Source organism: Quercus robur, chromosome 7, assembly GCF_932294415.1.
Source record: "Quercus robur chromosome 7, dhQueRobu3.1, whole genome shotgun sequence".
Classification (NCBI taxonomy): domain Eukaryota; kingdom Viridiplantae; phylum Streptophyta; class Magnoliopsida; order Fagales; family Fagaceae; genus Quercus; species Quercus robur.
This window is the reverse complement of record NC_065540.1, coordinates 45,894,737-45,966,825: the sequence shown is the minus strand read 5'-3', so window position 1 is coordinate 45,966,825 and position 72,089 is coordinate 45,894,737. Positions and strand designations below refer to the sequence as shown.

Here is a 72,089-nt window from a genome sequence, read left to right as displayed (position 1 = left end):
AGTTGTGATGGAGATGGGAACTATTCAGCTTTTATGACTATTGCTCATGTTGAGTCTTCAGACGAGTTGAATCTACTTGTACGAGACCTTGGAAAACATAGCGACGAAGAATCACTGGGAATTGTTGAAGAATCAGATGTTGAAGAAGATGAAAGCACAACCAATCTTCAAGAGAATTATAACTAACTCCTGGAAAAGTCGGGTGAGTACACAAGGGTGGCCAAGGCTGCTGTGAGAAAAATGAAGAAGGCAGAGGAGGATTACAAAAGTCTCCTAATCCGATATAGGGAGGCCAAATGTGAGATAGAAACACTGAATGGTGAGCTGTCCGAAACTTACACAAAAGTGAGATTTCTTGAGCAAGAGATTGTGCAAGCAAATGCTAAAATAGAGAGGGTCACCACCAAGAAGCTAGATGATGTTATTTCATCTCAAAAGAATTTTTCAAACAAATCCGGATTGGGATATACCGGAGGAAGTAGCTCATCTGGAACTGTCACTAAAGAAGTGAAGTTTGTAAAGGCTAAAGATCCAGTTGTAGTTGACCTTGCTGCTGAGAAGCTCAAGATGGAGGAGAAGAAGAATGTGGAGAACCAACGGGTGTTGAATCCCCGCAATCAGTATGTGGGCAGGTCTGAATCTCGTGCCAAGTCTCGTCCACGACCACAAAGAGGTCCTAGATCAACCTATGTGTGTCATCATTACGGACTTCAAGGGCATACTCGACCAAATTGCCAAAAGCTGAGAGCAAAAAATAGTGCAACTCCTTAAAGGTCACGAGGACTTAGAAATGATAGAAGAGATTGGACAGGTGAACAATCTAGAGATCAGAATGGTGATCCCGGAATGATGAACGTGATGAAGATGATTGGTGCATTCACCAACTGCTTGGAAAGCTTCTCACGAAGGTTTGAAAGCCCTAACTCCCGTACCCAATCCTATGAGAAAATCACCCCAAACGCAAGTGACGTGTGGGTGAAAAAGGGTACTCATGCATAAACATTATAACATATCCATGCATTAATACTTCCTATATTTTGTGACGATGTTTGTTTGTTTGCTTGGTGTTTTTGCTGTTGGTTGGTTTGCTTGTCTACTTGTGCATACTTTTAATTTATTTCGTTTTCGATCAATCTTTTTCTTCTAGTGTCAAAAATCCAAAAATCACATAAAAATTAGAAAATCAAAAAGTTTGATTGACATTGTTGAGCTTTTGTCTCAAAACCTGTTTTGCCTTGTACCTTTGCGCTAATGACTTTGTGCATTTTCGAGCATTACTTGTTTCTTTGCACTCATATCACTGTGGGAGAAATCTTGAAATCTATGTGATTGTTGTAAATAGATCTTCAAACTTGTCATGAATGATTAGTGAATGGTTATGATGATCTTGAAACATGCATAGACTTGTGTCTATATATCTTCTCACTCTTTATTTTTTGTTTTTGCTAAAAAGAGCTCACCAAATGTAAATCTCCAAATGAAAAGAGATATTAAGCTGCAAAAGCCTGTCGCACATTCTAGTATTCGATTAGGAAAAAGGGTAAGCGACCTTATATTTAAGAGAATGTTTATTCAAAAAGCCAAAGGCTTGTTCATTAAAGTGGAATATCAAATATCACTCTCACAATGAGAGGTGATTGTCTCAAAAGATCAAAAGGATCAAATGTTATGATTGAAAGTGGAGTCAAATGTAAAGCTCCAAGATATGTTATCAAGTTTTGTGAGAGGTCATATATACATATTTCTATAATTGAGATGGGTCACATGATCTAGTGCTAATTGTGTATGCCTTGGTTGAATTGATCATTGAAACTTCACATTAGACTAAGGACTATCTCATTGTTGATATCCACACACAACACACAAGTTTATGTTCAATAAATGCCATATTCATTTGTGTGATTGTACTTGATGAAATGTGTTTTCACATGCTCAATCTTTATTAATTCAAACATAAAAAGATTTTTGAGTGTTTTAGGTGTTTTTGGAAAGTATTTTGTTTAAAAATCTGAAAATTATCAAAAATCCAGTTTTGCCCTGTTTTGGCGGCTCAGTCGCGGGTAAGTCAAGTCGCGAGCCTCAGTCGCGTCTTCGCGGGTCATTTTTGGCGACTTGTTCGCGAGTGGAAGGTTCAGTCGCGAGGGTTACTCAAAGATTTTCGCGGCTCATCTCGCGACTCACTCGCGGGTAGACCTTCTAGTCGCGAAAAACACTTAGAAAAATTTTTCAAACTTTTGTCTTTGAGTGTTTTGGCGGCTTGAATTGGCGACTTGTTGGCGACTCTATTAAGTCGCGAAAAACGCGTGTTTGGCAAAAATAGGAGCAGTTTTTAAATCTTTTTCAGTTTTTCCCTCGAACTTCTGTGACTGTTCATCTTCTCTCTAAACTGTCTCCTTCCCAAACACTCCGTGTACCCATTTTCAAACCTTATTGGTGCTTCATTTCTTATCCAAATCATCAAGAAAAGGTATGAGTCTTGTTTTCCTCATCTCATTTTCCCTATTTCATGGATGTTTTCATTACCATTTGGATTGATATTGTGTTTGTAACATTCCTCTCTTTGTCAGATGGGTATGGCTTGTTATGTGTGTTGTTGATTTCATCCGTTTTCATGTTGAGTGGCCACAATGTGTTTTTTTTCATTGTTCTGATATTTGCCTGTTGTTGATTCTGAATATCTTTTGTTAAATAGGTTTGGTATTTATATGACTTACTCATTTCACTTGTTTGTGTGTTGTTGTTGGTTTACGGCATTGGTTTACTGTGCTTTTATGTTAACATAACGTGTGAATGTTGGCATCTTGAAAGTATTCCTTTACAACAACTTCTTTTTTTGAATGTTATGTCTCACAGCCATGTGCTCTAGCTTGGGTGCTCTGATCTTTCATTTTGAAATTTTTTCCCATGTTCATATCTTATGTGGTATGTTTTATGATATCTGTTCTTAATGTTCGGATGCTGTCTTTGTATGCATATCATGGTCATGGTAGACTGTTTCATTGACAGTTCTGTTTGAATTTGTCTCTCTATGCCTTTTTGCACTATCACCATTTTGCTGCATCTGTCACATTGTGCACCTTAGTATTGATGAAAGTTTGGTTGGGTCTGCACTATCTTCAATTTGTATTTATGTTTTGAAATCTCTATTTTTCACTTCTATTTGCATCGAATCATGTTGATATTTATCTTGTGTGGTACTGTTGTTGGTTCTTTGCTGTGGGCCTATTCTCTTGCAGATGTCTCGTCGATCTTCCTGGGGTAAAGACATTGTTGCTGATGATCCAGCGACACCAGTTGCTAAAAGGACTCGACTATCATCACAGGCATCTCAAGACCCCAATGAGGAGAGGTTCAGAACTCCGCTTACCTCACACATCTACTCAAACATCTTTGACAAGTCAACTCCTATAGTGGAACGTGTGGTGGAGTTTAACACCTTAGGGACCACTTTTATCCCTCGAATCTTTGAGCAACGAGATTGGGCAAACCTATTTAGGAACTTTGACGATCCAATGGATGAACTGGTCAAAGAATGCTTCTCCAATGCAACTGATCTTGGAGCTGAACTTATTTTCTGGGTCAGAGGAAAAGAGTTTGGCATTTCCCCAAACTCCATCGCAGATCTTCTAGGCATCACTAGACCTCAGAATGTGGATCTAACTCCGTACGATGATCGAACTCCAGAGATTCAAGAAATTCTACAAATCCTAGGATCCGATCATGAAGTATCCAATACAGGAACATCCATCAGCACCGCAAAGTTTGCACCAGAGCTGACCACACTGAAGTTGATCATGTTCACTAATCTCTACCCACTATCCAACACTACATTCATCAATCTTGGGAGAGCTCTATTTCTTTGTGATCTTATTACAGGAGCCCCCATTGATATATGTGCTCACATCTATTACACCTTGAGGAAGACCGCGGTTCGAACTGCAGCTCGAGGAATTATTCCATTTTGCAGTCTCATCATGAAGCTCATTCTTCGTGAAGGCATTGTTCCTCCTACAGATGGAAAAATGTTGACTCGTCAGCGTCCTATTTCCATGTTCACTCTTCAAGCTAGCAGAAGTCACTCCTCTAAAACACCAAGGAGTGCTCACATCTCTCTGGTTACTCCATCTGCCCCTGAGTCAGAGACACCTGCACAGACCACATCTACTTCGCGTGCTGTTCCTGAAGCTCCACAAGCTAGTATTCCGCAAGCACAGACTGCTCCTCATACTGATAGAGTGGGCAGTTTACTTGAGCATATTCAGAAACGCATTGATGAGATTGTGACAATTCTCTACTCCACAAACAACCATGTTCAAATGCGTCTCGAGACTATGGAGAATCAGCTAGACGCTATTCAACAAAAGTTGGACGACAGCCTTTAGCTATTCGTGCCAAAAAGGGGGAGAGCATTCAATACGGGGGAGAAAGTTCAAAGGAAAGTGTGCATAGTGATAGGGGGAGTACACACATACTTTTGACATACTTTTGTTTTAAGTCTTATCCTCTAAACTTATAGGTTTATATTTTTGGACTTTTAGTGTTTATATGGGTTTGATACACTGTGGTTTTGGTGTATATTTGTTTCTAACTCATAACTTATACTCTTGGTTTAATCTTTTATATATTTTATTGTTGTTATTCTGATATATTGTGGTTTGTACCCATGTGCTTTTGTAAGCTTTTAGGGTTAATGTTTTTATGCATATTATGTAGGCTTTATGGTTTGTACCTTGCTTAATGCAGCCTTTTATGCTATGTTGAAATCAGTACTTATATCTAAATGTCTTGCATTTTGATTTATGTACTGTCACTCTTGTGCCCTTGTAGGATTGTTCCTAAATGCATATACCTTGTGTATTATGCATTGGTTGAGTGTTGAGCATACAAGTATCTTGCCTTGTGCTTGTTAACTTGTATGTCCTTGTGTTCATTCCAAGTGTGAATGAGCACTGTGATCACTACCTTGTGGTGTTCACTTGGTTGATCAAGCCATGGTTTGTTTCTTAACTCCACCTTTGCTTGATCACCTTTAGCTTGATTCATATGCATTTCATGTTTTTCTGCATACAATGATCATGGTGTATTGTTGTGTTTCAGGAGTTTCATGTTCTTATGATTCAAGTGCTTCACAGCTTCTAGAGTTAGGTGTGAGTGAGTTTTGTTCAACTGTTCCCAACTCACATGTTAAGTCTAGAGTCTGTTTTAGGGTTTTGTCACGGAATAGCCAAAGGGGGAGATTGTAAGGTTGAATTTATTCAACCATCTAATTGGCTTTATTCCGTGCCAAATTTGCTTGTATTTCAGCATTTAGTTACCCTGTATTTAGGTGGGTTTGTTGTAAAGGTAGTGAGTGAGATAGAGTGAAGTTTGCTCAAGAGTGTGCAAGAAAACAGAGACTCGCAGCTTGGCCTCGCGGGTGACTCGCGGCTGCAAGCCGCTAGACGCAGCACACGTGCCAAACATGCCGGAAGGTGAACAGTCATGCTAGCTGGAGCACTACAGGACAAAACAGGACAACTGGCCATACGGTTATCTCGCGACTGGATCTCATGACTTAGTCAAGCCGCGAGTTCAAGCCGTGAGCCACCCCTGTTTTGTAAATCCTGACGTTTCACATTCCTCTCCCACTCCAGTATAAATACCTCTTTTACCCACAAATGCAAGATAGCTTCCAGAGAGATTTTTGAGAGAGAAACCCTAAAGAAAAACAAGATTGATTCACCAACAATCTATACATTAGAGTCTCTTCAAATTTCTCAACTCTCTTCCTCTCCATTATCAAATGCTTAAGAGGCATTTTACCAAACCTTGTTCTTACCATTTTCATTACTGTGAGAGAGCTGTTTGGATTTCTGAGAAGCAGTTAGGAAGGAATCAATCTTCATTGGTTGATGCTACGGTCTAGTAGCGGAATCCGGGAAGCTAGAAAAGAAAAGGTTCGGCGCAACCTCGTTAGAGCAAGAAGCTTGGAAGGCTTAGGTGCACTGAGTAGATTAGGCTTGGAGGGTCTATTGCTGTCCATGTATCCCAACTACATTTTCTAGTGGATTGTTTACTGCTTGGAGGGCGGCGGAGAGGTTTTACGCCGAGGGCTTCGGTTTCCTCTTCGATAACACATCGCGTGTTGTCTTTGTGTTTGCATCTTCCTTCCTCTCTATCTTTGCCTTTTTATTATCTGCTGTGGGTTGTGATTTTAATTTGGCTTAGATAGTTTTACCAATTCCATATTATAGCTTATGTTAATTTTCCGCACACTAGTTGTTTGACATAATGCTTGAATTGATTAAGTTGTAATTTGGGGGTCTAAACGTTCAAGGGTGTTTATACACATTTTTGAACTTTCAGTGTGTAATTGTATTTAAGTTTTACTTTTTTAATAAATTTCCTTTGTGAAAAAAGTCCATTTTGATGTAATGAAATGACTCAAGTTATATATGATATTTTGATATGTTTAAAGTCTTGTAGCTCAACTGGTTGACAATTTCTAATGTTTCTAATGAGACATTCAAAATTTAAATCTACATCCTTCAATTATTGAATTATATATATATATATATATATATATATATCTGACATGTTCTTATCTAAGGAAATCTAGTGTGACTTGATTAAACCCAAATCATCATGACTTTTTGTTTCCTGTACTTTATAATCAACTCAAGTTATTTAGAAGTCAAAATTAACTCGAATTATTTAGAAGTCAAGAGCGTTATTCTTTATATTCTTTCGAAATTAACTTGACTTGGATTCGAATACCCATTCCCCACTTTGTTGTTAAAAAATAAAAACCCTTGAGATATCAAGAATTGTGGAACAATTTACTTTAACAATTAGTACTTACATGATAGTAAAATTGTTTATTGAATTTTTTGACTTTGCATATGAATAATTCCTCTTTCCATAATTAATAATAGAAACATTAATTTGTTGCAGGTATTTGATAATTTTGGTTTTGGAATGAATAAACTACTCAAATTTGTGCTTGGTTTATTGACTTGTTTAATTTGTAATTGTAATGTAGGACCTAGGGAAGTCACTGCATTATTTTACAATCTACAGAATTGGAGGGTAAGTAAGAGGTTTCAAATTATCATTGATATTAAAAATACATTTTTTTCTCTTCAAATTCAAAATTTTTTTTTTTCTAATTGTCTACAACTCTATTGCAATTGCCTCAGGATATTTTTGAGAGATTTGATAGGGACAGGAGTGGCAGAATTGATTCGACTGAGTTGCGAGAGGCACTTTTGAGTTGTGTAACTCTTTTTAAGGTTTTGTATCCCCATAAGATTTTAAATATAATATCTTTGTGTTCAAACTAAAACATCTTATGTATCATAATTATCATTATCCTATAGTTTTAAATTTTTAATATTAATTCTATTTACACGTAGGTTGAAAAAAGAAAAGGATAAATTCTCATAAAAAAAGTTACGTGATTTTTCTCAAAAGGGAAAAATAAGTGATATAATTTTTTAGTTTAATTGAGACTTAATCCTCCATTTGTTTGGTTAACATCCTTAGCTCTCGTGGGTGCATTTTGGTCTCCAACAAGAAGCACACGAGTCATATTCTTCATGTCAAATGCAGCTTACAACCAGGTTCTTTTCTGCTTTGTTGATTATAGTGTAAAAGCTTGGTGAAGAAAGGGGCAATTCTTAGTTAGTCCTGTAGCACTGCTCTGGGTTCTCACAAGAGAGATGGTCCCCATGGTGGGACCCACTTGTGGAGCACACCCCCTTTTGTGAGACCCCGGAGCAGTGCTCCGGGACTACCAAAGTTTTTTCCTGAAGGAAGAACGTGGATACTGTCTTGCTGACAAGCTTCTCAATCCGTTTGTTTTTTTCATTCAAGTTATGGGGCGACTAGACAATGTGCTATTTACTCCCAAAAAAAAAAGAAAAAAAGAAAAAAGTAAAAAGAGGTTCTCTGCCAACAATCTTTTGATAACAAGATGTTTTTGGTCACAGATTGAACTCTTTTTTTTGGGTTAGTTTCAAAGTCAAAAAAAACTTTTTCTAGTTGAATTTACCGGAACCACTTATGGTAGATTAATGATCCAAACGTCAAGAAAGGAGCACTTTTTTGTGCTTAATCCCATATGAATGCCCTTTTGTTGTCGAACAGTTTACGTTATTACCTCACTTAAGTGTTATTAACGGTTACAAACAGGAAGTGATATGAGCTGCAACGTAAGATTGGGACACAATCACAAGACTCTTATAGCTCGGTAACATTGCATGCTCTTTTTATCAAGGGAAACATGGTTCAAATCCCATTCTCCCTCATTGTATTATCGAATAAAAAAAAAAGAGAGAATGGAACACCAGACTAGATCGATGCAAGTATATGCTGTAGTTTCATGCTGACCAAAACTCTTCAACAAAATTTTAAAGGGCACTGCACGTCCTTATTCTGCTTTTATATTTTCATTTAGCTGTATGACAACGCTGACCAACATTTTGTGGTTGTTTTCCTTCTTCACTTTGGTTCTCCTTCCAATGTAAGAATTAACCTTCCCGATAAGTGTTCCCTTTTCCAATTAGCTATCCTGTTTAATCTCTCATCATTTACTCATCGCTTAAGGTTTCTACTCTCACTCGCTTTCTTTCTTGGGGGAAAGAAATACCCGTTTAACTTTCAGATTACTATAGTGTTAATTGTGCACTTCTGTGTTTGACAAGACAAGAATCCAAATAGTCATAAATAAAATATCCTTACGAGGAATGAATGATAACAATGTATGCATGAACAAAAACTGCTCCTAATTTCTTATTTCAAATGGTGAAACATTAACTTTGAAACTTAACAGAAATGTCAAGTTTCATATTTTATTTTCATTTACCTGCTGAACATGTAACAACATCTTTGTTTCAAGACACACAGGGAAGGTATTCTAGTTGGTGTGTGTAAAAATCTCTTATTTGAAGACAATGCTGTTATGTGGTTCAGCAAGTATTACTTCTATATTCAAATTATGGAAACCTAACCAGAACCTTTAAGCTTCTTTTTTGTGTAAAACCGAACTTCTCTTTCACCCAATTTCTGAGTCGGCCTTGAATTTGACTCATATCCCTAAAAAAGAACAAATCAGCAATCAAATTAATAACAATGTCTTTGAAAATGAATTTGCTTCTTGGTCAAGACAAAAGCATACACATTAGCTTAAAGTGAATAGGCAATTTAGAGGAAAATTTTTTGTTTCCTTCATCATTTGATAGTATTTATATTGTTTCCCTTACTTTATGACTGTTGTATTTACTGATTCCTGCATTAAGTATCTCAAATGATGTGCCATTGTCCATCAGTAGCTTTCCCGAGACCAGCAGTAAATGTTACAGAAGATTCAAACCCATCTACCTTAATACATACTATATACATATATCAAAGTGAACAAAAACACACATTATAGATTGGCTTCCCACTTCTCTTTTTAGTTTTGAACTTGAAAGCAAAATAATTATTAATTTTTCTCTTTATTTTGGAAAATGTTCTTCATACATCAGCGGTTAGAGTTCCAGTAAAATAAGCCAAAAAGCCTAGCTTCATGTGAAAGAGTGAAAATTTGTTGGTCAATAATAAAGCTTCATCCTTTTAATTATCTTTTAAATCTCAGAACAACCATTGTGACATCTTCCAAAAAGCAGGCAGTGGCATCCACTGTATGTCTGTATAGGACCACCATCCACTTCAGAGATTCCAATGCCAAAAAAGACATGTTGATTAAATCAACTAGAATATCCTATATTGAGAATTATCTTGCAGCTGTTATACTATTCTTCGAAAAAATTGACAAAATGCTAGGTCAGATTTGGAACTCGTGAGTCATATCATATTCAGATTTTTAGTTAAATAACAAAAGCTTATGATTATATCATCATTCTTATAGGGTTAGTCCTGCACATCCTTAATTTCTGTGGAGTATTTCATCAAAATGATGTCATCCCAGTTCAGAAACACTTACATCATGAACAGCTCTCATTAATGCTACCACTTGTTCCCTTGAAACTGTCATCACCTATAAAAGAGAATTTGTATGTTGGAAAGTGCATGTATGGAGTAAAGGAAAAGGCAACAAAACCAATATTTCATTTATTGGTTGAGAAAATTGTGTGCTTAGCGAAGGACCTTCTTGATTATTGTCCAAGTGACACCCTCAGTGCAGGGAGGAATTGTAAGAGAACCAATGTATCTGTAATACTCTTTGCTCTTAAAATTAATAGCTCTTGGGTTCATCATCCCCAAATCTATCTCTTCTTCCCCAACTGACTTTATGTGGTGGAACAACTTCAGAAAAAGAAGGGGGGGGGGGGGGGGGCATAAAGAAAATCAATAATCAAGAAAATTCATAGGAAGAAATAATCATAAGTCAAACTAAGATTTTGATTCATTCATGATGGACAATACTCTTCTAATGCATATATGTGTAAAGTACGCTATTACTTTTGCATTCCAAACCATTTTAAATAACCCATAAATGGATCCTTATGGATGCTTAATCATTTTCTATAATTTATTAACAAAGAGATAAAATGAAGGGTATGTAATGACTGGAACTTAAAACTTTAGCTCTTGAATGAATACTCCTTAATAGGTATTATAATGGCATTATTTGGTATTGACAAATTTAACTATAACTTCAAGTATTCATGGCAAACCTATGGAAGGTTAGATTGAAGAATTTCACGTCTATGTGGTTTCAAGGTGCTCCAAATAGGAGATATTTGCACTAGCTGTAAATTTGTAAAATATACTCAAGGACTAACATTGTCACTCATTACAAGGGTGTTTTGGTTAGATCACCATGAATATTAGACAACACAATTGCTAGACAAGCCTTTCTCATCCAGCATAAACTAATGGGTTCTCATTATGATTGTTCGCATATATAAACAAACAGCATGCACACAATTGTCTTTTTGTCTATCTTTTTGTATGTTTTAACGTAACAGATTATTTATCTCTTTGAACATGGTTCTTGTGTAGTGTAAATCTCATTTGACATAAATGTGTCACACAGCTATTACAAAACACAAATGAATTTTTCAAATTGAAATTGTTGGCATTGTTTGCGATGTTAGGTTCCTTCCTGCATTGAGCTCTATGTTCATTACTGTATTGATAAATGACAACTTAAGAGGATCATGCATGCATGTACTTTTTTAAGTATGTGCATGGTAGTATACATGCACATGATATTTAAAAGCAATGCATTTATTATCTGAATAATACTTATGTGCATCATATCATGAATGTCTTATACATATATATGCTCGAGAGAGAGAATCATCTAAATACCATTCAAAGGAAGGGGCCTAATCTTTTAATAAATAATGTGATGCATTTATGTCAATAGTGCATAAATATAATGCATATGCATTTATGCATCTCTAGAAGCAAATGAAGAGAAAACCATCTAAATACGTCTGTAAGCAAGGGATCAGGGCGGCCATATTTGTAAACAGCTCCAACAACAGCTATCTTGTTAGTACTGGGGTTTTGATGAACTACATGGAGCTCCAAGTCAAACCTGAAAACATAAGATTATATTTTTTGTACGGAAACAAAAGCAATGTTTGGAGTGGTTCTTACAAAAATCAAATTCCCGTTGATGTATCAAATGAAAAAGAGAAGGTAAACAAAAACCTTGATCCATTGAATGTGTGCTCAGATGGTGAATGCCAATGACACTGTTGCAGATTGTAGTCAGTCCCATTTATGTTAATATGTCCGGCATCTCCTTTCCAAGCCATCTGACGAAACATCCATTATAGATAATAAAAAGATCGATATATTTAAACTCATTTTGTACATCTATTGCTCGATATAAGTAAGATAATGTTTTACCATTACTACTTCAAAACCCTCATGAGATAATATATATGTATGTGTGTATACCCATGCACACACATACTTGCATCTTAGGCAAGTTTGTTGCACCCATTGTGTGCATTTACCAATTGCCCAAAACAACTGAAATTGTGGCTTAAAGTCTCGTTTTCAACTTAAAATCATTTTTTCAATTATATTTTGGTAGTGTGTAAATGCATAGATGTGTGCAATAGAATTATCCCATTACATATTTGAGTTAAAGCTTATAGGGATCATATAAACTGTCCATGTGATGTATGTTTCTATAAACAGAACAGGTTGATCGTTGAATGATTAACCTGTCCAAGTTCCAAATGGTCCAAGTTGGTGGGTATGTAACTCAAACAGTCATTAGATTAAGCTTACAAACATTAACCAAATTGGTACTCAATAAAAATTAAAAGGTTAAATTCCACAAACCACCCCTGAGGTTTGTGATAATACCAACTAAGTCCATAACATTTTAAAACCTATCAATTTCATCCTAAAAAGACAATTTTGTCCTTGAACTTAAAAAAAACCTAAATGCCGTTACTTTTTTTTTTTTTTTAATTTCCTCTCCCCTCTCTTCTCTGAGTTTCTCCTTCTCAAAACCCTCTCTTTCTACAATGCCAAGGCCGTGAAGGACCTCCGATCCTGCATGGATGCCAACGTGTCCCTCACTCTCAAGAAGACAAGCTGATCAAAGTCAAGCTCGGGGCGCTGTGGATCGGACCAGGACCTCTGTGGTGAACGGGCTGAGGAAGAAGCTGAAGTATTCGATTGAGAGTTTCAATAATCTCCGACAACAGATCTCGTCAGAGTATTGGGAGATTGTACAACGCCGGTACTTCACCGTCATCGACAAAATTCCCGACGACAAAACCATTGACCTTCTTATTTCCATAGGTCACCTTTTGTTTCAAACACTTTTCGAATTTTCTGTTGAGATTTTTAGGAGATTTCATTGGGAATTTTCAAAGGGATTTATGTGTGTTGTTTGGCTTGGATTTTTGTTGTTGTTGTTGTTGTTGTTTTTTTTTTTTTGGGGGGTTTCTATTGGTTTTGAAAGAGATTTTTATTGGTGGTGTTGTTGATGCCGGTGACCAAGTCATGGGCTTCACCGTGGGTAAGGTTCCATTACAGATAGAGTTCTGAGAGGGAGAACTCAGAGAAGAGAGGGGGAGAGGAAATAAAAAAAAGTAACGGCTTTTATTTTTATTTTTTTTTAAGTTCAGGGACAAAATTGTCTTTCTGGATGAAATTGGTAGGTTTTAAAATGTTTTGGACTTAGTTGGATATTATCACAAACCTCAGGGGTGGTTTTTGGAATTTATCCAAATTAAAACTACGAAAAAGGATAACAAAGTATAGCTTCAGTAGCAGGCTGGCAGCTTACGGAAATGTCATGTCCTCTGTTCTTCACAACAGCCTGAGCTGGTTTGTAATCCCCTTTTAATTTCCCCAAGCTAGGAAAAACCTGCACCCTTCTGTTCAGAAGATCAATAGGAGATTGAATTTTCCATTACCACAAGCTTTCCAAAGTGGATCGATGTTTCCCCATTTCGATGGACCTTTACCAGTGTCTTCAAGGTAAGTAAATTTTGATTCATCTTCTGCAAGGCATGAAAAGATTATTTGAATACAATGATTCAAAGTAGTCATGATCTGATATTTTATGATCTTACACTCTAGCTCAATTGGTTAGAAGTGTGTTAAAACTTCCCATTTTATCTTCCATATCTTTTTTACTGTAAAAAAAAAAAAAAAAAAAAAAAAAAAAAAAAAAAAAATGTTCTGAGTGTAGCACCAATTATAATTTTGTCATATCATAAATAGGATGATTGATAAATACTGATAACAGTCCTGTTTGCTAACATATATATAGTGGATTCAATAGTCCTTTTATTATTAGGAGAAGCAAATGACAAATGTAATATTCTGTTTCCATGCAAATGCCCAACATCAAAATGCATTACTATCTTTAAAAATAAAGCACTATCAAAATATATTTATACCAAGAAAGTGAAGTAAAAGCCTAGAGAGAGCATCTAATTTTCTCAAACATAAAGAAAAGAAGAGTAGGTGATCCTAGGACAGGACAAGTAAAATAAAGCATTGTTTCCTTGGCCTTGGAACCCGATGCAACAAAAAGGAAAGAAGCCAATACTTTATTTTCAAGCATTAACCGAAAAAAACTAAAAAAGGAGTTGGTTTTTTTTTATTTTATTTTTATTTTTTATGTGTCCAGTATCCATGCAGAAAATGGAAAGAAAGTAAGAAATCATTCCTTCAAATCTCAAATAATAATAATACTTATAATATAAAAAATAAAATAAAAAAAGACCAGCAAAATCCTTATTAGAGTCCTTGAAGATGAAGCAAGACAGCAATATGTTGCATTCCTCATAACTTAAAAAATAAAAAATAAAAACTACATGACACAGAGAAGAGAAAGAGATAACATACCCACTTCAGAGTCATCTGCAGAGACATTGTAGAGGTGGGATGAGAGAATAAGAGAAATGAGAAAGAGAAAATTGATACTGGGGTTGGTGTGGAAGAAGGTCATGGTTTTTGTTTTTGTTTTTGTCCTTTTTTTTTTTTTTTTTTTTTTTTGTTTTTTTTTGTTGGTGTTTGTGTTTAAGACTTCAGGATTGCCTATGTCGTCTTTGTATCTCTAATCTCTTGCTCTTTATCTATAATATTGGAGTAGGAGTGCATTGATTTCTGTTTTCTCGGAACCCAGCTAAGCTAAGTACTCTTTTTGGAAGGGTCAAGGGTGCGTGCTCCCTCTTTTCCATGCATGAGGGCTTACCGGGATAAACAACTCATGTCTAGTTACTAATTGGACTACTTCTTCTTATTCTTCTTTTATTTTGATTTTGATTTTTTTTTAAAATTTTTAAATTGATAAAACTTTTTAGATGGAAATAAAATTTCTTGAAAAAAGTTTAACTTCTAATTGGTTTGTAGAAAAATTTTCCCAATCCAAAGGAAATAATATAGGGGATAATTTGTATCGTTAATTAATTTTTGAATTTTCATGTCAATTTTCATAATTTTGTATTTAAGATTTTATTTCCTTGATTTTAAGTGTTTGTAGTCAAATTCAAGGAAATAAAATCTTAAATATCCTTTTCTTTTTTTCTTTTTTATAGAAGAAATACCATAAACTTTCATTGAATCAAATTAGTCAAATTCGGCTTGAAGTACATTTTGTAGATGTGGTGGAACATCAATTAGGATCAGAATATTTTGATTTGTAAGATAAGTCTTTTGAAGCTTATAAATAGGCTTGCAATATGTAAAACAAAATTTGATAGGTCAAAATATCAATATTGATTTCAAAAGAGGCTTTTTGTTTTTAGTTTTTACATATAGATTTCAAGTATTCCTTGTGGAGTCAAGGATCTCCTTATAAATTTAAGGGTTTTGTTAAGCTATGACGAGATCTAATTGTAGGAGTCAAAATTTTAAGCCAAATATAAAATGCCACATCAAAATTTAGTGACAAATTCTAAATTTATATGTCATTAAATTAAATAAGTCAAGTGTTGACATGTGTCATTTAAGATGATAATTATCCTAATTAAATTGGAATGATAATAGTTAATAATTATCTCTATTAAAATAAATAAAATAGAGATAATTATCTACAAGTAACAAGTTCTAGTGGGACTCTTTAACTTTGAGCCAATTAGAATCTACTACTTATCTTCAAGGAGATCAATCCAAAGTGGGACTTATCCTCTAAAACGTGAGAAATTTTGTGTTTACACTAATCCTTATCACGCTTTTCATTATGTAACAACTACATGGTAATTAATAAAACTATCATAGTGTACTTTTATTCATCACATGATATAATTAAGGAGAAATTACACTTTGCCCATATGTGGTTTGCCCTTAAAATACAAATTTACCCTTGTTTTTAACAGATGTGGGTAATGGGAGACAAACGAAGCTAACCTCAAGTAAGTAAAGTGCCAATTTTTAAACCACAGGTAGGTAAAGTATTTTTCAAAAAAACCATAGGTGGGCAAAGTGTAATTTCCCCTTTAATTAATGAGTTATATAACTTGTTTTAATAATACACTTGAATGGTTTTATGTGTTGGAGGAAAACAGGTTGGACCTTTGGAGGAAAATGAGATAGAGGAAAACTTTATCCATTTCTCAAACTCATTAAGTGTCAACTCAAATGAGTATTTATATGTAATCCTAATCATATTACTTATTTAATAATAATGGGACTTATTAAAATGATTTGATGTGTTAATTTTCAATTGAATATTCACATGTTCTTTACTTGTTTAATGAGTCATATAATTAAATGTACATGGTTGGTTTTGAGAACAATCATATAATGGACTAGCCTCTAAGCACGTGTGTTGCGTGTGCTCAGAGGCTCTATATGACTTGTTTTAATATTATATGACTAGCCTCTAAACATGCACGTTGAACAATTATATGACTTGTTATAATAATAAATGTAAATGGCTTTATGCATTAGGAAAATGGAATAGAGGAAAACTTTTTTTCTTTTTTTGATAAGTAGGGATAGAGGAAAACTTTATCCATTTCCTGAACTCATTAAGTGTCAACTCAAATGAGTATCTATGTAATGTTAATCATATTACTTATATTATTATTATGGGATTTATTTAAATGATTTAACATGTTAATTCAATTGAGTATCCACGTGTACTTAGATAACAGTGTAGTTACAAATAAGCTTGAACCTAAGAAGGAACCAATGGAAGTAGACTACTGCTTTGAACCACCACGATCTAGTGAAGAAGAAGATGAACTTGGCTGAAGTGTCAAGAAATTCAAGGAAAGCCTAGGTGCAAGGAACTTTTCCCAGCCCAGAGTCCCAGTTAGTTACAAAGACAATCTGGTTGGAGAGATACCTGGTGCCTACGAACAAGCTTTTAAGTTTGATAAGAGTTCGAAGATGGAGTATGAATCTGATACAGATATAGATCCGCTTGTTGAAGGCATGGTTGAAGTTAAGCCATCCAAGGAAACAAAAATGTGTATCAGAGAGCCATGGTTGAAGGCCTTGATAGTGAAAGTCTTTGGTAGGACTGTTGGTTTCAACTACCTGACTTTCAAGATCAATGCATTATGGAAACTAGCGGCTCTGAGGATTTTTTGGGGAATTTGGGGAAGGATTTTTTCTTAATACTATTCAGCAGCTCTGAGAACTATGACAAGGTTCTCCATGGAGGTCCTTGGTTTGTGGGGGAGCATTTTCCTGCAATTAGACCTTGGGAGCCATATTTTAAGGCATCGGAAGCCAAGCTATCCTCAATGGCAGTATGGGTCAAATTACCTGATCTTCCCATTGAATTTTATGATAGGGAAGTGCTTAAGAAAATAGGCAAAGCTATCGGGCTAGTGCTCCACATTGACTCTTACATAGCTTCAGAATCCAGAGGTAGCTATGCTTGGCTTTGCATACAGATTGACTTTGAGAAGCCACTTACGAAATGGGTCAGAGTGGGTTGTATAAATCAACAAGTGTTGTATGAGGGCATCTCTACACTGTGTTTTTGTTGTGGGAGATTAGGCCATAAGCTAGAAAATTGTTGCTACCGTGTTAAGCAGGCAGAACAGGGGAAAAAGCTCAGGGAAGAGGAAGAACCAGCTACCCATTCAAATGGGGATCAGGAAGACCAATTGGATCAGAACTTTGGTCTATGGATGCTAGTTACAAGAAAAAGGATCCCAGCCTTAAATGGAAACAGGTTAGTAACTAAGTTGGATCCCAACAAAGAAAGTAGCAAGGGCAAATTAGGTAATCATTTTGATAATCCGTATGTGGTGGAGGACAAGTCAACGCACGAGCCCCAACGAGTAGATCTAGATAACATGGCCCTATGCTTACTGAGTTGACACATCACTCACCTGGGGAAGAGAAATTTGAATTAGAAAATGAAATGGCTTTATGTCAAGGAACGTTAGGAAGAGATTCTGAGGCCAATATGAAGGATTATAAGGGTAAAGCCACTCACCCCACTAAAAGTAGAACTACAAAGGGGCTAGGTATTAAGAGCTCTAAATCTCTCAAAAGGCAAATTTCTAGCTTAGGTGCCAACTCTATTCAAGGCCAACTTTCCTTTACCTTTGGAAGCTCTAGTATCAGAACTAATTGAAACAAATTCCAGAAATTTGAACCAGAATTTGTGGCAAGGTTAGGTAATGAGGTACAGGGGCAAGGTGATTCAAGTGCCAGATGAAGTAAAACCTAGATAAGAGCTGTTTTGATGGACACCATGGGCTGGGTAGAGGAGGGATTTAGGAGTGCATGGAAGACCATGTTTCCACTTACCTAAGAAAGCCGCAAGACGGGGTATCTGGACCCGGATCACCCAGCTTGGGGCATCACACCCAATCCGTGGTGGAAATTTCTCACGGATGTTCCTCTAATATCTTAGGAAGAGGCGAAGAGGTTGAATAGGCAACAAAGGCCATCAGTGGTTCCTCACTACAACGAATCAGGATGGTTAATTCAGGAAATGAGAGTAGTGGACTTTAGGGGGTCAACATCAGCACACATGGGAAATCATCCAATCTTGAAGCTGGTCCAGATCTTAGCACCAATTCAGAATTGCGATCTAATGATATGTTGCAAGGAGGACATCCTCGGCATCCTCAAGTACTTGATGATATGGAAACCGGACTAGATAATGGGCAAGGACCTATTACGAAGGATGTGTTGGAGCATGGTGGAAGCGGCCACCTTGAATCCTAGTCCTATTGAGATTCCATTGGGTCAATTCGTCAAGATGAATATACTCATATGGAATTGCAGAGGGGCTTTGAGATGGCAATCAATCACCATCCTTCCATCATGGTTATCACCAAGACAAGAGTAGGGGGTGACAGAGCGGGTAGGATAATTGAGGGCCTTCCTTTTGACGGGTTCATTACAACAAAAACCATTGGCTTCGCGGGTGGGCTTTGGATCCTTTGGAAGAAGGAGGATGCTAAAGTGAACCTGCTAACTTCCATAGAACAAGAAATTCATGCCACTATCAAGGTATGCTCCACTAATCACTCTTGGCTTATTTTTGCTAATATGCTAGTCCTAGAATAGCGGAGAGAAGATTAATTTGGTCAAATCTTTCTGAAGTAGCTAAGCTTCACAATCTACCCTGGCTTATGTTGGGGTACTTCAATGAAGTCTTGTGTGGGGAGGATAAGTATGGGGGTAGATAAGCACCAATAGAGCTTTAGAGTATAAAGATTGTCTGGATAGCTATAATATGATTGATCTTGGTTTTGCTGGCCCAAGGTTTACCTGGACTAACAAGAGGCCTATTTCGGATTTCATATTGGAAAGGATTGACAAATGCTTTGCTAATACTAAGTGGAGAATCATGTACCTTGAAGCAACTGTAACTCACCTTCCTCAAATCTTTTCTGATCACTGCCCTGTGTTGGTAGATTTATTCAGGCCTCCTCCTAATGCATCCAATAGGCCATTTCGTTTTCAAACAATGTGGCTGCTTCATCCTGAATTCTCGAAGGTTGTTCAAGGTGCTTGGGTAGCTCATTGGCCTTTTAGAGGCAACCATGGATTTTACTATCAGGGCTAAAAAGTGGAATTTGGATGTGTTTGGCAATGTCTTTATGAGGAAGAAAAGGGTCCTTGCAAGAATTAATGGAACTTAAAAAGCCCTTACCAACAATCCAAAAGAGTTTCTGATCTAATTGGAAAAGAAATTGATTGAAGAATATGCAACTATCCTACTTCAAAAGGAGGAATTATGGGCCCTTAAGTCTAGACTGAATGAGGCAGCTTTTGGAGACAAAAATACTTCGTATTTTCACCTATCCACTATTGTTCGTAGACACAAGAATAAAATTAGAGGTATTAAAAATAAAGAAGGGGAGTGGATGTTTGAGGAAGATCAAGTCAGGGAACACATACACAGAGGGTTTTATGATCTTTATCCCATGGATTGGGAAAAATCTTGTCTCAATTCTCCTATTTCTAGCTTCTCTTGTCACTTTTTCTCGGAAAAGGAGCAAGAAAGGATTGGAAGGGAGGTATTGAAGGAGGATATCATGGTCAGATTGTGGGCCCTAAAGGCATTTAAGGCTCTTGGACCAAAAGGACTTCATGTTGGATTTTTCCAACACTTCTGGCATGACTTCAAACAATCATTTTGTGATGAAATTAAAATTTTCTTTGCCCAAGGTTGCATCCTGGATTATCTTAATGAAACCCTTATTACTCTCATCCCAAAATGCCAATGCCCGGAGATCCTTTCACATTACAAGCCTATCAGCCTGTGTAATTCCATTTACAAAGTGATCTCGAAGATTATTGTGGGCTGGATTAGACCGTATCTAAGCAATCTTATCTTGCCCATGCAAGCCGCTTTCATTCCTAGAAGGAGAGGCTTGGATAATGTACTAATTGCCCAAGAAATGATTTATGCGTTGGATAGAAAAAAGGGCAAGGATGGGTATATGGCCATCAAGGTGGACTTGGAAAAGGTGTACAATAGATTAGAATGGAGCTTTATCCACAAAGTACTCCAAGCTTTCCACTTCCCCTTACACCTTACCAAACTTATCATGAGTTGTGTTTCTACACGACAAGTATTTCGATTATGGTAAATGGATGCAAGATGGATAGTTTCCTCCCCTCTTGTGGCATCAAGTAGGGAGACCCCCTATCTCCCTATTTATTTATATTGTGTATGGAATTCCTCACTCATCTTATTAAGGGTAAGTGTGTGGAAGGCAACTGGATTCCCCTTAAGGCCTTACTGGGGAACACTGGAATCTCCCACCTTATTTTTGCATATGATCTTATTTTGGTTGCAAAGGTCACGGAGGAGGTTTGCGAAGCCATATCGCAGGTGTTGCAAGTGTTTTGCTCTGAATCAGGCCAAAAAATGAGTGTGAATAAATCTAGAATCTATTTCTCTCCCAACGTGGATCAAGTAAAGAGAGAAGAGGTGTGTGAGAAACTTGGTATCCAATCCACTTCTAATTTTTGGAAAATATCTAGACTTTCCTGATAAGCCAAGAATGTATTGACTCCTTGTGATGAATTAACTAATTAATTAGCCAAGTTGATTAATTAATCAAATTAACATATAATATGCGTGATAGCACAAACAAATCATCAATTAAACTAAGTATGCAGCGGAAATTAAATTGACAAGGTGATTTGTTTACGAATTGGGAAAACTTACACGGCAAAAACCCCATCGGATGATTTTAAGGTCACTATTCCTGAGAATCCACTATTATCAAAACAAGCGATTACAAGTAAAAGAATCCTAATACCTTATACCAACCTACAGTTGAACCCTTACCCCAATACCCAATTGGTCTTGTTCTGTAGTGACAATCTCTCTTTTTCAATGCACGACTCTCAGTACGTGACTAACCAATTGTGTGGATCCCAATATGCGACTTAATCACCAACTTGAGAAGAATGTTGCCTGCAAAGTTCTTTAGTTCATCACACGATGAAGATCATGAAGTTGCTTGGTCACAAAACCCTACGGTGTACAAACATAGCAACTTCTTCAAGAGAAAGAAGAACTAGGGCAAACTAAGTTTCCGATTAGACTTTTCTTTACACTTGTGGAATTGTGCTCTTGTGCAACTGTGCGTAACCTTTTATGGCCCTTAAAATAATCCTTATATATGTTTAGGGTTGTGAGAAAAGAAAGCTCAAACATAAATTCATGGATTGGATGAAAATCAATTTGAAAAACTGAACTTTATAAACCTTGACAATTACCCTATCTGTCGAGCAGCTATCGAGTCTCGGGCTGAAACAGCTCTCTTAAACCTCGATAGATACTAGCTGACGAGCTGGCTGTCGAGTTTTAATGAACAACACTTCTTCACTTGATTCTTGGATAGACTTGCATGGCTTTAACACTTGAACTTGAAACCTTTTTTCTTGAAGCATTAAACACACCCTAGATCTACCCAAATACAAGTAAAGTATATTTTTTCAAAGGATTAGCCAATTACATAAAATAGTTATATATGTTCCTAACATTGAATCACATATGTCCTAACATTTCCCCTTAAGCATAAAGGCTTAGATAGAAATCGTTTCAAATTTGTGGTTAAGAAGGTGATGAGAAAACTGGTAGGATGGAAAGCAAATTACCTTTCCTTTGCTGGCAAAGCAATCCTGGTCAACTCAGTTATGTCGGCTATTCCTAATTACGTGATGCAACGTTCAGCCCTCCCTGTGCACTTGTGTGAGAAATTGGATAGAGTTAATCGGAACTTTTTGTGGGGAACAACGGGTGAGAAAAGGAAAATACACCTTGTGGGGTGGAGCAAAATAATAAAATCCAAAGAGGAAGGGGGACTTGGGATACAAGCGGCTAGAGGAAAGAATATTGCTTTGCTGGCAAAATTGAATTGGAGAATGTTTCAAGAGAAGGATTCCTTGTGGGCAAAAGTTATTTTGAATAAGTATTGCACAGCCTCTAGAAGGAGGTCACAGGATCTAGAGCAAATAATAAGTTATTTAAAATAAATAGTGAAACTTCAATTTAAAATATACAGTAAAACTTCTTTTGAATTTCTTAAAAACTTTTAATTTGGTACTAGAGTTATAATTATTTAAATTTAATATGAAATTCGATAATAAAGTTTCACCCAAAGCAAATAAAAAAAAAAATTCTTATTATTTTTTCTCTTCTTACCCATTACACCAGTCATCACTCTCTTTCTCCCTCACCCTTACCACCTTCACCTCTCTCTCTCTGTCCCTACCTCTCACTTCCCACCTTAGCCACCACCGTGCCCCCATCCCCTCTCCCCTTATTCTTGACTCTCTCTCTCTCTTTCTCCCTCATCCTCGCCTCTCTCTCTCTCTCCCTCGCCCTTGCCACTCTGCCGCTACCGCCGCCCTACTCCTCTTCCCTTTATGGTTAGTGCTTGGATAAGGATGTTTGGCTGAGGGATTCAAGTTCAAAAAAATTGGTATATTGCTTGTGAATCCATAGGCATTTTTTTATTTGGGATTTTTAGAGTTGGGTATGTATATTGCTTGTGCTCATTTGGCTTTGTGCTTATGTTTGAAATGGGCTTTGTGTCAATTTTACATGGAAGCCAGATTGAGTTTATTTTGGTGGACTACATAATTTAGTATCTATATGAACTTTTTATTGTGATTCTCTCATTTACTGTGTCAGTCATGTAGAGTTGATGGATTTGATTCACAAGTGTTTGCATGGCCATTTGTTGTTTGTATGGTATCGATGATTAAGGGCTCTTATTTGCTGTAAATTATATCTGATTAATCCAGAGATGAAATACTATAAAATCCAACTGGTACGCATGCACACTGTAGTTGTATATATTTGCAGTTTGCGCATTGTGGGATTTTTTGACAATACCTAGAGTCATGAAATTTTTTTAATGTGATTTGGCATCTCGAGTTTCCTACTATAGTCTTTGTATTGTCAAGAAATTTTTTTCCTTAAAGAGAAAAGTGAGGAAAAAGGTGTGAAAATAAATATATAGAGATTCATAGATCGTAGTTGGTGATGCTTATTCCTTGAGATGGCAACGTGACTTAGTATAAGTTCCCCTATTTGATTATATAACTAAAAAAGATTTTCCAATGTGATTTGGTTTTGAGCTCTGGTGTATGGTGCTAGATCATTTCAAGTTAGTCAGGTAGAGGTAGATTGAGTATCTTAATGAAAGTTTGCTTCTTATGAATGTCAAAAGTTGTCCTCTGTCATGTGAACCTTATTGTATTCTATCATGTTACCTAACATAATGTAACATTTTACAAAGAAAATGTTACATAAGTCTTCTCATCAATACTTACAAACCCATTTATTCTCAATACACATTACTATAATTCATTATTAACTTGGTGAACCATGACAAGGATCCCCTTCTTTACACAATGCTCACTTTCTTTCTAAAATATTATATTGCTAGTCCAAACTTTAATACTGTAATTAGTAGTAACTTAAAATATGAAGTAGATTATCTTACAGATTCGTGATACTCTACCTTCTAATATTGCTAGTCCAATCCTATTGTTGACATTTTGCAGCATTTGGATCGTTGATCTCGCATAGATACAACTAATTGTTGGCAAAGTAAGTGAAGTTGGTGAAATAATTAAGGTACTCTTGATCGCTCGCTCTCTCTCTCTCTCTCTCTCGTTGTGGTGGGTTGTTGAATTGGGGCAAGCAGGTGGCTTACATGGAGTAATAAGGTGGTTTTATTTGATATTGGGAGTGTTGACTATTTTGTGTAATACTGGATAATTCTTGTTGAGTTGTTTTTATTTGATTAATTCATTTTAGGCTATTGCTAGTAATGATGTTATAGTTACCAAATGTATTGATAACTTCTCTATGCGTTTAAATTCATTGTTTTGTTAGGAACATAGCTGAAAGTGAATGATTAAAGATGATTTGTTTCTTAAATTAAAGTGAAATTGTGTAAATGAAATGTGTGTTAACTCTTACTTTGTGCTTTCATGAAATGACATTATAGGTAGTTCTTGTAAACCACTTTATAGCAATGGATAGGAGTTAGATGAAACTTATGAATAGAAGGTCGCAAGAATATTTAGATGGAGTCCAATAGTTTCTGAATTTTGTATCTAACCATGCACACCTGGATGAAACGATTTCATGTCCGTGTAAACAATGTGTGCATACAAATTTGTGGCCTATAGATGTCATACAGACTCACTTAGTGTCAAAAGAGATTTGTAGGAGTTATAACCCTTGGGTTTTTATTGGGGAATCATCATCTGCATAGACTTCTTCTGAAATTCCTAATAGTCACATGTAAGAAAACACGATAGAGTATGCCGATCTTCGTGACATGTTGCATGACATGTTTCTCATACAAGATATGGTGTCTAGGCCAATGAAAGAAGTCCTTATTGTGCAACAACCCACAGAAGGTCCTGCAGGAAGTCCTAATGAAGATGCACTTCAGTTTATGAAATTGCTTGAAGATGCTAATCAACCTTATTATGAAGGTTGTAAGCATTTTAGCAAATTGTCAGTCATTGTGCATTTGTACCACATGAAGTGTCTTAATGGTTGGACCAACAAATCATTTACCATGTTGCTGCAATTTTTGCCTGATTTTCTTCCTTCAAATGCTAAGTTGTCAAAAGATTGTTATGAGGTTAGAAAGATTAATAAGGATTTGGGCTTGAGCTATATATGAGAAGATTCATGTTTGTCCTAAAGATTATATTTTATATTAGATGGAGAATGCCAATCATGAAGCTTGTCCAAACTGTAACTGTTCAAGATTGGAAAGTGATGAGTTTAAAGGTCAACAAAGTACTAATGCTTCCTCCAAGAAAAAAAAGAAGAAACCTGTAAAGATCCTACGATGGTTCCCCTTAAAGCCAAGATTGCAACAACTTTTTATGTTTCTTGAAACAGCCAATCATATGAAGTAGTATACCAAAGGTCGTGTGGATGACAGGTTACTGAGGCATCCTACTGATTCTGAAACTTGGAAATCATTTGACTCTAAGTACATAGAGTTCTCATCTTAGTCTCGTAATATGAGGCTTGGATTAGCAACTGATGGATTCAACCCGTATGGAAATATGAGTAGTACTCATAATACATGGCTGTCATTTTGATCCCATACAATCTTCCTCCATGGATGTGTATGAAAAGGTCTTCTTTCATGCTATCATTATTGATTCCCAGTCCAACCTAGCCCGGGAACGATATAAATGTGTACTTACAACTCCTAGTAGAAGAACTGAAGGAGTTATAAAATGTTGGAGTAAAAACGTTTGATGTGTCTTCCAAAAAATCATTCCAAATGCATGCTGCATCATTGTGGATCATAAATGATTTTCCTACATATGGTGATATCTCAGGTTAGAATACCAAAGGTGCTCTTGCATGTCCCCCTTGTAACTATGATAGTCAGTCTCATTGGTTAAAATATGGAAGGAAATTTAGTTATAATGGACATAGGCGATTCTTGGATGTTGACACCCCATTTTGCAACCCGCATTTAACCTCACATGGAGGGTAAAAGGGTAATTTTACATTGGAAATATGCATCTTGATTCTGGTCACTAGATCCTTAATCTCATTTCACCAAAATGATCTTGATGTTGTAACGATCAAATCGACTGGTCATAAGCCCTAATCGGACCATCTTGGCCGAGATGCACCATCACAAATTGAGTCCGACTATATGTGATTATGAACAATTGATTTCAATTGGTTATAAGTATAATCAATTTGAGAACAATGATGTGTCATAATTTGATTGGTTAGGACTATATTTTATGGTAGGGTTGCACACACCTAATTAACTAAATAGTTAAACATTAATTATTCAATGAGTAATTTGTGCAATTATCTTTTAATTAGGGTAAATTTGGAACCAATTAAGTCTGAAATGGGAGTGATTGGAGCCATTTAATGTTAATTGGGAGCTAATTTGGGACCTATTAATGTTAATTGTGTTGAAATCATTTTCTAACAAATGACCTCTGCTCACATTTTCATCGATATCTCTCAGAATATTTTGAATATGTGAATAAAGTTAATTTTCCTAGAAACTAGACATCTAGGGCTTCAATTTGAGCATAAGAACGAGACAATTCCGATCAGAATTGTGTCAGATATGATTATTCGAAGTTAGCTCTACAGGCTATTACAGCAGCTACGGGGAAACCGAATTTTGGCTTACTCTTCACTCCCACCAATCTTTCCATTTAATGCACCAGATCTCCCCCAAAGCTAAAATGAGGTCTAGGTTCATGATTCTTTGTCAACCCTCATTAAATGGCCTTCCATTCATATTTCCTCCACCACTACTATATAAACCCCCCATCTCCTTCATTCCAAAGCACACAAAAAATTCCCTTCTCCTCTCTTCTCTTAATTTTTAGTGAAGTTGAGTAGTCTTGTCATATCTTGGTCTTCCTGAGACTCAAGGTATTGAATAAGACTCACTCTCCCTCTCCTAGCTCTTCTTTTCCTCCACCCTTAGGACCTCCATCAAGAGTCCCCTCATCCACCATATGGATCTTGCATGAAGGTATAATCTCCTTCCCTAACTGTTTGTTTTTGTTGCTATGATAAGAATTTAAGATTAAAACATGATAATTCCCTTGAATATGTTTGAATGTTCTTAATTGTTCCTATGTGTTCTTCACATGTTCTTGGTTGTTCATCACATGTTCTTGGTTGTTCATTACATGTTCATGCATATCACTAGATTTAATCTTAAATCCACATAAAAAATATGAAAAATATGTTTGTTTAATAATTCTTTAAAATCCTTGAATCTAGATTATCACAATCCACACACATTTACTAGAATTTATTTTTCAATCCAAATGCAATGCTTAATAAATTGAATTAGGGTTTATCACATGCACACACATTAAATTCAACATGTAAATTGATTGACATATTGGATGATATGATATGAATGTTGGCCACCATAGTCTAGAAGACCGGTTTCACTAGGCAAGGTGGGTGCCTAACACCTTCCCAACTTGTAACATAGCCTCCGAGCTTAGATCAAAGGTTAGTAGATCAAATGCTTATTCATGTAATTTTCAATTTTTAGATTGTAACTAGAAAACAAAGCCATGTACTTTATCTTAGATTGTATCTAGGACCAAAGCCATGTAATTTTCCTATAATCAATGTAAATTTAATTTCAAATTAATAAAATGAGGAATTTTTCAATTATGGTTTTCTTATTTTTCCAATAATTAAATAAGTGGCGACTCCATTGTAAAACCCTTAATCTAAAGGGAAAAATATAACTAGTCGAACCTCCATTTTGAGAGGCAATAACATGACTCCACCCATTCACGTGGGTTTGGCTCAACATCCTATAAAAACGGGCCTGGGGCGCGATCTCTCACAGTGGCGACTCCACTGGGGATATTGAGGGCTAAACTTCAATTAGGTTATGGTGGTCAACCATATCATTGTTTGTTTATTGCTTTTTGTATATAATATGTCTAATATGTCATTATATTGCATGTCATGCATCATTTGCTTGAATGAAATTTATTTTATTTGTGTGCTAACCCGGAAGCCCGTTAGTATTAGCCGTGGATTGTGGTCTTTCTGAGACTCACATACCCAACGGTGAACCTACCACCCACCGTGACAAGGATCATCATGGTTATGCCATGGTGGTTCATAGGGACAAACTATACCAATCGGACCAATGCGGCACTCCTAGCGTCACAAGTTGGGAGGTACTACGTCCTAACTTGTAGGGACCTTTAACCTACCTTTAGGTCAGTCCATGTAATTTGCATTTCATTACGCATTTGTTTGGCCGTTGTTTGAATCATGATGACTCAAGTCCAACGCTTGAGCCCATCATGATTGTTTGAACATTGTATGTTGTGAATGAACTCAAACCCAAAAGCCTAAGATTGAACTCTACTTGAAATGAAGCCCAATTTGTTTCTTGAATGAGTCTAAGCCCAACACTTGAGCCCATCAAAGGTGTATACGCATGATCAACATCAAAGGCCAAAAGCTCACAAGATGCATGCCTTCCAAGTGTAAGCCCAAGCCGTTTCAAGCAGATATCAAGAGATCATAATCAAGGTTCAAGCCTTCCAAGTGCAAGCCCAAGCCATTTCATCATAATCAAGGTTCAAGCACACCAAGCCTCAAGCATCCTAAATGGACCAAGAGGAAGCAAGTGGCCCAACTTTGCCTCACTCCACATTTGGTTTGTAACATCATGGTTAAGCTTAAAGTTTGTTTGTTTATTCCATGTTTCTATGTTTTTTTTTTAATTCAAAAATTTCATGTAGCATTTAATGAGCTTTGTTTGTGTATATATATTAAAAAAAAACAAAAACAAATCAAAACAAAAAAAAAAATTCAAAAAAAAAATTTCAAGATTTCCAAATCTTTCCAAAAAAAGAGAAAAATTTTCAAATGAAAAAAGTCTTTGGACTAGGGGCATTGAGCCCTTAAGTCATTAAAAAAAACAAAACAATCTTTGAACTAGGACCATTGAACTTCCTAGTGACTTTTTCAAAAAAGACCCTTATTTTTCTTTCAAGATTTAAAAAAAAAAAGGAATAAGTCCCCTTTTCAAAATGGTACATGAAGATCCCTTGGACAAAACTTTTTCTAAATTGTGATGTTTAAAGGCTTGAACAATCAACGTGTACTAAGAAAGGATTAATTTCATTTGATCCATGTAAACACTTTTGCTAAATTTCTTTGAATAAAAGAAGAAATGGTCTTACAAGGCAATCAAGGAAAATCTATCCATCAGAAAATTCAAAAAGCTCATGCATTCATTTCAAATTTCTGAAAACTTTTGTGTCTCCAATAGAGTATTCATACATTTTCTTTTAAGAGGAATTTATTAAAAGAGCTCAAGTCACTGTGCCTGCAAGCAAGCATTACTAGGGATAGGAGGCCGTCTTTGGTAAAACAAGATTATACCTTAATACCTAGAATGATCATTATCCATTGCTAGCCCATTTGAGCCTTTAAACACTTAGCCTCTTTTTTGCATGAACCCACTAAAATCTAAACCTAGGGTGGGAAAATTCAAAGTATGCATGCTTAAATCTCATGTTGAGGAGGAGTCGACCTTGTATCTTTGAAGCTAATTGATAAAGCTCTCCTAGAAGACATGAAAGACAAGTGGAGAATTCATTAAGCTAAAGATAAGAGATCATCAAAATAAAAGGAGTTTTCACTCAATCAAGGAAAGAGAAATGAAATTCCATCAATGTGAGAGAAAACAAAAAGGTGTGCATCAATTTTGAAGAGCCTAAAATTCATCATACCAAGAGGAATACAAGATTCATCTAAAAGAGATTTCATCAAAAAAGGAAAAGATTCATCAAGCACAGAAAGGTGCAAGTGCATTGAGGCAAGAAAGAAGTCTAGAGAGTGCATTAAAATGACCAAAAATCATTAAACTGAGAAATACAACAAGGGAAAAAGGTCCCCAAAAGTTCATTCAATCAAGAGATGAAAGACCAAAAAAAAAAAAAAAAAAAAAGCCCGCTAGGCTGAAAACCCAAAAGGGCGGTCTAGGCAAAAGTTAGTGCCAAAGAAAAGAAGAAGAAGAAAAGAAAAAAAATTGGAAAATCCTACCAAGTTGGAAACTTGAAGAAGCAACCTAAAAAGAGAACAATTTTACAAGATGAAAGTCTAGAGGTATGATTCAAGAGGAATGAGCATAAAAACGATTGTTGATACAAGTGACCAATGAAGACTAGTGAGAAGATAACAAAGAAGAAATGAGAAAACTCCTCCAATACTTGGATTTTGAGTAATGTATACTTGGGGGAAATATCATAGGGAATTTTGAGCCTTTTATATCTTTCATTTCATAACCCAAACCCGGCCTACATTACAACCCATGAATAAGACCTCCTTGAAGTCTTGCTAATTGTAGGCGCATCTTAAACTCTATTAATATTTTCTCTTGAATTAAAAGGGAAAATTCTTAAAATGGTCAAACCCCACAGGATGACATGTCCGAGAAAAATTTCTCAAATTCTCAAATCCGCAAAATGACTCAAAAGAACTTCCAAACTTGGAGCACTCTCCTTGTTTGCACCCAACAATGTGATTCATAAATATGATCACATTTCATTTCTTGATTGCCTTTGGAGACTTAATCTGACGATGTTCAAAAGGAAGAGGAAAATTTGATTACATGAGTTTAATGATCTTGATCCTTCCTAATCAAAGAGATTTGTTTGACTCTTAAACACTTTGATTTGCCAAAATGGTTGTTCAAAGGATCACCTCTTGTTCATAATTTAAAAAATAAAAAAAATAAAAAATAAAAAAAAAAAGAAGGAAGAAGAAGAAGAAGAAGAAAGAAAGAGAAATCTCATTTAAAAAAAAAATCATTCTTTTTCGAAATCCAGTTCTCTTGAACTACGTCTTGACCTGATCCTCTATGAGAGAGGTACGTAGGCAACCTTGCAAAGGCCCGGTCCCATTCACCCAAACAACCTTAGAGAACAAAGTCAAAACAATGTGATAAAATTGTTTGGGTGCATGTTAAGTTAACCCCATTTGTTTGCATTAAGCATGTTTATACTTGGAGCATTGGCCTATTTATATTGTGTGCAAGTTTTCACGATAAGTGGTTTCTAACAAGCTAGAGAAAGAAAGCCTTTTTGCAAGAACCAAGGATGGCGGACCATGATCTTCTTTCATGTTCCCCCTAATGGTCACAACATCAAATGAATTCAACTTCAATCTAAGCATGGAATATGCCCCAAACTAGGGACATTGGGTAAGTACTTCCAATTCATTTCAATGATTAAATCCATTGCTAATTGAAATCATCTTTTTGCAGGAATTAAGCAAGGACTTATCCAGCAATCTGCATCGACTTCCAGCCAAAGTTATTCTCATTCAAAGGATATGTTTTCAAAAAAAAAATCATCATGAATAAATCTTCATCACTTTTACTCCATCTTCATCTTCACCTTCTTTTTGATAATGAACAAATCTTCATATTTCAAAAAAAAAAAAAAAAAAAAGAAGGAAATTTTCAAAAAGGGCCTTGGGACTAGGGGCATTGGGCTTGTACTTCTTAGGTTGCTTTCAAAAAGAAAAAGAAAAATCATCAATCAAAATTTTCAATTCCTTGAAAAAAATCAAGATTTCCAAATTTTTCAAAAAAAAAAAAAAAAAAAAAATCATCAATCAAAATTTTCAATTCCTTCAAAAAATTCAAGTTTTCCAATTCAAAAAAAAAAAAAAAAAAAATCTTCATTAAATTCTTCTCCGGGAACAGAAAGCTATGATCTTCTTCCACATTTTCTAGTGGTGCAACATCAAGTCAACTGTCCACCCTCAGCATTCATCGAAGCATGGAATATGTCCAAAACTAGGGGCATTCGCCAGGTATGCCAACTTCTTTTCAATGAATAACTCCGTTACTAATTGAAAACGTTTATTTTGCAGGTACTAGTGTAAAAGGCCACACACATCGGCATGAGCCAAGATCCATAAATCCTAGGTCCTCTGAAAACATGAGCCAGGATCCAAAACCTTTGGTCCTTTGAAAACATGAGCCAAAGCCCAAAAAACCCTTGGTCCTCTGAAAATATGAGCCAAGATCCAAATATCCTAGGCCTCTGAAAACATGAGCCAGGATCCAGAACCTTTGATCCTCTGAAAACATGAGCCAAAGCCCAAAAAACCCTTGGTCCTCTGAAAACATGAGCCAAGATCCAAAAATCCTAGGCCTCTGAAAACATGAGCCAGGATCCGGAACCTTTAGTCCTTTGAAAACATGAGCCAAAGCCCAAAAAACCCTTGGTCCTCTAAAAACATGAGCCAAGATCCAAAAATCCTAGGCCTCTGAAAACATGACCAGGATCCAGAACCTTTGGTCCTCTGAAAACATGAGCCAAAGCCCAAAAAACCCTTGGTCTTCTGAAAACATGAGCCAAGATCCAAAAATCCTAGGCCTCTGAAAACATGAGCCAAGATCCAAAAATCCTAGGCCTCTAAAAACATGGGCCAGGATCCAGAACCTTTGGTCCTCTGAAAACATGAGCCAAAGTCCAAAAAACCCTTGGTCCTCTGAAAACATGAGCCAAGATCCAAAAATCCTAGGTCTCTGAAAACATGAGCCAGGATCCGAAACCTTTGGTCTTCTGAAAACATGAGCCAAAGCCCAAAAAAACCCTTGGTCCTCTGAAAACATGAGCCAAGATCCAAAAATCCTAGGCCTTTGAAAAAATGAGCCAGGATCCAGAACATTTGGTCCTCTGAAAACATGAGCCAAGATCCAAAAATCCTAGGCCTCTAAAAACATGAGCCAAGATCCAGAACCTTTAGTCCTCTGAAAACATGAGCCAAAGCCCAAAAAACCCTTGGTCCTTTGAAAACATAAGCCAAGATCCAAAAATCCTAGGTCTCTGAAAACATGAGTCAGGATCCAAAACCCTTGGTCCTCTGAAAACATGAGCCAAGATCCAAAAATCCTAGGTCTCTGAAAACATGAGCCAGGATTCGGAACCTTTGGTCCTCTGAAAACACGAGCTAAAGCCCAAAAAACCCTTGGTCCTCTGAAAACATGAGCCAAGATCCAAAAATCCAAGGTCTCTGAAAATATGAGCCAGGATCCGGAACCTTTGGTCCTCTAAAAACACGAGCCAAAGCCCAAAAAACCCTTGGTCCTCTGAAAACAAGAGCCAAGATCCAAAAATCCTAGGTCTCTGAAAACATGAGCCAGGATCCGGAACCTTTGGTCCTCTGAAAACACGAGCTAAAGCCCAAAAAACCCTTGGTCCTCTGAAAACATGAGCCAAGATCCAAAAATCCAAGGTCTCTGAAAATATGAGCCAGGATCCGAAACCTTTGGTCCTCTGAAAACATGAGCTAAAGCCCAAAAACCCTTGGTCCTCTGAAAACATGAACCAAGATCCAAAAATCCTAGGCCTCTGAAAAAATGAGCTAGGATCCAGAACCTTTAGTCCTCTGAAAACATGAGCCAAAGCCCAAAAAACCCTTGGTCCTCTGAAAACATGAGCCAAGATCCAAAAATCCTAGGTCTCTGAAAACATGAGCTAGGATCAAGAACCTTTGGTCCTCTGAAAACATGAGCCAAGATCCAGAACCTTTGGTCCTCTGAAAGCATGAGCTAAAGCCCAAAAATCCTTGGTCCTCTGAAAACATGAGCTAGGATCCGTCGTCCTCCAGGTAAGCATATCTTGTACTCATTCAAAAAAAAAAAAAAAAAAAAATTGCATGCATTAACTACGTTTGGACCTAATCCCCCTACCAAGAGGTACGTAGGCAATCTCCCTCGAGATTCGGTCCACATTTTGATCCACAACATGATCATCTGCATTTTTATCTACATGCATTCACCACGGTTAAATACTGATTACAAAGTTAGGTGTCTTTTTCATACATTGACATTCGCTTTTCAAGCTCTGCCAATGAGGGGCATTCTGTTGACACCCCATTTTGCAACCCGCATTTAACCTCACATGGAAGGTAAAAGGGTAATTTTACCTTGGAAATATGCATCATGATTCTGATCACTAGATCCTTAATCTCATTTCACCAAAATGATCTTGATGTTGTAACGATCAAATCGACTGGTCATAAGCCCTAATCGGACCATCTTGGCCGAGATGCACCATCACAAATTGTGTCCGACTATATGTGATTGTAAACAATTGATTTCAATTGGTTATAAGTATAATCAATTTGAGAACGATGATATGTCATAATTTGATTGGTTAGGACTACATTTTATGGTAGGGTTGCACACATCTAATTAACTAGATAGTTAAATATTAATTATTTAATGAGTAATTTGTGCAATTATCTTTTAATTAGGGTAAATTTGGAACCAATTAAGTCTGAAATGGGAGTGATTGGAGCCATTTAATGTTAATTGGGAGCTAATTGGGGACCTATTAATGTTAATTGTGCTGAAATCATTTTCTAACAAATGACCTCTGCTCACCATTTCATCGATATCTCTCAGAACATTTTGAATTTGTGAATAAAGTTAATTTTCCCAGAAACTAGACATCCAGGGCTTCAATGTGAACACAAGAACGAGACAATTCCGATTAGAATTGTGTCAAATATGATTATTTGAAGTTGGCTCTACGGGCTGTTACAGCAGCTATGGGAAAACCGAATTTTGTCTTGCTCCTCACTCCCACCAATCTTTCCATTTAATGCACCAGATCTCCTCTAAAGCTAAAATGAGGTCTAGGTTCATGATTTTTTGTCAACCCTCATTAAATGGCCTTCCATTCATATTTTCTCTACCACTACTATATAAACCCCCCATCTCCTTCATTCCAAAACACACAAAAAACTCCCCTCTCTTCTCTTCTCTTGAGTTCTTGTGAAGCTGAATAGTCTTGTCATATCTTGGTCTTCCTGAGACTCAAGGTATTGAGTGAGACTTACTTTCCCTCTCCTAACTCTTCTTTTCCTCCACCCTTAGGACCTCTGATGTGCATGAAATATATACAATAAAGTACTCACATATCTACATATTTAGCCTTACTTTTATATTATTTTGTGACTGATTATATAATATCTTTTTGTTGTAGGTAACAAGGGCTTTACATGCAAAATGGGACTAGGCCAATTGAATCAAGCCAACTTACATCCAGCTAGGCATGAATTCAAGAAAAGACCAACCCAATTAAATTTAAGTCCAATTGGAGTAAGGAATCAAAGGAAATTTGCGCCAAATCCAAGTCCAATTCGGATTAGGATTCCAGACTGCACATCAGTTAGTATTTTTGGCATAACTTTCGGCTCAGATGTCCAATCTAGATGATTCAAGTTGGGCTGGAACGATAACTTAAAGGGCTACAACTTTGTAGTTTACCAAAAGTCCAAATTCTGATGTTAAATGGGCCAAAATAGTCGGTTAAGTGAAGCCTAAAAATCTGGAATTTTCTCCAAACGGGAATTCAACTTGTAATAGGATTCTTTAACCTATTTAAAGGCTCTTTAGGGAAAAATTCAGGGAGGCTAGTGCTAGGGCTGAGGGCTGAGGGCTGAATGTGTAGAGAGTTGCAGCTACTTCTTCCATGATAGTTAGTTTTATTTTATTTGTCTAGTTTAATGTTTAGTATTTTATTTTTGTGTTTTCTTTCAATTACTATGAGTAACTAAATTTATAATTAGGGTTGAGGATGAAACCTTGTTAAGGATTATCAGTTATATTTATGTGATTTGATTTTTCCCACAATAGTTGTTCTTTAATGATTTAAATTGTTCTTGCTTCATATTAATTGACTAAGATGGGATTCTAGATATGAGTTCAATCATGTTTTTCTCATGATTTAGGATTTGTCTTAATTAATTGAATGCTTGATTTATTAATTCTTGATTATAAAATTGGATATCGTTTGTGATTTGTTTGTCAATGGATACAATTTATGATTTGATTTTTAGAATTGGATATATCTTGTGATTTGTTTGGCTACGGATACAATTGATGATTTGGTTTTATACTTGAGAAGCGAAGAAGAACATGCTTTTGATTTTTAAAATAAGGGTTTAAATGATGATATTTTCCATGATAGCAAGAGTGATTTCTAGATTATCATGTAGTAAGTTGGGAAAAATTAATGATCATAAATATATGCTGATATGACTTACAAGGCGGATTCCAAAACCTTAATTCCTTTCTCTTGATTGTTTACATCTTTTTATTGCTTTATATATTTTGCTTAGTTTAACTATTTGTTTAATTTTATTATTTGCTTAGTTTATTTGATTGCAAACAACCAATTTTTATTAAACTAGATTAGGATTAATGTGGTTAAGATTTGATTTAATTTTCCTACGTTTATTCAAGTCCCTGTGGGTTCGACCTCGTTCTTGTCCAACTATACTTCGGTACGGTTCGTACACTTGCGAGTATTTTAAAATTTCACAACAACCTCCATCAAGAGTCCCCTCATCCACCATATGGATCTTGCATGAAGGTATAATCTTCTTCCCTAACTGTTTGTTTTTGTTGCTATGATGAGAATTTAAGATTAAAACATGATAATTACCTTGAATATGTTTGAATGTTCTTAATTGTTCCTATGTGTTCTTCGCATGTTCTTGGTTGTTCATCATATGTTCATGCATATCACTAGATTTAATCTTAAATCCACATAAAAAATATGAAAAATATGTTTGTTTAATAATTCTTTAAAATCCTTGAATATAGGTTATCACCTTCCACACACATTCACTAGAATTTATATTTCAATCCAAATGCAATGCTTAATAAATTGAATTAGGGTTTATCACATGCACACACATTAAATTCAACATGTAAATTGATTGACATATTGAATTATATAATATGAATGTTGGCCACCATAGTCTAGAAGACCGGTTTCACTAGGCAAGGTGGGTGCCTAACACCTTCCCAACTTATAACATAGCCTCCGAGCTTAGATCAAAAGTTAGTAGATCAAATGCTTATCCATGTAATTTTCGATTTTTAAATTGTAACTAGAAAACAAAGTCATGTACTTTATCTTAAATTGTATCTAGGACCAAAACCATGTAATTTTCCTATGATCAATGTAAATTCAATTTCAAATTAATAAAATGAGGAATTTTTCAATTATGGTTTTTTTATTTTTCCAATAATTAAATAAGTGGTGACTCCATTGAAAACCCTTAATCTAAAGGGAAAAATATAACTAGTCAAACCTCCATTTTGAGAGGCAATAACACGACTCCACCCATTTACGTGGGTTTGGCCCAACATCCTATAAAAACGGGCCGGGGGCACGGTCTCTCACATTGGATAGTGATCATAAATTCCGTAAGCAAAAACAATCATTTGATGGGCATGTTGATACGAGATCAGCTCCTATTATGGTATCTGGAGGGGAAATCATTTACAAATGAATGTTGTAGTCGATCATGTGTTTGGGAAGAAAATAGTTAATTTGCCCAATAAAAGAAAAAGAGAAGTATATTTTTCACCTTGCCTTATTAGGAGGACCATGTGTTGCATCACAATCTTGACATGATGCATATTGAAAAAAATGTAGTCGATAACTTGAAGGTATATCAAGACTTAAAGGATATGGGTATAAAAAGTGAACTTCACTTGGAAAAGGTTGGGAATGATAAGACACCTATGCCACATGCCTGCTATTATATAAATGCTAGTGAAAATGATGATTTTTTGCAAGTTTTGAAGGATGTAAGAGTGCCAGATGGATATTCTTCAAACATCTCACATTGTGTTAAACTCAAAGAACGCAAAATTAGTGGGATGAAGAGCCATGATAATCACATCTTAATGCAGCAATTTTTTCCGATAGCAATACGCAGATCATTGCCCCCCGAAGTGAGTTGGACTTTAATTGGCTTATCTTGTTTCTTTAGGGAGATATATTCCAAAGTACTAAATGTGGATGAACTTGGGGCTCTTGTGAAGAGAATTTCAGTGACATTGTGTGAGTTGGAAATGATATTCCCTTCCTATTTCTTTACAGTGATGGTACATCTAGTCACGCATTTGGCTAGCGAAGTCAAAGTTGCTGGCCCAGTTCATTATTGTTGGATGTATCCCATAGAAAGGTAACACATATAGTAACTTTGTCTATCTAATTAATTGTTTTTCACACCAATTTCCCGTTGTTGATCTTGGGTTTTCCAATAGGTATTTGTCAAGACTTAAGTCTTACGTACATAATAAAACTTATTCAGAAGGCTTCATTGCAGAAGAGTATATAGCAAAGGAATGTTTAGCATTCTACTCACACTATTTTAAATCTATTGAAACTGCATTCAACCGGCCTGTAAGGAATGTCAAGGAATCCATGGGTGCGATGGTGAGCATTACACTAGATTCAAATTCATGGATCCAAGCACATCGTTATGTGCTATTCAATTGTGAAGAAATCACCTCATTTCGCAAGCAAGTAATATGTCACTGCATATCCTTTCATGGTATTCAAGTACAATATTCTAACTTAACACTAACACGTTTGTCTACATAGTGTACACATAGCGAAGATCAAGGTTGATTTCTCTTTTCACGTAACCAATGATGTTGTTCAAAAGCAGCACATGGAGGAATTCTACGGCTGGTTTAGGAACTATGTAAGTAAAGCATATATATAAAACTTGGTTTTTTATAATAGGTGATATCAATGTCTATATATAAAACTTGGTTGTAACACTTTAGATAGCATACTTATAATAAACGTCATTGTCTATATTAGGTGATGTCAATGGATAAATCTGAGAAAAAGAAACTCTCTACTAAAGTCATATAGCTTGCTCGATATCCAGATAATGAAGCAAAATAGTTCAAGCGTTATGTTATAAATGGTGTGAAGTTTCACATCAAAGATTCTGAGGCAACTTGGAAAACTCAAAACAGTGGAGTTTGTGTTGTTACCAAAGGTGGTGCTACTTATTATGGTGTACTAGTTGATATTATTGAGTTGAACTACTCTGACAAGTATCGATATGTACTATTCAAATGTCAATGGGTTAACATTATTAGTGGGAGAGGATGCAGAAAAAAAATGAGTTTGGATTTCCCCTTGTCAATTTTTCACGATTGATACACACGAGTGGTCGATTGATTGACGAGCCTTATGTATTAGCATCTTAAGTTTCACAAGTGTTTTACGTGGAAGATGTGAGACATAAAGATTGGGCGGTGGTGGTCAAAACAAAACCTAAGAAGGTGTTTGATGTTGGTATTAATGCTTCACATGATGATGATGATGATGATGATGATGGTGATGAAGTGGGTACCTATCTTAAGAATGTCCCTTACAATATAACTACTGATGATGCATGTGATGATGTAAATGACAACCATGCTTGGACTCGAGTTAATGAAGAAGGAACCATTTATGATACACCGTTGATCAGTGAAAATGAATTGCTCGAACAAGACTTTATTGATGATGAAGAGCTTAGCAATGATATTTATGAGTCTAATGATGATAAGTCCAATGATGATGAGTCCAATGATGATGAGTCTAGTGATGATGAGTCTTAGAGTTTCAAAACCTCTCTCTGGTTAGTTTCTTCTCCTTAAAATTGTTTGAAATTATATCCCTAGTACCAAAATTTTGAAGCTAGCCATTAGTTTCTTATGAGATACTATTCTACTTTTGACCCTTTTCTTCTTCCTTGTGTAGGAAACAATGCCCATGGTCATCAACCTCAAGGCCAACTAGCTCTTCCTCTTGAAGATCAGCTTTTTAAAACTAAAAAATATATATTATTTTTAGTACCCAATAAGTTCCTATTACTTGCTTGTTATGTAACATTTTTTTTTTTTTTTTTTTGGTTTTGTTTCAACTTATGATTCCTCTTCCAATGCACTAACTCTTGTCCAATAGAAGTCCCCGGTTGTTAAGGTTGTCACCCTTGCTTCTTTTTTTAAAATTTTTTTGATGCTTTTAATGTTGAGGTTTATGATGATGTTACAATTTTTTTATGGGATGTTTTAGATACGATGGTAGTGAGAAATGTTGTATGGTTGTGACAATGACAATAATTGATTGTATGAGATTGTGATAAGAATGGGATTCCAACTTTAGTAAGCCTACACCAATAGACTAATTAGTAATTACTAAAACTACTGAGGTTTCTTGTTTTCAAATTTGTTTCTTTGCTTTGAGAAAATGATCTCTTGCTGATGTTGATACCTGTTGCTAAGAGTAAAACAGTCTTGTTACATGTTAGTGAGTCAATGTCATTTTGATGTATTGTCGTGTTCATTGTTTGGTCCTGTTGTCAAATTTTTTAGAACTTTACTTAAAGACCTTGTGTAATATTGTTTCTTGAACAAGATGACTACAGAAAAGACATGTTTCAAATTCAGGTGTTGGTGACCAATGACCTCTAGGTTAAATGGCATTTCCTAGTTAAAATGCATATAAAAAAGAAAAAAAAAAGAGTTGGTTATCCTATTTAGGAATCTACATGATGAAAGTTTTGGGTGGTCAAGAAATTTTAGGGACTTTTTTTTTTGGGGGGGCAACACTAAACAATTTGAATTCTTTAGGCATAGTGCTTGCCTAAAGAATTCAAATGCTTGTATAACACATGCTTATGACTTCAAATTGATGTGAAGACAAGGGCTGAGCTAGAGGAGATTGCACTTGTTGAAGCAGATGTGGCCAAGTTGAAGCAGAAAGTTGCAGAACAAGTGACCACTACTAAGTATACTATTACCAGCAGGCGTGGAGTTCGGACTACTGGTTCTTCTTGCAAAAGTGTTGAAGGATTTGTTTAAATACTTTGGAACTTTGATAATATATCTTTATGTTAATATTACGTTAGTTTGGATCCATTTGCGGTGTTGTTAATTAGTTGCATCTGTGGTATTGTGTTAGTAGAGCTAAAACTATTACAGGTTCTTTGTAATAGGTTTGTAAAAAAAAAAAAAAAAAATAGTGATTTCGATACCTACTGGTAAAAAAAAGACAAAAAAAAGAAACCTATAGCGGCATTTTTTAACGCTGCTAAAGGTGCATATATTATAATTTAAATGAAGCCCTATAGCAGCATTTTTGCCCCACCACTAAAAGGTTGACACATATAGCGGCGTTTCTCCCCACCGCTAAAAGTGCAATGAGTCTGTTTTAATTGGTTCTCTATAGTGGGGCCTTTTGCCCGCCGCTAAAAATTTGTTTACACGAATTCTAACAACATATGACAGCGGTTTTCTGCCTATTGCAAAAAACTGAAAACGCCACTAAAAGGTGTATTAATAGCGGCGTTTTTTGTTACTGCCACAATAGGCAAAAAGGGCATTTGGCAGCCGTTTTTTGGGCTTTTGAAACAATTTTGACCTGCCGCAATAGCCTAGTTTTTTTGTAGTGTGAGTAAAGTTGTAGCCTTAGGCTACCATCAATTTTATAGCTAAACTTTATCCTAATAAAAGCCCTTAAAGTCATATTAATGAGACAATATCGAAGATTGATAGTTGACCCAAACATTAGTAAAAAGCATTCTTATGTGCGAATGCCCTTTTGTTGACAAGCAATTTAAGTTATTGCCTCAGTTTTTGTGTTATTAGCAATTACAAACAAGAAAACACTTTAACCAAATTTTAAAGGGCAATGCTTGGCACTACATGGACTGCCACAATATTGCATGTCCATATTCTGCGCTTGTTTTGTCACTCTTCAACAAGACACACCTCCAAACAAACAACCATGAAGAAATCCATTCGCGGGAATGATGAATGGTAACGATGTATGTATGAACCACATGGTAAACTGCTCCTAATTTCATATTTCAAATGGTGTAGCATTAACTTAAAAACAAACCAGAAATGTCACTTCTTGGATGTTTATTTCTTTTACCTGCTGAACATTTGCATAACAAGTTCTTTGTATTGAGAATAAAAATCCCTTAACACAGGGAAGGTGTTCTAGTTGGTGTGTATAAAAATCTCTTATTTTGGAGATAATGCAGTTATGTGGTTCTTCAAGTATTAATTTTATTTTCAAATTATAGAAACCTAAGTAGAACCTCCATTCTCTTTTGGTGTGTAAAACTCAACTGCTATTTCACTCGATCGCTGAGTTGGCCTTGCATTTGCCTCAAATCCCTGGAAAAAGAACAAAGCAAAAATCAAATTCTCCTTGGTAAAAACAAAACAAACACATTAACTTAAAGTGAACCAGCACTTAGAGGAAAATTGATTTCTCCATCACCCGCTAGTTTTTGTACAGTTTCCTTTGCTTTATGACTAATGTATTTACTCTTTCTTGCATTAAATATCTCAAATGAAGTGCCATAGGTACCTTTGCCAAAGACCAGCAGTAAATGTAATAGGAGATCCAGTCCACGTTCCATCAAGTTATTATAGAATACTCTAACAGTATCATAATTGCGTACTTCTACCTCTCATATAATAGTAGGTTTCACTAATTAAATTATGATAGGACCAACAATTCATGTGAGAGGGGAAGTACACATATATGGTACTTCCAAAGTATTCTATAATTTTCCCGTACACTTCAAATGTATATATTATGAGCTATAGCTCAACTGATACTTTCTTCTCTCATTGGGTTCAAAACCCATCGGGTGCATGTGTAATATCAATAAATTTTTTTTTTTTAAATACTATACATACTAAAGTGAACAGAAGGCACGTTATGAATTGGCTTACCACTTTTCTTTTTGGTTTTTAGTTTGAAAGCAGCTTAAGTATTAATTGTTTATAATTTTTCTTTGCAAAAAAAGTTATCCAAACATCAGCCGTAAGGGTTTCAGTAAATTAAGCCAAAAGCCTAGCTTCATGTAAAAGACTACTATATTGGTCAAGAATAAAGCTTCATCATTGGAATTATCTTTCAAATCTCAGAACAGCCATTATGACTTCTTCTAAAAAGCAGGTGGTGGCAACCACTCCTACTTTGAAATGCCTTATTTAGACTTCTTTAATATATTGGATGTATAATTGTATTGGACCATCCACTCCAGAGAATTCAATGCCAAAAAGACATGTTAATTAAATAAACTAGTATATTCTATATTGAAAATCATCTTGCATCTGACAGTTTTTTTCAAGGGGGGGGGGGGGGGGGGTATTGACAAGGTTAGCGCAATAACTTGCCAATTAGCTATAATACACTATTTGTTAAAAATTGCCTGAAATGCATAGGTAAGATTTGAAACTCATATTCAGATGTTTTTTTAATAACAAAAGCTTATAATTATATCATTATTCCTTAATGTTAGTCCTGCATATCCTTAATTTCTGTGAAGTATTTAATCAAAATTATGTTATCCCAGTTCAGAAACACTTACATCATGAACAGCTTCCCTTAATGCTCTCACTTGCTCTCTTGAAACTGTCCTTACCTATAAAAGAGAAGTTGTATGTTGGAAAGTGCATATATGGAGTGAAGAAAAACAAAACAAAACCAATATTGCATTTATTGGTCAAGAAAATTGTGTGCTTAGTGAAGGACCTTCTTGACTATTGTCCAAATGACACCCTCAGTGCAGGGAGGAACTGTAAGAGAACCAATGTATCTGTAATACTTTCTGCTCCCAAACTTAATAGCTCCTGGGTTAAAGATCCCCAAATCTCTCTCTTCTTTTCCAACTGACTTTATGTGGTGGAACAGCTTCAGAAAAAGGGGGAAGGGCATAAAGAAATCAATAATCAAGAAAATTTGTAGGAAGAAAATCACACTTAAAACTAAGATTTTGATAAATTCAGAAGAATACTACTCTTCTAATGATTCAAGTGTAGTGAAAATGTCATTGAAATAAATGTCAAGCAGCTATTACAATACACAAATGAATTTTTCAAAATTGAAATTCTTGGCATTTTTTGTCAGGTTAAGTCCCTTAATTATGTGTTGAGCTCTATGTTCATTACTGTATTGACAGCTTAAAAAGATCGTGCATGCATGTAATTTTTTTATGTGCATTTAATATATAAAAGTATGCTTTTATCTGAATAATACTTATGTGCGAAAATATTACGCTAGTCTATATGCATGTGTGTGTGAGAGAGTCAGAAAGAGAAAATCATCTAAAAATTCCATTGAAAGGAAGGGGCCAGGGGGCCAAATCTATAATAGTTCCAATAACATCCATCTCCTAACTATGGATTTAATAAAAAAATGTGACACATTACTGTAAATAGTGCACACATTCATATGCATTAATGGATCTCAAAGAGCAAATGAATAGAAAACCATCAAAATACCTTTGATAGTAAGGGATCAGGGCGGCCATATTTGTAAACAATTCCAACAACAGCTATCTCTCCACTAGAGCTTAGATGAACTATGTGGAGCTCCAAGTCATACCTGAAAATAGAAGATTAAAATTTTGTATGGGTACAAAAGCAATGTATGGACTGGGTTGTTCAAAAATCAATTAGCCCAGAGATATATTAAAAGTGAAATGAAGGCAAACAAAAACCTTGATCCATTGAATGTGTGCTCAGATGGTGAATGCCAATGAAATTGTAACAGCTTGTAGTCAGTCCCATTTATGTTAATTTTTCCGGCATCCCCTTTCCACATCACCTGATGAAACATCCGTTTGAGATAATAAATTAATCAATAGTTTTCATCTGATTTAGTACATCTATTACCCATTTATATGGAAATGATTTATCATGACTACTACAAAACTGTCATCAGAGTATATGTATGTGTGTACATGTGCACACACATACAAGTATGAGTGTGTTTATTACATCTTTAAGGAGTTAAAGCTTAGGATTTAGAAGGATCATTTAATTTGTCCATGTGATGCATGTTTCTATAAACAGAATAGGTTAATCATAATGATTAACCTGTCCTGATTCCAAATGGTCCAAGTTGGGGGGTATGCAACTCAAGCATTCATTAGATTAAGCTTGCAAGCATCAACTGAATTGGTACATAATAAAAATCACAACCATGAAAAAAGGATAACAAAGTATAGCTTCAGTGGCAGGCTGGCAGCTTACCGTAATGTCATGTCCTCTGTTCTTCACAACAGCCGGAGCTGGTTGGTAATCCCTTTTTAATTTCCCCAGGCTAGGAAAAACCTGCACCCTTCTGTTCAGAAGATCAATAGGAGATTGCATTTTCCCATTACCACAAGCTTTCCAACGTGGATCGATTTGGCCCCATTTCTTTGGCCCTTTACCAGTTCCTTCGGTATAAGTAAATGGGATTTCATCGTCTATAAGGCATGAAAAGATTGTTCAAATACAGTGATTGAAGTAATCATGATCTGAATATTATGATTTTACATCACTGCACTCTGGCTCAAACTGGTTACAAGTGTGTTTAGAATTCCCATTTTATCTTCCATATCATTTTGAAGGAAAATTATTCATCCTTTCTGAATGTAGCACTCACCAATTGTTTTTTTGTATTAAGCACTCACCAATTGTTATTCTCCCATATCCTAAATAGGATGGTTGATAAGTACTAATAACAGTCCCATTTGCTAACATATAGTGAATTCAATAGTCCTTCCATTACTAGGTGAAGCAAAATGTTATATTCCATTGTCATGCAAATGACCAACATCCAAATGCATCCGTATCTTTAAAGATAAAATCTTACAAAGAAAGTGAAGTAAAAATGTGGAGAGAGAGAGAGAGAATCTTATTTTCTCAGACATAAAGAAAAGAAGAGCAGGCAATCCTAGGACAAGTAAAATAACATTAAAAAGATAAAAAAAAAAGTTTGACTTTCTTTCAGAAAGTGCTGAAACAAACCTAATATTCTAACATTGTTGCCTTGTTTTTTTCTTATCACTTGGAACCCGATGCAACAAGAAGTAAAGAAGCTAATACTTACTTTATTCTCAAGCATAAACCGAAAAAATAAAAAATAAAAATTACAAAGCAAGAACAGAACACATATATAATAATTAAATAACTGTGTATGTGACAGTGGTGCCACTATAGTCTATAGTACTAATTACTGTATAAACAAATTCATATTTTTTTTAAAATAATTTGCATCTGATCTGAATAGCTTAAAAAGTTCAATCACATTCATATTTAGATTGCAATAATCAAGGAGACAACTGTCTTAATTGATAGCCTAGGTAATCAACAATTAAAAAAGTTGACCGGTTTTAGTGAAAATCCTGGACAAGGAGGATTTGTCATGGTGAGATTAATTGTTATTTGGTAAGAAATACAGTTGAGTGCACACTTTACATTGTCTGGAAAATCGGATTTCATGAGAGTTAATTAAAATAGTGCTTTTTGATAATGTGATCTAAGCAAATAAGACATTTGAATCAGAATTCAGGGAGAAAAAAAAAAAAAAAAAACTAACTTGCAGCAACATTAAAGAAAAGAAAAGAGTATAATGTAATCTGGCATACATGCAATTGCCAAAATGTGTTTATCACAGTGCCATCATTATAAAATAATGGTATTTTTCTAAATGTGATTTGATCAAAGAAAGAACTTCCACCCAAAAAAAAAAAGTTGGATTTTCTTGTCTTTGTATGTGTCTATGCAGACGATTGAAAGAAACCATTCTTCAAATCTAAAACATAAACTAAGAACCAGAAAAATCCTTATAAGAGACCTTGAAGATGTAATGAGAAAATTATATGTTTGCATTGCTCATAAGTCATAACTAAAAAATTTTATAAAAAAAAAAAAAAAAAAAAGTAGTTATATGATAGAGAAAGAGGAAACATACCGACTTCAGAATCAGAAGCTGCAGAGAAGTTGTAGGGGTGAGATGAGAGAATGAGGGAAGTGAGAAAGAGAAAAATGGTGATGGGATTGATGTGGAAGAAGATCATGGTTTTTTTTTTTTTTTCTTTTGCTTGGCCTTTGTTGGTGTTTGTGTTTAAAACTTCAGTACAAGTGCCTATGTTGCCTTTATGTCTCTTGCTCTTCACTGTTGCAACTGTGCAAAGATTACTCCTTTCTTGGAGCCCAGCTTTGTCTTTATGTCTCTTGCTCTTCACTGTTGCAACTGTGCAAAGATTACTCCTTTCTTGGAGCCCAGCTAAGCTAAGTACTACTGCACTGAAATGCTTCACTGCTTCTGTAACGGCTTTTCACTCACTCTTTTGTCTTTTCCATGTAGCGGTTAGGATGTACTAATGGCATAAAAAACTCGTGCCTTGTTCTCAATCGACTTTATTTTTATATTTTTTAATGAATAGAATTATTTTCTGGATCTAAATAAAATTTCTCTCAAGGGAAAATTGTATGCTTAAATTGGTTTGAAATAAATTCTTTTAAACTGATGATTAATAAAACCATTAACATATATTTTTAATTTTATGGTATATTTAATTATAAGTTATATGACTTGTTTTAATAATTGGAAATGTTAATGAATGTTCTAAAGGCATTAGTTTAAGAACTATTTTTAGAAATATTTTATAGAAAAATGATAAAACAATTAATTTTTTTGACAGCTTTTTATATATCCTGTGAAAATAGTATTAAAAATTTTCTTAATATGATTTATTAACAATTTCTCTAAAGGCACTCATTAACATCATCCTTTAACAATATATGTAAATAGTGAAGGAAAACTTTTGAACATTTATCTAGTTTATTTAAGGGTAAATTACAACTGACCAACTTTTGGTTTGACCCAAATTTAAGTTACTTACATGTGGTTTAAAATTTGACATTTTACCCACCTAAGATTAACTCAGTTAGAATTTTGTAACTCACATTTGATAAAAGCATGACTAATTATGTAATTTTACTCTACTTTTATATTTCTTTCCTCTAAAAACACAAAAAAAAATATAAAAATATAAGATCAAATAAGATTAAAACGAATCAAGCGAAACACTTGCGTCATGAAATTTCAAACCACAGGTAAACAACTTAAATTGTGGTAAAATCTTAAGTGGATAAAGTGTCAAATTTCAAACCACAAATAATCATTTTAAATTTTGGTCAAATCACAAGTAGGTAAGTTGTAATTTTCCTTTTACTTACTATTGAAAAAGCAAAAGGTAGGACCTACAAACAATGCCTTTTTTCCAAAAACAATACCTAACGTATGAAGAAATAAGCTACAAATAAGCTTCTTTGTTGCGGACCCACGAACAAAAGAAAATTTAAACAAAAAGCCAGCTGATCATCTAAACCCAAAAACAACTCGAATGAATATTTACATGTAATTTTAATCATATTATTTACTAGGAAAATTTAACAATTGCCTTAAAAAGATTGGTTTATAAAATATTTTTTAGAAATATTTTATGAAAAAAAAAAAAAACAATTGATTTTTTTGATAATTTTTTACATTTTCCATAAAAGTGGTATTAAAACTATCCTAAAATAGTCCATTAACAAATGCTCTAAAAACACGCGTTAACAAGACCTTTATTTATTTAATTAATAATTATAAGACTCTTTTTTTGAGGGAAATAATTATAGGACTTATGTAAATGATTTAACATGTTAATTCAATTTGAGTATCCATGCTTACTTTCCTTTTCTTTTTCTTTTTTCTTTTTTGTGTGGAGAAGCCACGTGTAATTTAATTGCCCTTAATCCACCCTTATATATAATGAAATTGCAATGTCCTCTGAAATCTTAAACAATAAAAGTTAAAACTTAATAATGTCTCCATAATTTTAATGAAAATCCTAATGACATGGACAAAATTGAGACAAATCCTATCGTTCAAAAAATTCAACAAATATTTCATCAAATAAAAAATCAACAAATACGCTCCCTTTGTTTCAATAAAATACCTTATGTGAGATAATTTTTTGTATATTTCTGTATTTGGTAATATTAAAATAATTTTTTTTCCAATGGTCATAGGAAAACTATTTCTTAATTTTTACACGAGATAGAATTGTTTTCTGCTAAATAAAGAAACAATCATATCTTATCTAAAGTTAAATGAGGAAAGCCAAGCGATAATTTTCCAACACATTTTCAAATAGCTACTCAATATAGGAAGTTGCGCTAATTTTCTAGGAAATATATTTTTGGAAAATGATTCATTTTCTAAAAAATATTAATGTCGAAACAAACAAGGCATTTAATGTCAAATCCTATCATGACATATGCTAATCCTTATTACCCAAAAAAAAAAATAATAATAATAATAATAATGTCAAGTCCTATCTTTGGGATGCATTTATAAGCCAATTTGTTAACTATTTTTCCTACTATTTGCTAGTTTCAAGTTTTTTTTTTTTTTTTTTTTTTGAGAATCTGCTAGTTTCAAGTGAATCACCTATTTATTTTATTTAATTTTTGCTTATTTTTCCTACTATATACAGGTCTCACATAAATCACCTACTTATTTTATTTATCTTTTACTTTTTATCTACAATACTTTCAGTAATAAAAAATTTCGGCAAAAACTTAGATAAATTATTCCCAAGACACATATAACATCTTACAAATAAGAATGAAGTCTTAATTGGCTTACTGTTCAACAACTATCATACAACTATCATGCATCTACCTTCTTCCAGCTGTTGGTGATGACTATCTATATGAGAATTCAATAAGTTTTTCACAATTGCTAATTTGGATTGATGCATAATAAAAATGTTGTCAATAATGCACACCAGTAAAAGTAATTTTACTTCAATCAAAATAAGATTATGTTAATTATTATAAAAAATATTACATACCTAATATTACTTATGAGCTTCACAAAACTACGTAGAACATGAGCAAAGACGAATTCACCTTGGGACAAGGGAGATAGCCCACCCTAGCCCCAACTCCCTCTCCAAAATTATTTACTTAAAATATATATATATATATATATATACTTATGTGACTATTTAAAGTTCATCCTCTAAAAGTTCAATTAATCCAAAGAGGCTTGGTAATGAAAGAGTGAAATTAAGTATGTGTGTATTTGACAGTTATTTTGTTTCTCAAAAAATAAAAAAAATCCAAAGAAGCTTAGAAAAAAAAAAAGAAAAAGAAATAGCCAGCTAGCTTATTACTCTGAGCCCTCCATTACAAATAATTAAAAAAAAAAAAAAAAAAAAAAAAAAAAAAAAAAAAAACATAAAGCATTTTAGTATTTTAAAAATTTTAAAAAAAAAAATTCCTAATCAATAGGAAAGTAGGGGCAAAAAGAGCAATAAGATGCTATAAGGTGTTTCAAGCAATATTACTCTTTTATTTATTTATTTTTTTTTTAAAAAATGTAGTTTTGCTCTTTTGTGTGTGTGCGCCCTTTTTTCTTTTTCTTTTTTTTTTTATTTTTTTTTTTTATCTATCTATCTATCTATATCATATTTCATATTATATATAATAAAAGTTGAGCTTAGACGCCGTGGTTACACCAAATGTCTTCACCAAATTGCAGAAATTTTATTAAATTTTTAGATTTTTAAAGAACTAAAAATTCATTCTTATCATTAAGTAGTTTATCTCATGAGGATTCTAATTAATTCTTATCATTAATTAGTTTATCTATAAAAAAAAAAAATAAAGATAAAAAAAACTACTTCACGTAAAAGAAAAACTACTTCACCTCACGTAAGAATTTTTTAGTAGTGTATCTTAAAAAATAAAAAAATAAAAAATAAAAAAAATAAAAAAATAAAAAAAAAAGCTACTTCACTCTATTTCACCTACTTCACGTAAAAATTTATAAATTTATTTCTTTTTTGTAGCTAATAACATTAACTATTTTTTTGGGATAAAGTATACCTAAACTTCTTGATTATCTAAGCTCCTTTTTCTTTTTGTTAATATTAAGTTATTTTCTTCTCAAATCCTAGATCTACTAATATTCCTATACACTAACCTATTTAGTACTCCTATCATTATGTGAGCTCACCCCCACAAAAAAGCTGATTAACTTCGCCATCACAAAAATATAGAAAATGCAATGCAATGACTCAAAACAGTAATCAACTCAAAGAACAAGAATACGTTGACAGAGAATAGTGGTGGTGGGATTATGAGCACTAAAACCTTTGAATCTTTGATTCTTTGAACCAATTTTCAGATATAGAATTTCACCATATGAGTCAGGTATACCTACCCTTCTTTTGTTTTGTTTTATTTTTTTAATTTTTTTTTTTGGGTGTGAGGATGAGGTAAAGAAAAAGAAGAATATTTGAATTTGAAAAAGAGTACAAATAAGCCGAGTTTGATTTTTTTTTTTTTTTTTTTTTTTTAGTGAATTCAAGTAGTTCCCAATATAAACAATGCAACACAATAACCACAAGCTTGATCCAATGATTAGGAGGAAGAACAAGATGAGGAAGAGGACCATTAAATGGTAGCATGAAGGTATTAATCATTAGCAATTTTTTCCAAATATAAATGTAATAATGATCTTAAAATAAATAAACTTATATAATTCTCTTAGACTATATCTAATTATATATAATGATTTAATTAAGTAAATAAATCTATTTATTTACTATTTCTTAAGTTTAAATATTACTAAAAAAAATACTAAATGATGTAAGTGGGAAAATTTTAATTCTCTAATTTAATGAAATTAATTAGGTTAGAGAGAAAATCTCTTTGGAACCATATAAAATATTTAAATGAAATATGATTTTTCGATTTTAGATTTATAAATAAACATTTGTTATAGTTTTTTTAATTGAATCTTTTACTAAACCATGTTTTAAATTATTTTATGGATTGCATTTATATATTCAATCTTAGGCATTTTCATTTATATCTGTGTGTATATTGTGGTTTTTTATATTTTAACTTAAACTAAAAGAGTACTTCACTTCCAAAAAAAAAAGTAAAAGAATAATTTATTTTTATTATCTATTTTATTATTTAATTTCAATGAAACTAAGAAATATTTTCTTATTTTCAATTTACATGTAATTCTTGATTAAGCCCTATGCATCGTACGGAAATTTTTGTACTTTCTTTTATTGAAAAAAAAGATATAATTTTTTTTTTTTTTTTTTTGTTCTTATCTTCTTCTCCTATGATTTCTAAGTTGATAAATTGGATTACAATCCAAATTTTCTTCATCTAATCCTTTTATTATTAAGAGTAAATAAAATCATATCTCCAAAATAAATGGATTGCAGCGCCATCATTTTGTTTAGTTGATTTTTTTCATTTTTTTTTTGAAGCCAACCCCATCATTAATATATAATTAACTTCACAAAAAAAATAATGTATGAATTGTATTCATCTCATTTTGGGTATTATTATTATTATTATTATTATTATTATTATTATTTTAGTCTCACAAAATACACATTTGTGGGGCCAAAGAAATTGTGGCCCTGGCCCAGGCCCAGTTTATCTTAGGGTCCACGGCCCAAGCCGAGGAGAGCCACTGCCGAGGATGGCCTCCTGCTCGGCACTTCACTAAATACCCAAAGAAAGGAGCAAACCGAGTGTAGGGGTAAGGCAAGGGAAAAAGCCGCCAACACAGTAACACGGAATTCTGCGTCTGACAAGCCTATACTCAAACCCATGCCCCTGCCCATGAGCTTTTCCAGCAACCCCCAACCACTCTAGGTATGGGTCGACTGGATAGGCCTGCACCCCAAAAAGTAAAATTAACACGTGGATGCAAAAAGGGGAAAGGAACACAGGTATAAAAAGGAGAAGAAAACAAAGCAATGGAGGGGGGTCTCACAACCCATGCTAATAGAGGGTTTAGCTAGTGAAGCCAAGCCCGTCCATACAGAAATTCCCGCAGGAACTGCGACTAAATCGTTAACCTATGCCCAAGGTCATACCTTTCAAGCCCACTCTCTACAAATCATATTGTCGGGATCTTTTGCATGCTAGCCCAACGTCGTTCATGGGGCGTTAAAAATCTGGTCCCTACAATTGGCGCCATCTGTGGGAAGGTTTGTGTCTTGGCATAGACGATAGTTCGAGACAGTTCCCTTGGCATTTCTACCATCTGGTTATGGTATGCTAGCGTAAAGTTCCATTAGGGGCTATGATTCTTGAATAGGGGCTACGCTTTATATCATCAGCTATGCAGATGGTTCTAGGGGCTCGATTGAGGAGCTAAGTTTCCTAAAGCCAAAGCCCCGAAACCAACCACTTACAAGCAAAGGTATAAGTTTTGGACAGAACCAAGGCCTTGTATGGTCCTCGGACTCAAGCCTCTGGGGAAACCAACTACTTAAAAGCAAAAGTACAAGTTTTGGACAGAACCAAGGCCTTGTATGGTCCTCGGACTCAAGCCTCTGGGGAAACCAACTACTTGAAGGCAAACGTACAAGTTTTGGACAGAACCAAGGCCCTGTATGGTCCTCGGACTCAAGCCTCTGGGGAAACCAACTACTTAAAAGCAAAAGTACAAGTTTTGGACAGAACCAAGGCCCTGTATGGTCCTCGGACTCAAGCCTCTGGGGAAACCAACTACTTAAAAGCAAAAGTACAAGTTTTGGACAGAACCAAGGCCTTGTATGGTCCTCGGACTCAAGCCTCTGGGGAAACCAACTACTTAAAAGCAAAAGTACAAGTTTTGGACAGAACCAAGGCCTTGTATGGTCCTCGGACTCAAGCCTCTGGGGAAACCAACTACTTAAAGGCAAACGTACAAGTTTTGGACAGAACCAAGGCCTTGTATGGTCCTCGGACTCAAGCCTCTGGGGAAACCAACTACTTGAAGGCAAACGTACAAGTTTTGGACAGAACCAAGGCCTTGTATGGTCCTCGGACTCAAGCCTCTGGGGAAACCAACTACTTAAAAGCAAAAGTACAAGTTTTGGACAGAACCAAGGCCTTGTATGGTCCTCGGACTCAAGCCTCTGGGGAAACTAACTACTTAAAAGCAAAAGTACAAGTTTTGGATAGAACCAAGGCCTTATATGGTCCTTGGACTCAAGCCTCTGGGGAAACCAACTACTTAAAAGCAAAAGTACAAGTTTTGGACAGAACCAAGGCCTTGTATGGTCCTCGGACTTAAGCCTTTGGGGAAACCAACTACTTGAAGGCAAACGTACAAGTTTTGGACAGAACCAAGGCCTTGTATGGTCCTCGGACTCAAGTCTCTGGGGAAACCAACTACTTAAAAGCAAAAGTACAAGTTTTGGACAGAACCAAGGCCTTGTATGGCCCTCGGACTCAAGCCTCTGGGAAAACCAACTACTTAAGAGGAAAATTGCAGGGTTTAGACACAGCCTGGACGTTGTATGGCCCTAAGGGTCTACCCCAGGTGAGAGCTATCCATTGATAGATGGGTTAATTCCTAGACCGACTGAAATCCGCGGCCTGCCCTCAGATCCTCGGCACCAAGGGAATTGGTGCAACTGCCATAGGGCCAGGCGTTATTAAAACACGGCCAAAGCCCTACACTGCTCGGCAGCCCCCTCGGAAGGTATATTTAGTATTTATCGTTCTCGGACGATCGCTGCGCCTGCGTTATGGGGCATTAAGCCGTTATCTCGGTTAGTTTTCTGAGTTTAGCTTACTGGGAATTATCGTTGTTATACTTGATAATACTTGATAACGCCGATAAATTCAGATTGGTAAGGTTCTGTTTCAAAATTTCCTGTTCTAAATATCACTAAAGGAAAATACATGCATAGCACACCCGTTCACAAAGTAATTGCTGCCGAAAGGAAAAGTACTTAGAAAGGAATAAACTCATCTTTTATTAAGACAAAGAAATAGTACAGCGTACAATGAAAAGCTGGAATAAGCTTATACTAAAGCTAACTACGTAAGCGAAAAGAAAAGATACAAGAGAATGAGGAGAAAGCCGAGGAAGAAGTGCAGAGGAGAGGTTGGCTGCTGTTCCAAGATGTTGTCTAAGGAAACTATTCCTCAACACTTTTACATGCCCATAACTCATGCAGCCAAAGAACCCAACTTGGGGCCTACACCGTTGAAGAAAAGGTGCAGGAAACCTGACCCCAGGCTAGCGCCGCTTAAAGAAAAGGTGCAGAGAACCGGAAGTTGATGAGCCTCCATGGAACCACGCCTGCAGTATCGCAGACGGCGCTGATGGCGGAAAACCTTACTTCTGACGCGTCAAGAATCTGACGCGACCAGTACCTGCTTCGGATTTTGGCTAAAAGAGGTAGAAATACCATCTTCACCTTATCAAGATGGAAGATCATCTTGAGTCGGTGTCCACCTTGACCAGACCACATCACCTTGAGTCTCGGAGGGACTCGGTGCCTCTGTGACGGGCGCAGTTCCTTCACCCCTATACGTGCCTTAGGCATATTACACTAAGGATGGGAAGCACTAAATGTGGAGACTGCGATTATGGTTGAAGGATTACAGTTGTGAAGAAAACTGAAGGGTTTGAATGTAAGAGGAATAACCTCCTGTCCTACTTATTTAAAGGGAAAGGAGGAGATATTTAATTTACGCAGAGTCCCAAGGAATGCTACGGACAAGGAATAGTTTGCTCAAGTTCCAACGCCATTCGTGACCGTAGGATCTGAAGATCCTCGTAAAGGCGCGCCTCGAGTATAGGGGTGTCAAAGGACTCCGCGTGAGTGGGTAAAGGAATGCCTCTTAATTTGGCACGTCCCCCGTGTAAGTGGAAAAATGCAAATATTAATGGAGTGTAAAATCAGAGCCAGCTATGATGTAAGCCCAACATTATCAAAACCCTCCTCCCCAACTAAAAGTCGGGCAGCAGGCTTTTGAGGGGCTATTGTGGGGCCAAAGAAATTGTGGCCCTGGCCCAGGCCCAGTTTATCTTAGGGTCCACGGCCCAAGTCGAGGAGAGCCACTGCCGAGGACGGCCTCCTGCTCAGCACTTCACTAAATACCCAAAGAAATGAGCAAACCGAGTGTAGGGGCAGGGCAAGGGAAAAAGCCGCCAACACAGTAACACAGAATTCTGCGTCTGACAAGCCCATACTCAAACCCATGCCCCTGCCTATGAGCTTTTCCAGCAACCCCCAACCACTCTAGGTATGGGTCAACTGGACAGGCCTGCACCCCAAAAAGTAAAATTAACACGTGGATGCAAAAAGGGGAAAGGAACACAGGTATAAAAAGGAGAAGAAAACAAAGCAATGGAGGGGGTCTCACAACCCATGCTAATAAAGGGTTTAGCTAGTGAAGTCAAGCCCGTCCATACAGAAATTCCCGCAGGAACTGTGACTAAATCGTTAACCTATGCCCAAGGTCATACCTTTCAAGCCCACTCTCTACAAATCATATTGTCGGGATCTTTTGCATGCTAGCCCAACGTCGTTCATGGGGCGTTAAAAATCTGGTCCCTACAACATTCATTATATAATTTAAAAGAAAAATATTTATTTATTTTTATTTTCTATTTTAATATTTAATTTTAAGTAAATTAATTATAAAATTATCAACATATGAATTTTGATTAAGCTATGCATCACACGGGCATAATGCTAGTATATATATATTTTCCTTCAAATTATGATGGGGACGGTACATTTAGTGCATATATGTTCTTTCTTTATTATTAATATTCATTGTCATTTCTTTCTGAATTTTTCCTAATGGTTGGCAAGAATTAAAATATCAAAATCTTTTTGATTCTACAACACCTACAAGAGGAATATTCTCAATCATGAGAGAGATCAAAACTATATGTTGCAATAAAAATACGAAGATAACTTTCTAAAGGATTTTTTGATTTTGTACATTAAAATAGGCATTATTGTAAAATTTAATATACTATCAATCATAGATAATTTTAGTTGTAAGGTTGAATTTAATCAACCATGTGTTGGCTTTATTCCATGACAAATTTTCTTGTAATATAGCACTTAGAAATCCTGTATTTAGGTGGGAATCATGTAAGGGTAGTGTGTGAGAGAGTGTGAAGAAATGCTCAAGATTGTATAGTGAAGCAGGGACTCGCGGCTGGATCTCACGGGTGACTCGCGGCTTCAAGCCGCCAGAAGCAGCACACGTGCAGAGCATGTAGGGGAGCTGAACAGTCATGCCAACTGGAGCACTACAGGACAAAAATCCAGACTGGCCATTCAGCTAGCTCGCGGCTTGAACTCGCGACTCAGTCAAATCGCAAGGTTAAGTCGCCAGCCAGCCCTGTTTTTGGAAAAACTGACTCTTCGCATTCTATTCTCACACCAATATAAATACCCCTCATTCCCACAAAATATGAGTGGCTATTCAGAAAGAAAAACCCTAAGAGAGGTTTCTTTAAAACACCCACCCAATTAGAGAGAGCTACTCATTCTTAGAGAGAAATCTTTGTAGTCTCTTCTCATTCCCTCTCTCATTGTCATACCTATTGAGAGGAGATTTATATCCAAACACTACCCATACCCATTTAGAGTATTGAGTGTTTTTGGAGTTTTGGGAAGCATTGGAAGATGCCAAGGATGGCGGATGCTATGGTCAAGTAGCGGAATCCGGTAAGCTAGAAAAGAAAAAGGTTCGGCGCAACCTCGTTGGAGTAAGAAGCTTGGAGGGCTTAGGTACATCGGGTAGATTAGGCTTGGAAGGTCTATTGCTGTTCATGTATCTCAACTACATTTTCTAGTGGATTATTGACCGCTTGGAGGGCGGCGGAGAGGTTTTACGCCGAGGGCTTCGGTTTCCTCTTCGATAACACATCGCGTGTTGTCCTTGTGTTTGCATCTCTCTTCCCTTTATCTTTGCCTTTTATTTTCTGCTATGGATGTGATTTATAATTGGCTTAGATTGATTTCCAATTCTGTTTATAGCTTATGTTCATTTTTCGCACACTAGTTGTTTGACATAAAGCTTGATTTGGTTATTTTGTATTTGGGGGTCTAAACGTTCAAGGGTGTTTTATACACATATTTGAACTTTCATTAGTGATTTAAAAAAAAATGTTAAATTTCATTTTAATAGAAGATTTATTTGAAATACATTGAAAAATAATTATTTTTTTATCTTTTATGTTGTTTATTTATTAACATAGATTGAAATTGAATACAATTTTTTTTTTTTACGTTAAATTAAATCACATTGCTGCGAAGTGTTGTTTTTTCTAATGACTACTAAATAAAATAACACAAATTCTTCTATCAATAACAATGAATTAAAAGGCCACATTTTATTAAGCATTTTCTCGCACAATCATACACTCCAAAAAACTTCAGCCCCAAAACCTCCTTCTCAAACCGATTCTCCAACTCTTCTAGCTAAGACATTCGCAATCCTTCCTCTCCCACTCTCTCTATTTTCCAAAATTATTAGGTCTCTCTCTAACTCCATGACCAAGCATTGCCATCTTTGCTCTTCACTCTTTGAACATAGCACTCATTGATCCACTCTCTCTATCTCTCACTTTTACTTAAAATCAGGCCCAAATATGTCTCAATGTCCTCCACTCTCATACAAACTCTCTCTCTCTCTCTCTCTCTCTCTCTCTCTTAGATTGATGTCTCTCTCTCAAAGATCGGTGCTTCACTCTCTCTTTCGCTCAAATCAATGTCTCTCTTTTAGTGGGTCACTCTCTTGATGGGTCTCTCTCTTTCTGCCTCGTCCCTCCATGGTGGACCGTGGTGATTGGTGGTTGTGGAAGTGGTGCTCAGTTGAGTCCGGTGATGAGTTGTGGACATGTTGTTGAAAGTCACTCCTATATTCCCAGTCAAGCCTCGATGGCTGCTTTTAGGGCTTCAATTGGCTAGTGGCAGCAGTGAGTGCTAATAGAGACAGACCTAATCTAGAGTTTGAGAGTGAGAATATGTGGTGGTGGTCGGAAAATCGATCGTTGGGTTTTGAGATCAATGACATGAGATTTTAATTTGAGAGTGAGAAGGAGAGAGTTTTTTTCTTTTTAGGGAGACAAACGGATGAGAAATGAAAAGGTTGGGGTCTAAATTGATAGATTTATGCGAGGGAAAGGAAAAACAAAATACAAAATACAAAAAAAAAAAAAAAAAAAAAGGGAGAAAAAAATTGGACTTTTGGGCAATTAACAAGTTTCTTGTGGTGGTTGCTTAAACCGCCGCTATAACTAAAAAATGCCGCAAAAAGACATATTGTGGCGCCATTATAACTAAATCAAATGCTGCCAAAAAATATATATTGCGGCAGTTTTATATACCGCTGCTGTAGTATGCCGCAAAAGGGTATATTTATTGCGGCGAGTTTATGGAGCACCGCTATAGCTAATTCTAACACCACTAAAGCAAGTATATTGCGATGGTTTATATAGCGCCATTATAGTACGCTGCAAAAGGCTTGATATATTGCATCGGTCCAATGAAATGCCGTAATATATATCATCTACAGGGGCAGGCCAAAAAAGCACTGTAATATATGATATATAGCAGCAGTTTTCGCAACCGCCGCAATAGCTCGATTTTCTTGTAGTGATGATCATTATCAAAACTACTATATTTTGCAACCAAAAAAAAATGAAAATAATTTTTTTAAAGGATTGTTTGATTTGTAGATTAAAATGATAATTATTGTAAAAGCTAGTATATAATCAATCAAATATCATTTTTGGGATATAAAGAACGATAAATTCTATTTTGATAAATGATTTTATTTCAAATGCATTGAAAAAATTTATTTTGTGTCTAAATATTTATTCCCAAATTATTATAACATATAATGAGTATTATATATGAGCCATATAAATAATTTCTTGTTAAAATTTTCAAAATGAATTGTACACGCTTATCACGGGGACATCGACTAATATATATAAAACTAAAACTTTTGACTTTTTTTTTGAAAAAAAATTATTGCTCATATTTTCCGAGACATTATTTTAATGTATATTTTTAATTGAGTTTAGATTCTATAAGCATTCTTTATATAAAACTTCTTACTTTAAGTATCGTTTTAGTTGTTTTTTGGATTGTGTATAAAACTGTGTAAAGCAATTTGCGTGTACAAGTATTACCCATATCACAGTGATGTTCATGTGTAAATGTTTTGTTAACAAGCTTCTCAATCTATATGTTTTCCCATTCAAGTTATTCAGCTACTAAACAATGAGCTATGGAATCAATCTTTGGATTACGAAATGTTTTTAGTCACAGGTTTAAGACATTTTTTCTTCCTTAGTTTCAACAAGGACTAGGGATAAAAGAGTTTACCATATAAACTGTTGGGCTTTGTGGAGCCTAGTTGTATTTGATCCGATTGACGATCTAACCCGACCCGAAATGGGAGATTTTCTAAGGCTTAGTCCATGGAGTGAAGGCTTGGGCCAACAAGCCCAAGCCGTAGCGCTTATGGACAAGCCTCTGTGGGGTTTGGGGGTAGGATGTAGAAAAACATTGTTTTGGTGATTAGGGTTTTGTTGTTGACGTTTTTTAGAATGAGAAAAAACTATACTGCCGCACCTTGTATTTTTCCCTGATAATAGTGAAATCCCTGCAACTCCGTGGACGTAGGCAAATTACCGAACCACGTAAATATTGTCTTGTGCGTGTGATTATTTTTCTTTGGTGTGTGTTTTCTCTATTCTTCGTTTCTCACAGGTTTGGGAATTTCGGGTTAATTCCCTACATAAACCAGCTAGAACCCACTAATTATAGTCATGAGAAAATATTCCCACACACTTTTACCTTTATTATTTTACACGTCTACAATTGATACAAAAATGTACACATTTTAAAAAGTGGAAAAAATATCCCCACATTTAAAATATAAAAGTGGATATGAAAAAATAGATGTAAGAAAATAAAAATGACAAAATTTAGTTAAAAAAATTGGTTGTAGTCTAAAACTACAACCTTACTTAATATCTTTTTATTAGTGGTGAATTTTGAGAATTCTACTATTGGATTGCATATTCTTTTTATATTCTTCATGCTTGTAAAATTTCTAGAAAATTAATGATCAATAGTTATGCCATCAACAAATTGTTTAGATTACAAGCTTTTGTATTTTAAAATTATGCATATAGTATATAATATCCGATTGATATAAAATTTGACATGCGTATTAAAAGTGTAAAAAACATACAATTCAACGGTTAAATTTTCAAAATATGTAGTATTATTTATTTTATTGAACAAAGTTGTAGCCTTAGACTACAATCAATTTTGTAACTTAACTTTATCATGATAAAAGTCCTTAAAGTCATATTAATGAGACAATATCGAAGATTGATAGTTGACCCAAACATTAGTAAAAAGCATTCTTCTGTGCTTAATCCCATATGAATGCCCTTTTGTTGACAAGCAATTTACGTTATTGCCTCAGTTTTTGTGTTATTAGCAATTACAAACAAGAAGCGATACAAGCTGACCAAAACACTTTAACCAAATTTTGAAGGGCAATGCTACATGGATTGCCACAATATTGCATGTCCATATTCTGCGCTTGTTTTGTCACTCTTTAACAAGACACACCTCCAAACAAACAACCATGAAGAAATCCATTCGGGGGAATGATGAATGGTAACGATGTACGTATGAACCACATGGTAAAGTGCTCCTAATTTCATATTTCAAATGGTGTAGTATTAACTTAAAAACAAACCAGAAATGTCACTTCTTGGATGTTTATTTCTTTTACCCGCTGAACGTGCGCATAACAAGTTCTTTGTATTGAGAATAAAAATCCCTAAACACAGGGAAGGTGTTCTAGTTGGTGTGTATAAAAATCTCTTATTTTGGAGATAATGCAGTTATGTGGTTCTTCAAGTATTAATTTTATTTTCAAATTATAGAAACCTAAGTAGAACCTCCATTCTCTTTTGGTGTGTAAAACTCAACTGCTATGTCACCCGATCGCTGAGTTGGCCTTGCATTTGCCTCAAATCCCTGGAAAAAGAACAAAGCAAAAATCAAATTCCCCTTGGTAAAAACAAAACAAACACATTAACTTAAAGTGAACCAGCACTTAGAGTCTTAGAGGAAAATTGATTCTGTAAAAGTTTCCTTTGCTTTATGACTAATGTATTTACACGTTCTTGCATTAAATATCTCAAATGAAGTGCCACAATTAGCTTTGCCAAAGACCAGCAGTAAATGTAATAGAAGAACCAGTCCACATACTTTCAAGTTATTATAGAATACTCCAAGATAACCATAATTGTGTACTTCTACCTCTCATATAATAGTGGATCCCACTAATTAAATTTATGATTAGATCAACAATTCATGTGAGAGAGGGAGTACACATATATGGCACTCCCGAAGTATTCTATAATTTTTCAGTATATATATTATGAGTTATAGCTCAACTGATACTTCCTTCTCTCGTTGGGTTCAAAACCCATTGGGTGCATGTGTAATACCAATAAATTTTTTTTTTTTAATTACTATACATACTAAAGTGAACAGAAGGCACGTTATGGATTGGCTTACCACTTTTCTTTTTGGTTTTTAGGTTGAAAGCAACTTAATTATTAACTGTTTATAATTTTTCTTTGCAAAAAAAGTTATCCAAACATCAGCCGTAAGGGTTTCGGTAAATTAAGACAAAAGCCTAGCTTCAAGTAAAAGACTACTATATTGGTCAAGAATAAAGCTTCATAATTGGAATTATCCTTCAAATCTCAGAACAGCCATTATGACTTCTAAAAAGCAGGTGGTGGCAAACACTCCTACTTTGGAATGCCTTCTTTAGACTTCTTTAATATATTGGATGTATATTTGTATTGGACCATCCACTCCGGAGATTTCAATGCCAAAAAGACATGTTAATTAAATCAACTAGTATATTCTATATTGAAAATCATCTTGCATCTGACAGTTTTTTTCCGCGGGGGGGGGGGGGGGGGGGGGGGGGGGGGGGGGGGGGGGGGTGGGTGTATTGACAAGGTTAGCGCAATAACTTGCCAATTAGCTATAATACTTTAAAAATTGCCTGAAATGCTTAGGTGAGATTTGGAACTCAGATTCAGATGTTTTTTTAATAACAAAAGCTTATAATTATATCATTATTCCATAAGGTTAGTCCTGCATATCCTTAATTTCTGTGGAGTATTTAATCAAAATTATGTTATCCCAGTTCAGAAACACTTACATCATGAACAGCTTCCCTTAATGCTCTCACTTGCTCTCTTGAAACTGTCCTTACCTATAAAAGAGAAGTTGTATGTTGGAAAGTGCATATGTGGAGTGAAGAAAAAGAAAACAAAACCAATATTGCATTTATTGGTCAAGAAAATTGTGTGCTTAGTGAAGGACCTTCTTGACTATTGTCCAAATGACACCCTCAGTGCAGGGAGGAACTGTAAGAGAACCAATGTATCTGTAATACTTTCTGCTCCCAAACTTAATAGCTCCTGGGTTAAAGATCCCCAAATCTCTCTCTTCTTTTCCAACTGACTTTATGTGGTGGAACAGCTTCAGAAAAAGGGGGAAGGGCATAAAGAAATCAATAATCAAGAAAATTTGTAGGAAGAAATAATCACACTTAAAACTAAGATTTTGATAAATTCAGAAGAATACTACTCTTCTAATGATTCAAGTGTAGTGAAAATGTCATTGAAATAAATGTCAAGCAGCTATTACAATACACAAATGAATTTTTCAAAATTGAAATTCTTGGCATTTTTTGTCAGGTTAAGTCCCTTAATTATGTATTGAGCTCTATGTTCATTACTGTATTGACAGCTTAAAAAGATCGTGCATGCATGTAATTTTTTATGTGCATTTAATATATAAAAGTATGCATTTATCTGAATAATACTTATGTGCGAAAATATTACCCAAGTCTATATGCATGTGTGTGTGAGAGAGTCAGAAAGAGAAAATCATCTAAAAATTCCATTGAAAGGAAGGGGCGAGGGGGCCAAATCTATAATAGTTCCAATAACATCCATCTCCTAACTATGGATTTAATAAAAAAATGTGACACATTACTGTAAATAGTTCACACATTCATATGCATTAACGGATCTCAAAGAGCAAATGAATAGAAAACCATCAAAATACCTTTGATAGTAAGGGATCAGGGCGGCCATATTTGTAAACAATTCCAACAACAGCTATCTCTCCACTAGAGCTTAGATGAACTATGTGGAGCTCCAAGTCATACCTGAAAATAGAAGATTACAATTTTGTATGGGTACAAAAGCAATGTATGGACTGGGTTGTTCAAAAATCAATTAGCCCAGAGATGTATTAAATGTGAAATGAAGGCAAACAAAAACCTTGATCCATTGAATGTGTGCTCAGATGGTGAATGCCAATGAAATTGTAACAGCTTGTAGTCAGTCCCATTTATGTTAATTTTTCCGGCATCCCCTTTCCACATCACCTGATGAAACATCCGTTTGAGATAATAAATTAATCAATAGTTTTCATCTGATTTAGTACATCTATTACCCATTTATATGGAAATGATTTATCATGACTACTACAAAACTGTCATCAGAGTATATGTGTGTGTGTACATGTGCACACACATACAAGTATGAGTGTGTTTATTACATCTTTAAGGAGTTAAAGCTTAGGATTTAGAAGGATCATATAATTTGTCCATGTGATGCATGTTTCTATAAACAGAATAGGTTAATCATAATGATTAACCTGTCCTGGTTCCAAATGGTCCAAGTTGGGGGGTATGCAACTCAAGCATTCATTAGATTAAGCTTGCAAGTATCAACTGAATTGGTACATAATAAAAATCACAACCATGAAAAAGGGATAACAAAGTATAGCTTCAGTGGCAGGCTGGCAGCTTACCGTAATGTCATGTCCTCTGTTCTTCACAACAGCCGGAGCTGGTTGGTAATCCCTTTTTAATTTCCCCAGGCTAGGAAAAACCTGCACCCTTCTGTTCAGAAGATCAATAGGAGATTGCTTTTTCCCATTACCACAAGCTTTCCAACGTGGATCGATTTGGCCCCATTTCTTTGGCCCTTTACCAGTTCCTTCGGTGTAAGTAAATGGGATTTCATCGTCTATAAGGGATGAAAACAGTGTTCAAATACAGTGATTGAAGTAATCATGATCTGAATATTACTATTTTACATCACTGCACTCTGGTTCAAACTGGTTACAAGTGTGTTTAGACTTCCCATTTTATCTTCCATATCATTTTGAAGGAAAATTATTCATCCTTTCTGAATGTAGCACTCACCAATTGTTATTCTTCCATATCCTAAATAGGATGGTTGATAAGTACTAATAACAGTCCCATTTGCTAACATATAGTGAATTCAATAGTCCTTCCATTACTAGGTGAAGCAAAATGTTATATTCCATTGTCATGCAAGTGACCAACATCCAAATGCATCCGTATCTTTAAAGATAAAATCTTACAAAGAAAGTGAAGTAAAAATGTGAAGAGAGAGAGAGAGAGAGAATCTTATTTTCTCAGACATAAAGAAAAGAAGAGCAGGCAATCCTAGGACAAGTAAAATAACATTAAAAATGAAAAAAAAAAAAGTTTGACTTTCTTTCAGAAAGTGCTGAAACAAACCTAATATTCTAACATTGTTTCCTTGTTTTTCTCATATCACTTGGAACCCGATGCAACAAGAAGGAAAGAAGCTAATACTTACTTTATTCTCAAGCATAAACCGAAAAAATAAAAAATAAAAATTACAAAGCAAGAACAGAACACATATATAACTGTGTATGTGACAGTGGTCCACTATAGTCTATAGTATTAATTACTGTATAAACAAATTCATATTTTTATTAAAATAATTTGCATCTGATCTGAGTAGCTTAAAAAGTTCAATCACATTCATATTTAGATTGCAATAATCAAGGAGACAACTGTCTTAATTGATAGCCTAGGTAATCAACAATTAAAAAAGTTGACCGGTTTTAGTGAAAATCCTGGACAAGGAGGATTTGTCATAGTGAGATTAATTGTTATTTGGTAAGAAATACAGTTGAGTTTACATTGTCTGGAAAATCGGATTTCATGAGAGTTAATGCAATTGCCAAAATGTGTTTATCACAGTGCCATCATTATAAAATAATGATGGGAAGAACTTCCACCCCAAAAAAAAAAGTTGGATTTTCTTGTCTTTGTATGTGTCTATGCAGACGATTGAAAGAAACCATTCTTCAAATCTAAAACATAAACTAAGAACCAGAAAAATCCTTATAAGAGACCTTGAAGATGTAGTGAGACAATTATATGTTTGCATTGCTCATAAGTCATAACTAAAAAAAATTTATTAAAAAAAAAAAAAAAAAGCTATATGATAGAGAAAGAGAAAACATACCGACTTCAGAATCAGAAGCTGCAGAGAAGTTGTAGGGGTGAGATGAGAGAATGAGAGAAGTGAGAAAGAGAAAAATGGTGATGGGATTGATGTGGAAGAAGATCATGGTTTTTTTTTTTTTTTTTGCTTGGCCTTTGTTGGTGTTTGTGTTTAAAACTTCAGTCCAAGTGCCTATGTTGTCTTTATGTCTCTTGCTCTTCACTGTTGCAACTGTGCAAAGATTACTCCTTTCTTGGAGCCCAGATAACCTAAGTACTACTGCACTGAAATGCTTCACTGCTTCTGTAACGGCTTTTTACTCACTCTTTTGTCTTTTCCATGTAGCGGTTAGGAGGTACTAATGGCATAAACAACTCGTGCCTTGTTCTCAATCGACTTTATTTTTATATTTTTTAATGAATAGAATTATTTTCTGGATCTAAATAAAATTTCTCTCAAGGGAAAATTGTATGCTTAAATTGGTTTGAAATAAATTCTTTTAAACTGATGATTAATAAAACCATTAACATATATTTTTAATTTTATGGCATATTTAATTATAAGTTATATGACTTGTTTTAATAATTGGAAATGTTAATGAATGTTCTAAAGGCATTAGTTTAAGAACTATTTTTAGAAATATTTTATAGAAAAATGATAAAACAATTAATTTTTTTGACAGCTTTTTATATATCCTATGAAAGTAGTATTATAAATTTTCTTAATATGATTTATTAACAATTTCTCTAAAGGCACTCATTAACATCATCCTTTAACAATATATGTAAATAGTGAAGGAAAACTTTTGAACATTTATCTAGTTTATTTAAAGGCAAATTACAACTTACCAACTTATGGTTTGACCCAAATTTAAGTTACTTACATGTGGTTTGAAATTTGACATTTTACCTACCTAAGATTAACTCAGTTAGAATTTTGTAACTCACATTTGATAAAAGCATGGCTAATTATGTAATTTTGCTCCACTTTTATATTTCTTTCCTCTAAAAACATAAAAAAATATAAAAATGTAAGATCAAATAAGATTAAAACGAATCAAGCGAAACACTTGTGTCATGAAATTTCAAACCACAGGTACACAACTTAAATTTTGGTAAAATCTTAAGTAGATAAAGTGTCAAATTTCAAACCACAAGTAATCATTTTAAATTTTGGTCAAATCACAAGTAGGTAAGTTATAATTTTCCTTTTACTTACTGTTGAAAAAGCAAAAGGTAGGACCTACAAACAATGCCTTTTTTCCAAAAACAATACCTAACGTATGAAGAAATAAGCTAAAAATAAGCTTCTTTGTTGCGGGCCCACGAACAAAAGCAAATTTAAACAAAAAGCCAGCTGATCATCTAAACCCAAAAACAACTCGAATGAATATTTACATGTAATTTTAATCATATTATTTACTAGGAAAATTTAACAATTGCCTTGAAAAGATTGGTTTATAAAATATTTTTTAGAAATATTTTATGAAAAAATAAAAAAAATAATTGATTTTTTTGATAATTTTTTACATTTTCCATAAAAGTGGTATTAAAACTATCCTAAAATAGTCCATTAACAAATGCTCTAAAAACACACGTTAACAAGACCTTTATTTATTTAATTAATAATTATAAGACTCTATTTTTGAGGGAAATAATTATAGGACTTATGTAAATGATTTAACATGTTAATTCAATTTGAGTATCCATGTGAAAGTTCAAATAGTGTATAAAACATGCTTGAATGTTTAGACCCCCAAATACAAAATAACCAATTCAAGCTTTATGACAAACAACTAGTGTGCGGAAAATGAACATAAGCTATACACAGAATTGGTAAACAATCTAAGCCAATTAAAAACACATCCACAGTAGAAAATAAAAGGCAAAGATTAAGGGAAGAGAGATGCAAACACAAGGACAACACCTAATGTGTTATCGAAGAGGAAACCGAAACCCTCAGCGTAAAACCTCTCCGCCGCCCTCCAAGCGGTCAATAATCCCCTAGAAAATGTAGTTGGGATACATGAACAGTAATAAACCCTCCAAGCCTAATCTACCCGATATACCTAAGCCTTCCAAGCTTCTTGCTCCAACAAGGTTGCGCCGAACCTTTTTCTTTTCTAACTTACCAAATTCCGCTATAATCCATAGCATCCGCCATCCTTGGTATCTTCCAATGCTTCCCAAAGCTCCAAAAACACTCAACACTCTAAATGGTTGTGGGTAGTGTTTGGATAGAAATCTCCTCTCAATAGGTGAAAGTTCAAATAATGTGTAAAACATCCTTGAACGTTTAGACCCCCAATTACAAAATAACCAATTCAAGCTTTATGTCAAACAACTAGTGTGCGGAAAATGAACAAAAGCTATAAAACAGAATTGGTAAACAATCTAAGCCAATTAAAATCACATCCATAGCAGAAAATAAAAGGAAAAGATAAAGGGAAGAGAGATGCAAACACAAGGGCAACACACGATGTGTTATCGAAGAGGAAACCGAAGCCCTCGGCGTAAAACCTCTCCGCCGCCCTCCAAGTGGTCAATAATCCACTAGAAAATGTAGTTGGGATAAATGAACAGCAATAGACCCTTTAAGCCTAATCTACCTGATGTACCTAAGCCCTCCAAGCTTCTTGCTCCAACGAAGTTGCGTCGAACCTTTTTCTTTTTTAGCTTACCGGATTCCACTATAATCCATAGCATCCGCCATCCTTGGCATCTTCCAATGCTTCCCAAAGCTCCAAAAACACTCAACACTCTAAATGGGGGTGGGTAGTGTTTGGATAGAAATCTCCTCTCAATAAGTATGACAATGAGAAAGGGAATGAGAAGAGACTACAAAGATTTTTCTCTAAGAATGAGTAGCTCTCTCTAATTGGGTGGGTGTTTTGAAGAAACCTCTCTTAGGATTTTTCTTTCTGAATAGCCACCCATATTTTGTGAGAATGAGGGGTATTTATACTGGTGTGAGAATGGAATACGAAGAGTTAGTTTTTCCAAAACAGGGTTAGCTGGCAACTTGACCTTGCGACTTGACTGAGTCACGAGTTCAAGCCGCGAGCTAACTAAATGGCCAATCTGGATTTTTGTCCTGTAGTGCTCCAGCTGGCATGACTGTTCAGCTCCCCTACATGCTCTGCGCGTGTGCATCTTTTGGCGGCTTGCAAGCCGCGAGCCTCCCACGAAATCCAGCCGAGAGTCCCTGCTTCACTGCACAGTCTTGAGCATTTTTTCACACTCTCTCACACACTACCCTTACATGATTCCCACCTAAATACAGGATTTCTAAGTGCTGCATTACAAGCAAATTTGTCAAAGAATAAAGCCAACACATGGTTGATTAAATTCAAGTTTACACCATGCTTACTTTTCTTTTCTTTTTCTTTTTTCTTTTTTGTGTGGAGAAGCCACGTGTAATTTAATTGCCCTTAATCCACCCTTATATATAATGAAATTGCAATGTCCTTTGAAATCTTAAACAATAAAAGTTAAAACTTAATAATGTCTCCATAATTTTAATGAAAATCCTAATGACATGGACAAAATTGAGACAAATCCTATCATTCCAAAAATTCAACAAATATTTCATCAAATAAAAAATCAACAAATACGCTCCCTTTGTTTCAATAAAAAACCTTATGTGAGATAATTTTTTGTATATTTCTGTATTTGGTTATATTAAAAAAAAAAAAAATTTCAATGGTCATAGGAAAACTATTTCTTAATTTTTACACGAGATAGAATTGTTTTCCGCTAAATAATGAAACAATCATATCTTACCTAAACTTAAATGAGGAAAGCAAGGCGATAATTTTCCAACACATTTTCAAATAGCTACTCAATATAGGAAGTTGCGCTAATTTTCTAGGAAATATATTTTTGGAAAATGATTTATTTTCTAAAAATATTAATGTTGAAACAAACAAGGCATTTAATGTCAAATCCTATCATGACATATGCTAATCCTTATTACCCAAAAAAAAAAAAAAAAAAAACAAATAATGTCAAGTCCTATCTTTGGGATGCATTTATAAGCCAATTTGTTAACTAATTTTCCTACTATTTGCTAGTTTCAAGTGAACCACCTATCTATTTTATTTAATTTTTGCTTATTTTTCCTACTATATACAAGTCTCACATAAATCACCTACTTATTTTATTTATCTTTTACTTTTTATCTACCATACTTTCAGTAATAAAAAATTTTGGCAAAAGCTTAGATAAATTATTCCCAAGACACATATAACATCTTACAAATAAGAATGAAGTCTTAATTGGCTTACTGTTCAACAACTATCATACAACTATCATGCATCTACCTTCTTCCAGCTATTGGTGATGACTATCTATATGAGAATTCAATAAGTTTTTCACAATTGCTAATTTGGATTGATGCATAATAAAAATGTTGTCAATAATGCACACAGTAAAAGTAATTTTACTTCAATCAAAATAAGATTATGTTAATTATTATAAAAAATATTACGTACCTAATATTACTTATGAGCTTCACAAAACTACGTAGAACATGAGCAAAGACGAATTCACCTTGGGACAAGGGAGATAGCCCACCCTAGCCCCAACTCCCTCTCCAAAATTATTTACTTAAAAAATATATATATATATATATATATATAAATATATATATATATATATATACTTATGTGACTATTTAAAGTTCATCCTCTAAAAGTTCAATTAATCCAAAGAGGCTTGGTAATGAAAGAGTGTAATTAAGTATGTGTGTGTATTTGACAGTTATTTTGTTTCTCAACAAAAAAAAAAATATATATATATATATATATATCCAAAGAAGCTTAGAAAAAAAAAGAAAAAGAAAAAGAAATAGCCAGCTAGCTTATTACTCTGAGCCCTCCATTACAAATAATTTAAAAAAAAAAAAAAAAAAAAAAAAAAAAAAAAAAAAAACATAAAGCATTTTAGTAATTTAAAAATTTTTTTTTTAAAAAAAATCCTAATCAATAGGAAAATAGTGGCAAAAAGAGCAATAAGATGCTGTAAGGTGTTTCAAGCAACATTACTCTTTTATTTTATTTTTTTTTTAAATGTAGTTTTGCTCTTTTGTGTGTGTGTGCCCTCTTTTTTTTTCTTTTTTTTTTTTATCTATCTATCTATCTATCTATATCATATTTCATATTATATATAATAAAAGTTAGGCTTAGACGCTGTGGTTACACTAAATGTCTTCACCAAATTGCAGAAATTTTATTAAATTTTTAAAGAACTAAAAATTCATTCTTATCATTAAGCAGTTTATCTCATGAGGATTCTAATTAATTCTTATCATTAATTAGTTTATCTATAAAAAAAATTTAAAAAAAAAAAAAAAAAAAAAAAACTACTTCACATAAAAGAAAAACTACTTCACCTTCACGTAAGAATTTTTTAGTAGAGTATCTTTTAAAAAAAAAAAAAAAAAAAGCTACTTCACTCTATTTCACCTACTTCACGTAAAAATTTATAAATTTATTTCTTTTTTGTAGCTAATAACATTAACTATTTTTTTGGGATAAAGTATACCTAAACTTCTTGATTATATAAGCTCCTTTTTCTTTTTGTTCATATTAAGTTATTTTCTACTCAAATCCTAGATCTACTAATATTCCTATACACTAACCTATTTAGTACTCCTATCATTATGTGAGCTCACCCCCACAAAAAAGCTGATTAACTTCGCCATCACAAAAATATAGAAAATGCAATGCAATGGCTCAAAACAGTAATCAACTCAAAGAACAAGAATACGTTGACGGAGAATAGTGGTGGTGGGATTATGAGCACTAAAACCTTTGAATCTTTGATTCTCTGAACCAATTTTCAGATATAGAATTTCACCATATGAGTCTGGTATACCTACTCTTCTTTTGTTTTGTTTTGTTTTTGTTTTGTTTTTTTTTTTTTTTTTTTTTTGGGTGTGAGGATGAGGTAAAGAAAAAGAGGAATATTTGAATTTGAAAAAGAGTACAAATAAGCCAATTTTTTTTTTTTTTTTTTTTATTTATAGTGAATTCAAGTAGTTCCCAATATAAACAATGCAACACAATAACCACAAGCTTGATCCAATGATTAGGAGGAAGAACAAGATGAGGAAGAGGACCATTAAATGGTAGCATCAAGGTATTAATCACTAGCAATTTTTTTCAAATATAAATGTAATAATGATCTTAAAATAAATAAACTTATATAATTCTCTGAGACTATATCTAATTATATATAATGATTTAATTA

At 34.8% G+C, this 72,089-nt stretch overlaps 1 protein-coding gene, 1 long non-coding RNA gene and 1 pseudogene across 4 annotated transcripts; 1 reads left to right on the top strand and 2 right to left on the bottom strand.

Moving 5' to 3' along the window:
* Positions 1 to 8,985: 8,985 nt before the first annotated feature.
* On the bottom strand, positions 8,986 to 14,422 carry LOC126691504 (alpha carbonic anhydrase 4-like; annotated as a pseudogene).
* A 20,282-nt stretch (positions 14,423 to 34,704) lies between these two features.
* LOC126693675 (uncharacterized) lies at positions 34,705 to 35,468 on the top strand. The gene is made up of 2 exons (XR_007645463.1): positions 34,705 to 34,786; positions 34,951 to 35,468. It is a non-coding gene; the product is annotated as an uncharacterized LOC126693675 (long non-coding RNA).
* A 6,196-nt stretch (positions 35,469 to 41,664) lies between these two features.
* Positions 41,665 to 66,086, bottom strand: LOC126693673 (alpha carbonic anhydrase 4-like). Of its 3 annotated transcripts, none has more exons than XM_050389770.1 (7): positions 65,860 to 66,086; positions 44,835 to 45,052; positions 44,300 to 44,406; positions 44,082 to 44,184; positions 43,333 to 43,491; positions 43,169 to 43,222; positions 41,665 to 41,960 (listed from the first exon to the last, which is right to left on the bottom strand). In XM_050389770.1, exons 1-7 carry the CDS (start codon positions 65,963 to 65,965, stop codon positions 41,871 to 41,873), a joined length of 837 nt encoding a protein of 278 aa, XP_050245727.1. In that variant the 5' UTR covers positions 65,966 to 66,086; the 3' UTR covers positions 41,665 to 41,870. The 3 variants fall into 3 exon arrangements, with proteins under 3 accessions (XP_050245727.1, XP_050245726.1, XP_050245725.1); XM_050389769.1 differs by lacking the exon at positions 65,860 to 66,086 and adding an exon at positions 46,543 to 46,728; XM_050389768.1 differs by lacking the exons at positions 41,665 to 41,960; positions 43,169 to 43,222; positions 43,333 to 43,491; ... (1 more) ...; positions 44,300 to 44,406; positions 44,835 to 45,052 and adding exons at positions 61,200 to 61,486; positions 62,694 to 62,747; positions 62,858 to 63,016; ... (1 more) ...; positions 63,826 to 63,932; positions 64,361 to 64,578 and having other exon boundaries at positions 65,860 to 66,084.
* Positions 66,087 to 72,089: the final 6,003 nt, after the last annotated feature.

Coding starts and splice junctions, on each gene's coding strand:
- LOC126693673 (XM_050389770.1), bottom strand. CDS start 65,965: ATGATCTTCTTCCACATCAATCCCATCACCATTTTTCTCTTTCTCACT. Junction 45,053..65,859: donor AGCTTCTGATTCTGAAGTCG/GTATGTTTTCTC, acceptor CATGCCTTATAG/ACGATGAAATCCCATTTACT. Junction 43,492..44,081: donor CTGATCCCTTACTATCAAAG/GTATTTTGATGG, acceptor CTTTTTCTGAAG/CTGTTCCACCACATAAAGTC.